Source organism: Populus trichocarpa, chromosome 6, assembly GCF_000002775.5.
Source record: "Populus trichocarpa isolate Nisqually-1 chromosome 6, P.trichocarpa_v4.1, whole genome shotgun sequence".
In the NCBI taxonomy this organism is placed as follows: domain Eukaryota; kingdom Viridiplantae; phylum Streptophyta; class Magnoliopsida; order Malpighiales; family Salicaceae; genus Populus; species Populus trichocarpa.
Window position 1 is genome coordinate 7,475,015 of NC_037290.2, and position 72,089 is coordinate 7,547,103.

General features: G+C 31.6%; 5 protein-coding genes and 1 long non-coding RNA gene across 8 annotated transcripts in view; 1 reads left to right on the forward strand and 5 right to left on the reverse strand.

Annotated features, from left to right (window-relative positions):
* The window catches only part of LOC7487302 (josephin-like protein), a 390-nt gene extending 69 nt beyond the window's left edge, over nt 1–321 (forward strand). The window contains exon 1 of the mRNA XM_002308177.4: nt 1–321. This exon is cut by the window's left edge and continues 69 nt beyond it. Within this exon, the coding sequence (XP_002308213.1) occupies nt 1–321 (321 nt within the window).
* A 7,612-nt stretch (nt 322–7,933) lies between these two features.
* On the reverse strand, nt 7,934–10,747 carry LOC7468048 (glycerol-3-phosphate 2-O-acyltransferase 6). The gene is made up of 2 exons (XM_002309088.4): nt 9,936–10,747; nt 7,934–8,946 (listed from the first exon to the last, which is right to left on the reverse strand). Exons 1-2 carry the CDS (start codon nt 10,557–10,559, stop codon nt 8,077–8,079), a joined length of 1,494 nt encoding a protein of 497 aa, XP_002309124.2. The 5' UTR covers nt 10,560–10,747; the 3' UTR covers nt 7,934–8,076.
* Nucleotides 10,748–17,492: 6,745 nt separating this feature from the next.
* Nucleotides 17,493–21,701, reverse strand: LOC112327970 (uncharacterized). The gene is made up of 5 exons (XR_002982500.2): nt 21,205–21,701; nt 20,023–20,170; nt 18,602–18,673; nt 18,255–18,511; nt 17,493–18,155 (listed from the first exon to the last, which is right to left on the reverse strand). It is a non-coding gene; the product is annotated as an uncharacterized LOC112327970 (long non-coding RNA).
* A 7,734-nt stretch (nt 21,702–29,435) lies between these two features.
* Nucleotides 29,436–31,050, reverse strand: LOC7487304 (aquaporin PIP1-2). Its single transcript, XM_002309090.4, has 4 exons — nt 30,567–31,050; nt 30,161–30,456; nt 29,934–30,074; nt 29,436–29,841 (listed from the first exon to the last, which is right to left on the reverse strand). Exons 1-4 carry the CDS (start codon nt 30,898–30,900, stop codon nt 29,749–29,751), a joined length of 864 nt encoding a protein of 287 aa, XP_002309126.1. The 5' UTR covers nt 30,901–31,050; the 3' UTR covers nt 29,436–29,748.
* A 9,697-nt stretch (nt 31,051–40,747) lies between these two features.
* LOC7487305 (histidine-containing phosphotransfer protein 5) lies at nt 40,748–43,125 on the reverse strand. The gene is made up of 6 exons (XM_002309091.3): nt 42,912–43,125; nt 42,616–42,746; nt 42,395–42,463; nt 42,132–42,203; nt 41,487–41,559; nt 40,748–41,091 (listed from the first exon to the last, which is right to left on the reverse strand). Exons 1-6 carry the CDS (start codon nt 42,972–42,974, stop codon nt 41,041–41,043), a joined length of 459 nt encoding a protein of 152 aa, XP_002309127.1. The 5' UTR covers nt 42,975–43,125; the 3' UTR covers nt 40,748–41,040.
* Nucleotides 43,126–48,419: 5,294 nt separating this feature from the next.
* Nucleotides 48,420–52,727, reverse strand: LOC7487306 (auxin transporter-like protein 2). 3 transcript variants are annotated; one of them, XM_024604163.2, is made up of 8 exons: nt 52,197–52,727; nt 51,474–51,691; nt 51,180–51,365; nt 50,919–51,031; nt 50,519–50,800; nt 49,771–49,978; nt 49,400–49,657; nt 48,420–48,934 (listed from the first exon to the last, which is right to left on the reverse strand). In XM_024604163.2, the coding sequence occupies exons 2-8, from the start codon at nt 51,645–51,647 to the stop codon at nt 48,713–48,715; spliced, it is 1,443 nt and encodes a 480-aa protein (XP_024459931.2). In that variant the 5' UTR covers nt 51,648–51,691; nt 52,197–52,727; the 3' UTR covers nt 48,420–48,712. The 3 variants fall into 3 exon arrangements, with proteins under 3 accessions (XP_024459931.2, XP_002309128.2, XP_052309937.1); XM_002309092.4 differs by having other exon boundaries at nt 51,939–52,727; XM_052453977.1 differs by lacking the exon at nt 52,197–52,727 and adding an exon at nt 51,789–51,808.
* Between the last annotated feature and the right edge of the window lie 19,362 nt (nt 52,728–72,089).

Consider the following 72,089-nt stretch of genomic DNA (forward strand, 5'->3'; position numbering starts at 1 on the left):
AAACATGGAAGTGGAACAAGAGTAGGGGGAAACAGGAAGAAGATAGCTGGAACTCTCACTTTTAGGCTTCCTAGAACCTCAAAATTTTCACCAGCAAGACTACTAAGGAGTCTCAGTGCTAAGGTAGCAAGAGTTCTACGTTTTGTGTCCATGAGAAAGGAGTCTTCACATAATGTCACTTCATCAAGTTTGCCAAGATCAAGATCACTTGCTGAGGCAGTAGACTCTCAACGAGCTGAAGCTATGGAAGATTGCATCGAGTTCCTAAATTCTTCATCCTCTTTGCAGAGGTCAAACTCAGTTTCTACATATTCTTACTAAACTCTGCAGTCATGAGATAAGTACGTACATGAAGGATCAAATAGTTCATATTATTTCATTGATCATCGGTGGTTTCTTAGTTTCTTATAGAGAAGTAAGCAAATACTCAAGTGTAATCAGTACAAATAGCAACAGCCACTAATATGTTCATGCATAGAGTTCGAGTATCAAGAATGTTTTGCATATATACGAAGTCATAGAGTCTAATTCTCACCCAGTACAGCAAACACCTCTGAAGCCAAACAAGACAATTAATTTCATGTATGATAATTCAACACCATACAACTAATGGATGCAGACCATTCCAAGGGTGGGCCACACCCTAGAGGGGCGAGCCTATCTAACACCAAAAGGTTTAGTCACTATCATGGCCATTACACAACAAAAATCCCACCTGGAATTCACTTTTTTCTTTTTTCTTTTCACTGTAAAAAAGTTAGCCAGCTTGCTCAAGAAACTCGATCACAATTAGTCCACAAGTCATGGACTCAGTTCACTCAATGTCTTCAATAATAGGAATGGCCTAATAATTGTCCAGTAATCATGTGTAAGCATTGTTCTTGATACTAATTTGTCTGAACATCACCCACTGAGAATTTGAGAGACAAAAGGAGCATTATGAGAGAGCTCTTATTATTTCTAATCATTGAATGTCAACTAATAGCACACTAGTACAAAAAAACTAACCTTTCCAAGTTTGTTTGCTCATGTTATGTTCAAGGAATGGTATCAAATGGCACAATCAAGAATATCCACGAAGAGCTTTCGAAAGTTCTGAATGCATTAACTTGAAGTTTTCCAATTTCAAAACTCTCTTATAAGGAGGGAGCATATTAAATTGTATGGAATCCAATCTCCGGTAAGTGCCCTCAGCACTTTCGGCAGCGGATACGGGCAATCAGTATCATACTTACTGAGGTCCCCGCAAGCTAGAAATGAGATTAACAACTTATTCGGCTCATTGAATCACCCATTTCTGCGATCTTTGTTGCTGCAACTTCAATCTTATACTGATGAGTTCAATTCGATTATTACATATTTGTTGAATCAAGCCTTGTTATTGTTATGTTTTTTAATCTCCTGTATATTAAAACTTGGTAGAGACTTTTCTGTATATTAGAAAAATTATAGCTTTAAAGGAGATTAAGTCTTTGATATTTTCTAAAGATCTTATAGATAAATACTTTAGTGGCAATCCTAGTGGTTACTAACTAAGGGGATGTGTTTTGTTGGAAGAAGGATAGTTGTGGTAGAAGATAAAAAACAATAATGCAAAGTAAAAAACTCAAGAACAAGAAAAAAATTAAGAGGAAGGTATACTTTTATTATGTGCTTCTTACTAAATTCTATTAGCTATTCTTTCTCTTTTATACTTCTAAATAATGTTGAATTACAAGTTTTTTTATAGGTATAAAGTTCTAGATAATCAATGCATTAAACTAATACAAGGAAATTCTAATCTAAACATGAATTGTATTCTGCCGACTGAACCAGCCGACCAGTTCTTAACCAATAGATCGGTTCCTATGTTTTTCAAAACTGAAATCTAGTTTACTTTCAACACCCCTTTAAACTTGATTTCTTCATAATTCCAAAAACATCTCTCATCAATAAAAACATCATATTTAAGTGGTTTTGTGAATATATTTGTAACTTGATCTTGTGTCTTCACATACTTGACTTCAACTTCCTTGTTTGCAATGCAATCTCATAAGTAATGAAATATTGTGTCAATATGCTTAATTCTATCATGAAATACTGGATTCTTTGCTAATAAAAGTATCACCACTCTTTTTGATCTTTACATAGATAACATATTCATAAGGACATTTAACAAATCAATTCTTTAAGAAATAATCATAAATGTGACTATACCAAGTCCTTGGGGCTTACTTCAATTCATACAAGACTTCGTTTAATTTTAATACCTTGTCTTTATGTCCCTTCACTTCATAAATTATAGGTTATTCAATATAGACATTCTCCTCAAGAAAACAATTAAGAAATGATGATTTAACATCAATTTGATAGATTCTCTATCTATGTTGAGTAGCGGTGACAATGATTAATTGAATTGTCTCCAATCTAGCAACATGAGCAAAAATCTTATCATAGTCAATCCAATGCTTTTGACTATAGCTTTTTTTCATTAACCTTGCCTTGTATCTCTCTACCTTTTCTTTGACATTCTTATTATCTTTGTAGATCGACTTGACACCTATTGACTTCTTTCCATTTGGTTTAGGAACCAATCTTCATGTGTCATCCTTCTCAATTGATGCAATCTCCTCATCAATAACAAATTTTCATTTTGCATCCTTTATTACTTCTTCAAGATGACAATATAGTATTACATCATCATCAATTGAATTAGTTATCTCATATAAGTCATCAAGATTCCTCATCTTTCTTAATGGAGTGCCACTACTTCAGCTTCCACTGAAAAAAAAGAAGAGAAATTGAGCTCATTAGTGTTTATAGAGGTGTAAGTATAGTTCTTAATGATCTTCATATCTTTCATTTTTTTCTTCAAGAATTGGTAAGAAGTTATATTTCCAACCATCATCTACCTTTCAATCTCATGTTCCTTCTTCTTTGAACTTAACATCTCTACTAATCACCATCTTTTCTTCATTAGAGTTGTAAAGATTGTGTTATTTGGACTTTTAATCATATCCCACAAAGATTATCTTTTTGCTCTTGTCATTCAGCCTGATCCTTACTTGATCATCTACATGTACATAGCCAATGCTCCCCAAAACTTTCAAATGAGAGACACTTGGCTTTCTTCCACGCCATGCTTCTTATGGAGTCATGCCATTCAAGCCTTTAGTAGGACATCTATTTGACAAATAGATAACACAATCTACAACTTCAGCCCAAAACTCTTTAAGCATCTTCTTGGTTTTAAGCATGTTTTTTGCCATGTAAAGGAAGCTTTTATTTTTTCTCTCTACCATACCATTTTGTTATGGAGATCTAGCCACTGTTAAGAGTCTATTTTTACCCTGATCTTCACAAAACTCATTAAAATCATTATAACAAAATTCACTCCTATTCATCCTAAGTGATTTTATAGAATAACCTTTTTTTCAAATAATATTTTAAACTTCTTAAAACAACTAAACACATTAGATGTTTTTTAAAAAAAGTATACCCAAGTTTTTCTACTATAATCATCAATAAAAAATAGAAAATACATATTTTTATCTAACGAACATGGTTTGATAGATCCACAAACATTGACATGTATTTCTTATAGGTTTTGACTTGCTCTTAATATAGATTCATTCGAAAAGCTCTTGCATAATTGCTTGCCCACTAAACATCTTTCACACAGCTGATTTAAATGTATAATGGATGGTAGAACCTTCAACATCTTCTTTTGTGCCATCATCTTCAAGCTATCAAAGTTTGCATGCCCAAGTCTCATATGCCAAAGCCCAATCTCATCCTTCACACATGCATTTAAACATATCCATCTCTATATTTAGCAAGAACATTCTATTGTTTATCATGACTACCTTTGCAATCATAACTCTTTTAGTGTCAAGTAATGTCAAAGTATGATCTTTCATCTTAATCTCATACCTCTTCTCCAGTAATTGTTCCAAATTAACTCAATATGTTGCTTTTTACCGTTGGTATATAATAGACATTACCAATAAATCAATGAATTCCATCTTTTAATTTAATCAAAATCATACATTTTCCTTTGATGAAAACTTTTGAATGATCCGTAAATATGACATTATCTCTAATTGCTTCATCAAACTCCATGAAATTATCTTAGTCTCCACACATGTGATTATTGGCTTCATTGTCTAAAAGTCAGATGTTCTCTTTATCTTGTATTCTCATATCATGTACTAGTAATAGGATGGCTTCCTTCTTCTCTTCTATCACTAGATTTGCATTCTTATCAACTCTCTCGGTTGGACTCCAGCAATCCCTATCATAATGACTTATCTTTGGACAATTATAACATTTAGCTTTTGATTTATCAAACTTGGATTTTAGATTGCCATTGTCAATGTAACCGATCGACTGTTTTACTTTATGTGGTCTACTAGTTGACCTATTAAGGCTACCATGACCTCCTCTTCTAAATTTGCCTTTTCCTCCTCTTTTTTTGCTTTGTTCATATCCTCAACCCCCTTGTGAATATCTAGAACTATCTTACTTTGAAAAAAATGCATGTGCACCCACACTCTCGAATCTCATTGACTCTTTTCTCATGGGCTTGTACTTTTGCTATAAGACCTTGGATTGAAATAACATCCATATTTTGCGACTTCTCTATCACGACCACCACATAATGAAACTTTTTTTTGTAACAAACATAGGTTTTCTCTACCATACGTGTCTATTTTATCTTCTCCCCATATCTCTTCATTTGATTGCATATGACTAATAATCTTGCAAAGTATTCTGAAAAATTCTCTGATGCATGCATATGTAACTTTTCAAAGTCACTACGTAGCTTTAGTAGATGTATCTTTCTCACAATATCAGCTCCTTAGTTTGATTCTTGCACAACTTCTCATGTTTACTTAGTAGTGGTTGTATTGGCCACTATCTTAAAAAGTGGCATCATCCAGATATTGGTCAATGATTGTAAGTGCTTGTTGATCCTTCTTTCGTGCCTTTTGCACAACCTCTCTTTAGGCTAAATTCAACGTTGCTATATTTATTGGCTCTTCAAAGCCTTTTTCAACCGTCTCTCATATATCTTGAGAACTCAACCAAGCTTTTACTTGAATATATAAAGTTGCATAATTGTTCTTTGTCAACCTAGGACATTGAAGTGGAAAGTTTGGATTGGCCATGTTAAATAATCAAACTTAGCTCTGATACCACTTGTTGGAGAAAGTATTAATGTGGTAGAAGATCAAAAACAGTAATGCAAAGTCAAATACTCAAGAACAAGAAGAAGATTGAGAGGGAGGTATACTTTTATTAAGTGTTTCTCTTTAAACTCTCTTAACTATTCTCTCTTTTTTGTGCTTCAAAATAATTCTGAATTACAAGCTTTTTTTTATAGGCTTATTCATAGATAATCAATGAATTAAACTAATACAAGAAAATTCTAGTCTAAAAATGAATTGTATTCTGCCGACTGAACCGGTCAACCGGTTCTCAACTGTAGACCGATTCCTTTATTTTTCAAAACTAAAATCTAGTTTACTTTCAACATGTTTATAGTAATAAATAGGTCTACGATGCGAGGTTCGAGCAACAATGGTGGTTATGGTAGATCACAATCATGGCATATGGATTTGTTATATTTTTTTATAAGAAAAAAAGGCACATTAAAGTTGATTGTCTTAAATGGAAGAAGAATAATCAAAATTGTAATCACGATTATCATAGTAATTGGAAGAAGGATCACTACCAGAAAATCGATAAAACAAAAGGAAATACCGAGGGAATATTTTCGTCAGTAAATTTCTGAGGGATTTTACCGACGGAAATATTCCATCGGTATATACCGAGGGAATTACCGTGGGAAAAAAATTAAAACAAAGCAAAAACAAAATGATGACGTGCCATTTTTACCAATGGAATTACCGCCGGAATTTATTCCGCCGGTAAAATCCATCGGTAAATTCGTTGGTAAACTGGGAACATTGTTCATCATGTCAATTACAAAGGGAATCACCGACGGAATTTTCTGTCGGTATATTCCAGAGAGCTCCAAAACTGTTCACTTTCCAATTGCACTGTTAATTATTGTTCTTTATAGACAAAATCACTGACGGATTGAAAAGTCGTCGGTGTTATTTGGCGGTTTTATGAAAAAATTCAATTAATTTAAAATTTTCATTTAAATATTACAGACGGAATCACCGACGAATTGAAAAATCATCGGTAAATGTTGGCGGTTTCTGAAAACTTTTAACGAAATTAAAAATTTTAATTAAATATTACCGATGGAATTACCGACGGAATAATTAAAAAATATTAATATTCAATTATCCGTCGGTGAATCTGTCGCTAACGCGCCCCAATAAAAAGCATGAATCCCCTTATTTCACAAGAGACAGACTCATTTCTTATTCTTCTTCTTCTTCTTCTACTTTTTCTTCTTCTTCTTCTTCTTCTTCACTATATGTAAAAAACATCAATATCTATTTCTTTCTCTTCTTTTCTCTCCTCATCTCCTTCTATTTTCCTTCATGCTCGGGTATGTCTTCTTCTTCTTTCTTCTTTTATCCTCTTAGTTTTTTTTTAATTAATATGTTTTACGAATTTTGTTTCTCTCCTTAGCTTCACTTGCAACTACATTAAGGTAAGATTTTTCTTTTTTCTTCTTTTTTCATGATTTTTTTCACTATATTTGTTTTTTATTTTATTTTTAATTGTTTTGTTCTTAATAATTGTATAAATGTTATAATGAGATTTTTTTTCATATGAGATCAATTTTTAGTTGAATTTATTTTTTCATTTTATTTATTTGTTGCAAATTTGTTTGAGTTGATTTTCTTATTCTTTTTTCCAAGCATTTTGAGTATATATTATAGAGTGTTGATTTATGTTAATTTAATTATTTTATAAAATGAATTTTTTTTAAAATATTTTTAAATAATTACCGACGGAATTTCCCTCGGAAATTCCGTCAGTAAATCTGTTGGTAATAAAAAAATATTATTACCAACGCGTCTTTTCCGTCAGTAAATCCGTCGGTAATAATATTTATTGATTACCAACGATTTACCGATGGACAAAAATTACCGATAAAAGATTCACCAACGAAGCATTTTCGTCGGTGATTTCATTCGTAAATTAATTACCGACGGAATATGTGTCTTACACTGATGGAAAAATTCCGTCGGTAAAACTGTTAAATCTTGTAGTTGGATAATAATGAGAAAAACGCTAAGATTAATGGTGTTGAAGATAATTCTGAAGAGTCAAAGTATATTCTTATTGCATTTAGTAATTTAGATTTTAAGAATAATTAGATAATGGATATGGGTCATTTAAAGCTTAATTAGTTGCTATAATTCCAGCACTACTAGAGTCATCGAGGTTGTTTAAAGTTGCTTTATTGTAATAGTTTTTCGGTAAGGAAGATTGTGCCCTTCTGGTCAAGGAATTGACAATGGATTGTGGTGAGTGTATGGGGGCTAATTATTGCACTCTAGGCGTTTGTATGGCCTCCAATAATCTGTGTACTAATAACTCTTCAAGGAGAGAGTCTATCGAATTGCAAGGCTTCGATTGAGGTTTGTTAGATTTTATTAAGATGAAGTGCTGCATGTGGGTTTGTTATCCAGAATCATTGCAAGGTGTGACTATGAACTCAATTTAATGGAAAGGCAGCAAAGACATTCTGCAATTGAGTTTTTAGAGGAGTAGGAGGTGGTTGTTCATGGATTTTTAATTTTGGTTTCTTTTCCCCTTCTTTTAATTATGAGAAAAATAAGGTGTGAGTAAAAAATGTTTGTTTAAACACATTTTTTTCTACTATTTAGTTTTTTTAATTATATAAATACCTTATTAAAACCATATTTATTAAAACCGAATAAACATTACATTACAGTAATTTGATATTTGTATACATGCTCAAAAAAGAAAACAAACATTAAAGTTAACAGTTTTATACTAATTAATCACAATAACAATTATCAATTTTTATTGTTATAACAATGTTTCAAACATATAAAAAACCAGTAGAGAAATTAAATGATGAAAAAGCAGTAGAGAAATTAAATGATGAATTTTCTTTTTTTGCTTTTTGGAGAATTTTCCTCAAGCATTTTCCTTCTTAGATAGAACACGGCCGTCTGTTCCTGCAAGCTTAGCATACTTGTCCTTCCTGGTCAAGTTAGTGCACTCAAATCCAAGTGTCCCAGCCAGCACCCTTTGTATGTAATTTGCAACTTCAATGGCTGATTTGCCTCCTTTGCAAGTAAGCTCTTTGGGCAGCTGATTCAAGAAGGTGACCTCATATGTTGGCATTGGATTCATGAACACAAAATAAGGGTCCAACAGTTTGTGCCCTCGAACCGTCGTGCCATGAAACACACTTTGTTTTGTATTGATAGCAACTGGCACAATCCTATCAGTAAGCTCAGCAAAAAGAGCACTAAATCTCAAGAGAAATGGCTCTCTACATGTGGTTCCTTCAGGGCAAATGACCAGGTCACCTTCTTCAAGCAGTCGCTTAATGTTAGCAGCATCTTTGTCTCTCTCCCTTGATAAAGCAACAGCTTTAATGGGTGAAATAATTTCAGTGAACTTGCTTATGCTATAGGTGACACAACTAATTTTTCTTCCTAGTGCAACAGCAGTGACAACTGGGTCTAAGACAGTACGATGATTGCAAACAAAGAGGACTCCACTGTAGCCTTTTCCTGGAGGGGGTGGAGGGGTACCCTTGACAATAACTCTAATTCCTAGTAGCTTATAAGTGTACCAGGCAAGTCTCTCGGGCAAAGGGATGTTAAGGTAGACTCTAAGTATGGAGAGAATAATACCAATTGGCATCCATAAGAAGGTCAAAAGGGCAGCCAAAGGAGTAGGCCTTTGAACTAACCGGCCATCGTGGAATATGACAGGGCTTAGAAGCTTGTTTCTTGCTAGAGGCTCACACTTGGTTCCTGGCACCATATATCCTTCCTGCAGTAATTTAACGAGATTAAATTCATGGCAGCAATTGATCATAAATTAATATCTAATTCAGCAGTACTGTTTCACATGCACGTCTGAGCCAAATCTGCTTGCTACTAATTAATTGTTCAAACCAGTGAAAGCTATGGAAACTAATCATGATCTCAATTAAATGAATGGGGATCGACTTATGTCGTTGAATTAACTGCACTTCATCTAACTCTGAAAACGACTGGAGAGACTATCTAAAACGATTAAAAACGATTTTTTTTCCATACATGCGAAGTCATTAAAGTTAATGGCACTACATCCATCGCTACCACAAATCAAGGAGGAATAAAATATAGCTAGTGCTGTGTAATTCACTCATCATAGCTCTTACATGAGGTGCATGGATTACAAGTTGACTTGAATAGAAGAGTGGTTTGGACATGAAGAATGAATGGTTGATATTGCTCTGATAGTATATGCTCTGAATGCTATATGTACTTCATCGGTTAGGTATTTGAAATTTATTAGATTGGAGCAGTAATAAAAAAAATAGGAGGAAAAGCAATAAGATTAAGGGCTAAGAATAGAAGCCGTTAGCTCTACACTGATGGACAGAGAAAACGTTCATGCACAAAACACTAGTGCCATAAACATTCTCACCAAACCAATAATAAACTGTACTCTCCATATTGAGCTAGAAACAGCGCAGCACACAGTGCTCAAATTGTTCTCAGAACTGAAGAGCAAGCCAAAGGGGCATTGACTTCATTTGCTCATTGACTTGTGTTCAAATTGAATACCAACTGGTTCAATTTGGATCGAATATTGCATGTCTGTCACATTAATTGCTTATTAATATTCTGTCCAAATTGCATAAACGTACACACAAATTGAATTCCTTCACGCTATATTTTCACCAAAAAATTGAATAATTTACTTAGACAGAATGAGGGGCAAGTAAAGAAGAGAGAAGTAATTTTACAGTTCAAATAATACGGAGATCTAACCTTGCAAATGGACATGAAGTCATGGTCAGTTTCGCGGTCTCCCAGGCCTAAATCAGGCAAATTTGTGCCAAACTCTTTTAAGAGAGCATCTCTTTTATGATCTCCAACAAGAACTCCAGGTTTCTTGATAAACCCAGTTGCTCTTCCAGATTTTGTAGCCTCTAATTCAGTGCCAAGAACCTTGTCAGCCCCTAAAAAGGTCTTGACAAATGGCTCGACCATAATCCTAGGATTAGCAGTAACAATGTATCTTTTTCCAAAAGAATTGAACACCCTCCAAGTTTCTGGATGAACATCATCAGCATAAAACTTTGGCAAGACAGACCTTGAAACAAGCTCAATGTCTCTTATTTTAAGTCCCGCAAAGGCAATGAAGATGAAAGTCTTGATTGCCATTGCCTCTGATATAAATAAGTACGTAAAGTATACAAATGGGACTGATGCTAAGAGAATTAGTCCTCTTAAGAGACTCCCAGCTTCAATAGCAACAAGCAAGAAGTATGGAAAAGCACTTCTTGATACAAGAAGTGTTCCATCCAGGTCGGCAGCCACAGTCTGATTTGATCGTCCCTCTGTGCTACATTTTGCTATTGGTTCAAAATGGCGATGAGCCCCCATTACCATGAGAGAGGAGTAGAGAGAGAGAGAGCGAGCGAGAGAGGGAGGGAGAAGAAGGGACTGTTAATTTATTGTGTGTTTGTGTGTGTGTGTGTTTTTTTTGTAAGTTATGTCGTGTTAAGAAGAGTGAGGGAGAGAGATAGAGGAGAAGGGTATATAAAAGAAGAGAGGAGAAAGATTGCCTGGACAAGTTAATTGTTTGTGCGAAGAGCATGAAACTATTATGTTGTTGGGAGACTAGACCAGACGTTTCATTTTTTTTTATCTAAAAAAGAAAAACAAAATAAAAGAGGGATTGATACGAGAAATATCACGGTGTTATGAAAATAATTAATAAAATCTTATTGGTTATTTTTTTTAAGTTTATTTTTAAGGAATTATTTATAACTAATTAATACAATACTATTATATTTATTTTTATTAAGAATTGTAAGACAAATTTTTGACGCGTAAATGAGGGCAGTTGTGAGGAGGGATCTGAGTAGTTGGCAGTTGATACTAGCACCTACAAGCCATTAAATTAGCCTACTTCTTTTCAGTTTTTGGACGCCGGCCATATGGCTCCCTTATTAAAGCTCAGCTTAATTCTCTTTAATGTGGCTAAGTTTAAAACCAGCACTAGCAAATATTTATGTCTTCAGCGCATAACTAGCTCATCTAAGTTTTTTTTTTTTAATTCAACCTGTTAAAATAATTTAAAAATATTAATTTAAAATAAAAAAACAAAATAAAATTTAATTTAATTTTTTTTAAATACGTTTTTTAAGAAGCAAGTCAGCTTTAACACTCTTCCTCCCCTCTGTTTCTTCTTCTTCTTCTTCTTCTTCTTCTTTGCAATATAGTTTATTACTGTATAGAGTATATCTCTAGTTAGTCCAGAATGTCAGCATCTGTAAAATAATGATACCAATTTTAAAGCATTCAATTTAAATGAAATAATGAAGAAGAAAGTGTATTAATTTCAGTAGCCATATATCTTTTCTTTTTCGTGCTGCTACTTAATTTGTTATTTATAGTCGATCGATTACTCTACGTTTCGTTGGGGAGACGGCAATAATAAAGTTGAAAAGGGTATGGTTGACGAAATATCACCTATTCGTGGCAGATATTACCAAGCCCAAGCATACATTAATGTTTAATATTACCAAGCGTACATTGAACCTTTATAATTTGCTTAATTGTTAGTTTAATATTAATATTATTAAGACTTACCCATGGGAAATTATATATATATATATAGTGTTGGATACCCAAATTATAACACCTCACACTTAGACTTATTAATAATATTGGATCTAGGTGCTCAAGTTTTTTAATTTGACGGGATAATTCAAATAATCACTCCCTTGGTTTTACAAAAAAAAATATAGTAGAAAATATTTGGTGAATTTAATTAGTTCATCATGAGCTATGGGCTCTATCATGCATGAAGCCTCGGTTATTTATAACTTAGAGAATAAATTGAACAAAAAAAATATTCATCTCCTTTTTATCCTGTTGACGTTCCTCTTCAAGCTTCTACGTACCAACAACTTCAAGAACCACCTTCTTCTTCTTGCCAAATTTTCTAACGGGTAGATATTGACATCAACCAAAAATTCTCTCTTGTTTAATAAGAAACAGTTAACTTGGAAGCAATCAAAACCACAAGATAGAAAAAATGCGAAGCCTTAATTAATTGCATTAACTGTGGATTATGTAGTTGAGATTAGGAATTCTTTTGCCCTCTCCATTAATTCTTCCATATCAATTAAGTCTCTGCTAACGACTCACGTTAGCCTATGCAACCGCATTGTTTACTTTTCGTGAAATAAAGTATTTGTCACATTTTATTTTTAAGCTTTAATCCCTTTCAAAAAAATAAAAATATTAAAAATCTCACTCAATGAGATTAAGTAACCTAATTAAAACGACACACCAAATGGGACAAGATCGTATGCTAGCTGATAGCATTGTATATATATGACAATTGATGTGCAAATGGATAAGAGTAGTAGATAATACAGACTAGGTGCTTCTTTATGAAAAGTTGATAATTAGTTGAGCAATAGTATATATCACTACCACAACGAACTTCTGATTCCACGGGTATATATGCATGGGCAGAGTTAGAAATTTAGAAATCGAATACTGTTTTCTTTTTCCTAGGCGAAATAATCCTCAAATTCAAGCTCATGTTTTGAAATGTTAAAGAATTTTAGGACTAAACAATGTCAAACTTTGGGGTGGCATGGCCCTTGTAGGCTTAGCTATGACGTGGTCTGCCGCTATATGGGAGTAACGAGGTTCATGGATGATTATTTTTTATTCAGATCGGTTTTTATCTATAAAAGTAATCATATAAAATTGTTTTTTAAAAAAAATTATACCAAAATTTATTCCAACCTACCAGTTTCGGTTTGGTTTTTTAATGTCAAGATCAGAAAAAACAAAACTGGATTTTTATATGCATTTGGAGCTTTTTGTGATAAAATCAAGAAATAGGTAAATAAAACAAACAATGCTCCCTGCTGGTAGTGGTGGGCCTTCCCGGCATTGTGGAATTCTAACAAGTTTTCTAAAGAACTTATGCAGAAGTTAAATTAAAAAAATTGTTAAGAATTTATGTAGATCTTTATAAACAGAGAGAGAAATCTACATGTACAATATATAATCATAAATAAATTATTTATATCAAGTCCAACCCACACAATGAAAAAAACGATACTAACTGGGATGCTAGAATAGAAGATGTAAATTGAAAGGTTGGGTTTGGCATATTACTTGTGGAAGCTTGGGTGGTTGATGTTGATGATGAGTGATGACTTGATGAAGATTTGACAATATTGATTGAAGAAAGAAGAAGAAGAATTGTTTATGATTCTGTGGACTGAGGTGGGCGGTTGCTGCCTGCCAAGGTTATTAGGTTAGAAAAGAAATAATACTCTATTAGAAAACTTTTTATTTATTTATAGTATTTTTTAAAAAAACTGAACCGGTTCGGTTCGGTTATAATTTACCGGTTTTATCCTTATAAAACCGAAACTGAATCGAACTGGTAATTTTTTAAAATATTCTAATTAATCTAATTGATTTTTTTTCATGATTTGAATTTTTTTGTTAATGTTTTTTTTATTTTCTTGGTTTAATCTGTTTTTCAGTTTTTTTACTCACCTGATAATTGAAAAAAAAAAGATTTGGAGACTTCAATATCTGTTTTTATTTATAATAAGAAGACTCGGGACCTTTCAAGTCTAATTCTTGCAAATAAAGAAAAACGCTTCCAAGAAATCATGGACATTAGTCAAGTTCAGTCACCAGATTACAAAGAACATGGGAATAGCTTAAAGAAAAAGAAACACTACTTGATCATAACTAGACGACAATATATAAGAAAGTCCATGAAATACTCCTCGGCATGACTCGTGTTGGGTCGAGCTACAGCCTACAGGAGCACGATAATATCATTTGGATGGTACTGTACATAACTATAAATGTCGTCCTGTGAGTAGAAGAACTTGTCACGTAATTCATATTAATACTTTACACAAGATTGTTAAGTTCAAGTTTGGTTAGCTATGAAGGTCACATTCTAAATATGAATGCCTAAGATTCGTCGAAGGAAGGCACTTGCCTTTCTCTCATAATATTCTCAACTAAATAGCCCGTTTGCTTCTCCTATTACCCAACACATTGATTAGGTATATGAGTTAAAAATGCACTAAACACGACATATGATAACTAAAAAGCAAAAAGTCTTACAGCGCCAGAAAAGGGAAAAGGCTACCTAACCAAAATATCGAAAAACAAAAACAAAACCAGACTGCAACTAGAAAAATTGCAGAATTACTGGGTAGCACAAGATGCATAAGAAAGACTAGGACAACTGCAACCAGAAAGGACCAGAATAGAAGAAAAGGTAAGCGACAGAAATCGGTTCATTTTAATTTAGTCTTACCAGTTATTCGCCTCACGCTATGCCGCAAGTTGTATATTATTATTTTTAAAAAAAACAAATTGAATATACAGTTTTTCCTATGTGTTTTCTAACATATAAAATTTATAAATGTAAATTGAAAAGTTAATGTAGTTATCTAATTAAATAAATTAAGAATCATCTATGTCAATAAATATATAAATCATTAATGATAACTAAAAATAAAATTAGAAAAAACAAGAAACTGTATATTTAATTTACAAAATAAAATTAGATCAAGATATTTGGTTTCACAAAATGTAATATTTATCTAGTTGTGTTTATTGAATTTTTTTATTCAAATAAATTTTTTATTCAATCAAAATATAATAAAAATACACACACATGAAATTGATAGAATAAAATAAAATGACAAAAAAATATTATGCAAGACTGTACATATTAGAAATATATCTAAAAATAAATATTTTTATTTAAAAAAATAAGGTTCATCTATATAAAACATTAAAAAAATCATAAATGAATCAAAATAATATCTTCAAAATTAAAAAACATATAAAAAAAATTAAAAAAAACTCCATTAAAAAAGGCTAAATAAGCATAATAAAAAAAATCATAGAAGAGTGGTATTAATTGAAATATAAATAAAAAATTATTTAAGAAAATATTAAAAGAACGTATTAAATAAAATCAAAATCAAAATTAGAATAAAAAATAAGAAAAAAACAAAGATAGTATAGGTTCCATAAGTATGTTTCAAAGAAATATGAAAAAAAAATGACAAAGGTTATAGCCTTGATCGAGTTTAATAAGTTGGTTTTATTTTAATTAGACGAAAAAAATAGACAATGATAGTAAACAATCAAAAATATTTTAAACAAAAAGATCATGATAACTTAGAAGAAAACCTTTAGAAGTACGAAACTAGATAAAAAGGAACAAAAGCAATAGGCTCGAGGTAGCATGATAGATATATAACATAGGTAATAAGGGGCGAGTCAATCTAGGTTAAAAGGTAAAACCCATCGCCTAGGTCATTAGATTAGAATAACTTGATAAAAAAAATCGAAGAAAACCACAAAATCAATATTGTTTTTTAAAAAAACTATTGTCGAACGATGAAATCGATAAAGAAAATAAGCCAAAAAAAAAGATGTAGACTTGTATTGACTTTTCAAATACATGACTTGGGTTATTAAATTGGAAGTACCATACTTGGAAAAATCATGAACCCCAATCCCTAGTAAATCAAATGTAAAATGATGAAATCAGGAAAAAAAATCAATTACATAAAAGGATGTGAAATAAAAAAACAACAATTAAAAGAATAGGGGTGAAAATTGAAATAAAAAATAAATTAGAAGGCAACAAAAAATTTTCAATTAAATGATTAAATTGAAAAGAAAAATAATTTTAACAAAAAAAAATAAAGGTTAGGTCACTAGAAAGCACCGCACTTGTCCTTCAAAAGGCGTTAGAGTGTGGACAACGACATGTTTAAAAAGCAAAAAGAAAAAAACACTCTTGGTCAACAACTTTAAATTTTATCGACTTAGGGGTAATTTAGTGATTTTACCATTTCAAGAATTTAGAAAAAACATATATACCCCAGGATAATTCTTTAATGACCAATGAGTCATGCCCTAACACCAATTAATGCATCTTAATTTTTCTTCCAATGATAAAATAGGAATTTCATTATAGCGATGAATAGTAAACTAAGTTAGGGTGTAGAATGATTTATCTACTTTTATAGATTTAGTTAATCTCAATCTCATTGATAGAGAAATCATTGGTTGTATCTTCTATTATAGACTTTTCAGAGTTTTTGTTAGGTTTGATGTTTCTAATATTATATTTATGGTCTATAATTTTGTCATTTTCGAGAAGGCCAGTTTAAGTCTTATGGTGAAACGAATGTTTCATACTCAACTCTTGAGTGATTGATGTATATGAAGTGCTTGAAATTGGTGCAACAACAAGTGAGGTGGAAATGTTGCAAATGAAGGAGAGAGGTTGAGGTATAAAGGTTGTCAATTTTATTTTGATTGACGTTTTTTTTTCTTTTTATTGGAACGATACATTTCAAATCTTATACTGTGCATATAATACACACACATATATTAAGAAAATGCCAAATATATTAAGAAAGTAAATTTCTTAATATAAAAGAAGTATAAATAAAATATCTTCATCATTAACATAAAAATAATGTTTTAAAGTCTAAGTTCCTCGTGTTTATTTTCTTTTTCTAATACTGTAAATATTGTTAATTATAGCTTCATCGTTATAAAATTTATTGGCATACTAAAAACAATGTTAGTGCCTGCACATATAAAAGCATCTACAACTAGAATATTGCATAATATCGATGGAATATTTTATTGATACTTAAACATTGATTATGTTGAAAAAACATCTACCAACAAGATCATGGACTGGTCATCGAAAAATATATTATCGGTAATTTTTATTTTGTTTGTCATTCCTTCAGTAATATAATCATCGATGGATTTATAAACAGAAAAAACACGCCAAATAAAAAAAATTATCGGCACCATTCCGTCAGTAATTTCATTAACGATTATAGCATATCACCGACAGAAAAAACCATTTGTAATTCCATCAGTGATTGAATTCATATTACCAACATAATTAACCTGTTGAGATTCACATAGTGTTAGTGGCAAGTCCAATATTTTTTTTCAACTCTCTGAAACATTCAAAGGGACTTAGTTCGTTAGTAATTCCATTTGTAATTGTTAGTGGCAAAGTCTTGTATTTTTTTTCTATTCTCTAGAACTTTTCAAAGGATTTAGTCTATCGGTGATTCTATCTGCAATTGTCAATTGCAAAGTCATATAATTGTTTTCACACTTTCTGAAACTTTTCAAGGGACTTTTTATGTCAGTAATTTCATTTGTAATTATTATTTTGTTTGTAATTCCTTCAATATTGTATTTAATATTTTTTTTTTAAGAAATGAAATAAACAAAACATAAAACAATTAAAAGAAATAAAACTAAAATAAAAAACCATGTTTTTATTATAAATTTTAAAAATATTATTAAATACAATTTTTTTATAGGACAGAAGCTGAATGAGAAGGAGGAGGAGGCGAAGGCTGATCTTCATCAATACCAAGTGGGCAACAAGGTAGACCTCATGTACCACCGACATTTGACAATAGCTCCTTATAGAATCACCTAAGTTAAGTAGTCTTGGATCTAAGTTGGGTCATCTCAACACTAAGCAAGGTCGTACAATCGCTTGGACAGCCGGAGATTAGGTGCTCAAACCTGATTGCGAGGAATCAATGGTCGATACACTATGGCTCATCCGCATATCATCACTTGTAGTGTTTGAGATACCATAAATCTAATTTATATTGGGCCTACCGAATGATCTAGCCTCCAACTACAAATATGGATCGAGTTCTGAATGGATTGAAAGATCGTCTTTGTATCTCTTATAATCGGGTGTTAATATTTCCCAAGGAAAAACAATCAGCAAATTTTTTTAAAAAAATAATAACTTAAGAAAACAATTGTTGAAATCCAACTTTCCATGAACTTCTTAGCTTGGCTATCAATGAGTCGCTGCACTGCTTTTTTACTATCCTCATTTCGCATGTGAATTTCAACAAAAAGCTCAATTGATCTTGAATCATGTCCAAGAGAAGTAGCCTGCAAAAGAAAGTTATTGTAAGTTAAACATTTTTATATAACACAATAATTTTTTTAAAAAAAGCAATAAAATAGAATTTTACAATCCGCTTCACATACAAAATGAATATAATGGATCTGCTGATGTGCGTGGTAATTGAACCATGAATCTCCTTGTTCGGTTCTTTGCATCTTACTATAATCGCCACATGAAATGCTAAAAAATAATGTAATGGATATAAGCATTCTATATAGCCTCTGAGACATATAAAGGTTTGAAATCCCTTTGCACAACAACGTCTTCCCAACATGGAAGACCTCTTTCTTTTGAATATTTCTCTGATTTGTTTTTCACCTCATATTAGAAATCACGCAACCTATACGGTAGTAGTAAATTATTGGTTAAGATAATGAAAAATAAAATTTGAACATTTAAAAAAATTATAACATTTTGAATTTAATCTTACCTAATGGCATTGTGATCTTCTCACACCCTCCTAGCAAATAACATTATCAGCCTCCTCCCAGTAAAAGTTTTCCTTCCTTGCACGTTAATTTTATAAAATAGTTAGTTCATAAAAATTAAAAAACTAATCAAATTAAAATAAAAAAAAAATTGTTAATATATATACTAAACTTGAATTTTCTAAACCAAGCATCAATCATAGACTTCTATTTAGGATTTGTGAAAACATGATTCCACTGAAACAAAGGCACTTTCATTCATGATTTCCTCATTGATGTTATTGTGCGAGAAGCCTCCATATCTATAAACTTCAAATTTCATCCGATCATTAAAATTAATTATTCAAAAATTATCTATTGTTTATTTTTTAATCATGCAAGAAAGGAAAAAAAAACCTTCATATTGTGGTTGGGTTTCCACTAAGTAATGTATTTCTCATTGTATACATCCTGCTTATAAGGCACACTCTTTATGCAAGGCGGCATCGCACTTGACGAGCATATGTCGAGAAAGGGTGCATGTGCCTTAAGTGCCTGATCATAATTGGCACCTAGCAACTCATGGTCCTCAAAAGCGTTGCTAGAAGAACCAATAGCGCTCATATCCATATTACTTAGTATGATATTGCAGTTCAATCACCTCTTTTAATTTTTCATAATAATCAACTTCTAACTCTTTAGAAGTTGATCATATAACACAAACTCATTGAGTATGAAAGACATATCCATTGATGAAATACCTCTTATAATACTTGATCTTTCTTTCAAAACTCAAACATAGTAAATTTAAACTACCACCAGTACTTTGGTTGTTGTTGAAACCACCAAAATTAATTCTAACTTTTCTCTCTTTTTAAAAACTTGATTTTTTATAGCACTATAGTGAAAGCCAGGTTGAACCAAGGGAAACTATTTTAATTCTTCTTATAAAAAACTGAAATAAAGATTGTGGATTAATAAGGAAATTAAAGAAAATTAAACTTCTGAAAATAAAATATAAAGGATAATTGAATGTTTATATGCTCGATTCAAAGAGATTGTTCATTCAACGAATTAGGTTGTTCATCGAAGCAAAATAATTATTTTTTAATTCCAGAAAATTCTTAAATTCCTTTAAGCAATGAAGATCGAGAAAGATTAAATTAATTAGCAAAAACCTCTAATTAATTCCGAATTATGATTGAAAAGCAATTTTTTATTAAGTGATGAAAACTTTAAGAGAGAAAAATAATTAAGTATTCCAAGCTATTGTTAAAAGGCTTAATGAATTTTACTAATTTTATTTTTAGATTAAATCAACCTAAATCATTTATTTTACTTCCTTTTTATCGAAATTAATAATTACATATTGAACATTAAAAAAAAGAAGCATACTTACCATATAAACCATTCAAAAATTAAATGAAAACAATAAATTACATACCAAATCTATTGTTTTTGGGACAGATGTTCGTCCTGGTGTAGTTAGATTTATTTCACTGTCTTCTCATTGATTGAGAGGAAAATGAACTGTGCATTGTCTTCACTTGTTACCGACACACACTCGCTCCTTGAAAAAGTAGTTTCTGCTGCTGTGATATCATAAGAAGATTTTGATGTTATTTCTTTCACATCACTTCACTTGAACAACTTGAACCCATTCTTTCCTTTTAATGTAAGTTCGAACTATTTTTCCAAGATGGTGATTGCCAAAATCTGGTTGAAAAATAGCCACTCATATTTGGAATGATAATGGCAGTGCTTAGCAATGCATATGCCAAAATCATGTTTTTTTTATTTTATTAATATAGATATTCGGGTTAACTTGTATATATATTAACTAATTTTATGAATTCTAAAATTAATTATAAAATTTATAGGACTCAAACTAATAATTTTTAAAAAACAAACTCAGGAATTAGCAAAATCATATTTCTTTTTGTACATGTTCATACTTGAAACATTTCTCATTGTGTGAGGGAAACCTTACACTTTATTAGGGAATAGAAATTGTGGTACTTTTACAGCAATGCATATACTTTTACAGCAATTTCTTACTCTTACAAACTGTACTACTTCATCCAGAATCCCTAACGAAAGTAGCCATTCTCGGAGTGTTTTTTTCCATTACAGATTTAGGGCTGGCCCTATTTAGCTAGGTAGCTTTGCCTTCGAAGTAAAAGGTGCCATTCATTACATATCTAGCTGGCCATCAATCAATTTTGTACGAGTTCTTGCTATAACCTATAGTTTTGAATATGTGGCTTTTTAGAGTCTGCTGAGTGCCATTGCATATAGCGCTCAAGTTTTTAGAATTTGGGTCTTCAAAGAGTATAATAATTGGAATTGATGGTTAATGATAAAATTGGCTGATGTGGAGGATAATAATTAGGATTTTTTTTTTTATTTAGCACACTAACAAAAAAAATAATTGAGAAACTAACACTTTTTATAAAAATAAATATTTATACAAGTTTAAATTTATAAAAAATAATATAACCCTAAATCCTAAACCTTATACCTATATCACCACAACATATGAACTGTTCCCAACCACATTGATGATTAAATATCATCATGTTATTCATAACTTATCAGATAACAACTTTGGTTAGAAGAGCAGTACCTGAAATGCCAGCAGTGCGATAGACAAGAGCAAAAATCATCCCACCAAAAGACCAAGCAATGCCCTGAATTCCAACCGTGGGACACTTGGTGCGGGATTTTCCCGCCCCCATTACAGTTAGAAGTTAGAACTGTGATGTAAAGGAACAAAAAAGTGGCAACAAATTCGGCAATGCCTGCCCTGTAAAATGACCATAATGACAATTCCCCAGGCTCAAGAAGTGGTGCTGGAGGTGGCTCTGTATAGTCCCTGACATCTTGGGTTTGAGCAGCTGTTCCTATGGGTTGCCTCTCTCTATACCTATTTTGACCCACCCTCGCATCTTCTTCTCTCCCCTCCATGTCCACTATATCTTTCACGATTTATGAAAAAAGAATTTGGTCTCACTTGCCTCTTATTACTATTGTTTTAAGCCTTTTTTTATTACAGAAGTTAAGTGTATTTGATCAATTGAGAGGCTCACCAGTTACGAGTAGTGAGAGTGTGGGGTATTTGTAGCTAGCTTGAGCTTGGGACGAATATTGTTTGTCCTGGTGTAGGTGAATTTATTTCATTGTCTTCTAATTAATTGAGAGGACAATGAACTGTGCATTGTCTTCACATCCGACCGATCCATGCTACTTGAAAAAGTATTTGTAGCTTGAGTTTGGGACAAATGTTTGTCCTCGTGTAGGTGAGTTTCTTTCATTGTCTTCTCATTGATTGAGAGGAAAATGAACTGTGCATTGTCTTCACTTCGCTGTCATGTCATGAAAAGATTTTGATGTCATTTCTTTCCCATGTGTAGCTTCCACTTTACTTGTACAGTTCTTTGAAATCATTATTGCCTTTTAATGAAAGTTTGAACCATTTTTACAAGATAGTGATTGCTACAATTTGGTTGAAAATAGCCGCTCAGATTTGGAATGATAATGGTAGTGCTTAGCACTGCATTTGCCACAATTATGTTTTCATTTGTATACAGTGATACATTATAATATTTAACAGTTTTTTAATAGAAATTTTCTGTCGGCATAAAATTACTATTCCATCCATAAAAATTTTATTGACTAATTCATCGACAGAATACATCTATCGGAATAACATTCATTGGTAATTTCACCATCTGTCGCTAATTTTATCGATAAAAAAAATAAAAACCGATGGTTTTACAGATGAAAAATACACGCCAAAAACAATCTCGTTTTATTTCATCGGTATTTCCCTCAAGAAAATTGTCATATAACCAAAAAAATACCGTATGTAATTTCATCAGTGATTATTTAAAAATATTTGAAAAAAAAGCTATTTAACAAAACTAGAAAATAATTAAATTAAATATAAATCAATACTCCATAATACTCAGAATTGAGTTGCTTGGAAAAAAAGAAGGAAGAAAATCAACTCAAAAAATTTGCAACAAATAAATAACACAAAAAAAATAAAACAACAACAACATTGATCTCATATGAAAAAACAAATCCTACAACAACATTCATACAATTATTAAGAACATAAAAAATAAAAATAAAAAAACAAATATAATGAAAAAAACACAAAAAAAGAAAAAAGAAAAATCTTACCTTAATGTAGTTGCGAGTAAAGCTGAGAAGAGAAAAAAATTCATAAAGTATGTTAATTAAAAAAATCTGAGAAGAGAAAAGAAAAAAAGAGAAGAAGACATACCCGAGAGTGGAGGAGAAGAGAAGAGAAAGAAATAAAGGGATGTTGATGTTTTTTATATAAAGTGAAGAAGGAGAAAAAGAAGAAAAAGAAAAAGAAGAATAGGCTCATCTGTTGTGAAATGAGGGATTTTATTTATTGAGGCATTTTACCGATGGTTTTACCGACAAATAATTAAATATTAATATTTCTAACCATTCTGTCAGTGATTCTATTTGTAATATTTAATTTAAATTTTTAATTTAATCAAGAAATTTCAGAAACTGTCAAATATCACCAACGACTTTTTAATATGTTGGTGATTCTATCTGTAATATTTAATTTAAATTTTCAATTTACCCAAAAATTTTCAGAAACCCGCCAAATAACACCGACGACTTTTCAATTCGTATGTGATTTTTTCTGTAAAGAACAGTAATTAACAAAGCAATTGGGAAGTGAATAATTACAGTGCTCTCTGGAAAATACTGACGGAGTGTTCCGTCAGTAATTCCTTTTCTAATTGACATGATGAACAATGTCAAGGAGAAGTGAACACTTTAACAACGATTTACCAACGGTAATTCCGTTGGTATAAATGACATGTCATCATATTTTTTTGCTTTGTTTTAATTCCTTTTTTTCCACCATAATTCCCTCGGTATATACCGAGGGAATATTTTCGTCGGTAAAATTCAATGTAATTTACCGACGGAAATATTTCGTCAGTATTTTTGTTTGTATTTATCAATTTTCTGATAGTGATACCTGAAACATTTGTCATTGTGTGAGAAAAATGTAACACTTTATTAGGAAATAGAAATTTTAAGTACATATTGTTAGGTTTCTCGAAACACATAGACGCATTGAAAACTGTAAATTTAAAAAAAAAATAAGAGTCTCAAGGATCTCGTTAGCTATTTAGACTTGTTTAAAGTTTATGCAAATATTACCTAAAGATCATATCTTCTTTTTGGCTTTAAATATTTTCTTTAAAACCTGGGTTATCACAAAGCACAAGTCATCCAAGTTTCCGGCCTCTAACAGTAAGGCACACGAACTACCAGTGAGAAATCTTTTAAACCCTTTTAAGAGAGAAGGATTGTTATACCTTATAGTGCTAACTCTTTTATTTTTTTTTATTTTAAGTGTTTACCTATTGCACTTTTCTCACCTCATGAAATAAAAAGCATAGTTTTCTATTTATAGGAAAACATAAAAACTCTATAAAAGATAAAATATCAATTTGCCCCTTAAATAATATCACATATATTATTTTAGGAAAATTTTAGAAATTTATTCAATCAAGTCCTTACTTGATTGTTTATAGGTTTAGAATTGTAATCCCCTGTATTAATTATGTTCTAGTCCTCAATTTCTAAAATTTATTTACAATCAAGTCACAATTGATTAATCATCTCATTTTAATTTTTGATCAATGGTTTTTATATGTGTGACCCATTAGGTTCCCTAATAAGTTGACTCAAATATAAATCACAATCCTAAATAAATAGGATTTAATAAATTAAACAAATTATTTTATTATCAATTCAATAATTAATTGATTTATATTTGAAGATTAAGTTCAATATCTAACAACCTGTCATCACCCCCTAAATATTATAAAATTCACAAGTGATTTGATTTAACCTTTCAGTGATCAGTTTCTCAGTGTAATTGATATACCTTCATCAACAATGTTTTGATTTAAACATTATAGTATGAAGTGTGTCTACTCTATCAAATCATGTTTGTTCTCAATGACATAGTCATTGATTCTTTGAATTTGAAACTCTTTTCAAATCTCATTCCACCTTACGCAAGGATTTATAATCAATACTATTTGAGAACAAATGGAACATTTTCTCTAATTCACCTAGGGTGATGAATCCTCTCTTGATTATTAAATATCTTTATATAGTTCATGTTATGCTCAATATTTGTCCATTTGTTACCCAAATTGACTAATGATAACTTAGTAATCACTTACACAACCATCATGTGAGTCTTTTTATAGACACATGTGATCTCTTTATATGAAATTCTCATACGGGTCAGTTCAGTGTGTGTCATCTGAAAAGCATCGACATATTAGTCCTAGATATCTCTCACACCTCAACTTATGAGAACAATTGATTCATTTCTGTAACCTAGATATCTCTCATCTGAAAAGCATCCCTATTTAGCTAGGTTGCTTTGTATCCAAAGGAAAAGGTGTCATCAATCAATTTTGTATGATTTCTTCTTGTAACCTAGGGTTTTGAATATGTGGCTTTTTGGAGTATGTTGAGTGTCATTTCATATTGTGGCTTTTGATTATTTAGAATTTGGGTTTTCAAAGCGTCTAATAATTAGAATTGATGGTTAATGATAAAGTTGTTGATGTTGAGGATATTGATTAGTGGTTCATATGTATTTTCCAACTAAATATTATATTGTAGAAGCTTACTAGATATGTGGACCCGTGCTACAAAGTGGCCTAGATTTTTTTTATATAAAAAAATAATGTTTAGGTGTCATAAACACATTCTAAAAAAAAAAAATTCACGACTTGAATCATAGACCTGATTGGATCAAATAAGTTTGTTTTATTTTAATTATATGATAAAAAAAAATAGGCAATGACACCAAATTGACTAAATTAAAAAAATGTATATGATTACAATAACCTAAAAAAAATTGTTTTTCAAAAGGAAAAAAACTATGCAGCACAATTCCTAGCCAACTAAATATATACGATTACAATAACCTAAAAAATATGTTTTTCAAAAGGAAAAAAACTATGTAGCACAATTCCTAGCCAACTAAATATATATGATTACAAGCCAACTAAATATATATGATTACAATAACCTAAAAATAAATTGTTTTTCAAAAGGAAAAAAACTATGTAGCACAATTCCTAGCCAACTAAATATAGAAGGACAAAATTGGGTCAAAAAGACAAAAACAAAAAAAACCGACCCGAATTAACTCGAGTTAGCATAACAAACTTGTAACCCGCATAACAAACTTGTAACCCGGGTAATAAGAGCGAGATAACCCAATATAGAGCAAATGAGAAAAAAAAATCACAAAACCTAATTTCCAAGTAAATGTAAACGGATGAAAAACCGGATAAAAAAATAAACAAACATAAAGGACCTAACAAAATAAATCAAAATCAAGACGACCAAACCCCGCGACCTGAGTTATACTAATAGGATAACCCATAAAAAATTCAAAACATGAAAAATGATGAAGATTAATCTCAAAGAAAACAAAAATTTGAAGGCTAGAATAAAAAAAGATTAAAATTTTTTTAAGAAAAATAAAAAGTGACCCCATAAAAAGGCCCAAACCAATCTGGGTTAACCCGACAACCTCATAGCCTAGGTTATTGGATTGAGATAATCCAATAGAAAATAAAACAAATAAAATCACAAAGCCTATTTCGTCTAATGATAAAATCAAAAAGAAAATAAATCCAAAACCAATTTTAAAAAAATATATCAATTTGTATTTACTTTTTAAAACTGTGACCTAGGATAACTAATATTTTTTTTTATTAAAGAGTGAAATTGAAAAGAAAAATTAATTTAACAAAAGAATCCCAAAAATATAATTAAAAGAATGAGGATGAAATTGGAAAAAAATAGTATATCAGAAATTTGAATTCAATCATGAAAATTGAGATTTTACAAAAGGGCAAAGAATAAAAATTAAAAATCAAAAGAATAAGGACCGTAGTTGGAATCTTAATAAATAAGAAGACAACTCTAAAATTTTAAAAGGCTAGCACGAATTTCAAGTGAAAGAGAGAAGAGAAAAAAATATATCATCGATATAAACCGTACCACACTTGCCATCATGTCCCACCCAAAAGGAAGAAGACACTATGATGCTTCCAACAACACATGGAAGGCAGTGTTTGACCGTTGCATGACGTCTCACACACAATTCAAAAACCGCGGAAGCATCCCAAATGCTAGTGCGTGCATTACACACGCTACCAAATTGTCCTGCTAGTTTACCTCGTTCCTCATATTTATTATATTTTTAAATTTAGTCCCTTAAAACTAAATTGTTTTAAATTAGCTGAAATTATTATTTTTTTTAAATCAAGCCTTAATCGAGCACTGGAAATTTCCCTCGATATTGCAAGATCTCTATATCAAGGCAATAAAATAAACTACCAAGTTAAATCCTAAATTAAGGCAAAGTGAATGGATTAAATTAAAGAAAAAAAATTAAATTGATGGATCAAAACAACGAGAGTTGAACCTTTCCTTGCCCGTGCATTTTAGTCCCTGAATTTGGCAATAAAATGGGGTAGGATATCTTCTAATTCTTCAAACTCGATTCCATAGCTTGAATTGTTTTTAATCAATTAAATTATATATATATATATATATGATCTTGTGGAATTATCTTCAAATGTTTTTTATTTAATTATATGAAAATAAAATATATTTTCTTTAAAAAAAACATAATCATTTACATTTTACAAAAAAAATATAATTGTCGTTATAAATTATTTTTTTATTAATGTATTTCTAAAAAAAAAACACATCCTTTCTTAGATATTTTTTATTGTATAAAAGCTTAAAGAAATTAAAACCGATATTAAAAAAAAATGATTTGAAATAAGTATAAAAAGGGTATCCCTTCAATTAAAACCATTTCCCCCTTATTAATGTGTACTTTTTCTAATAATGTTTTTTTTATCAAAAGTTATGTTTTAAAACAAAGAAATTATCATAATCTCAAAAATATTTTTTAATAAAAAAAGATAATGAATCATTAATTTTGATGCAATTTTTTAAAAAAAATATAGTCTCATTTTGATCTCATTGATAGAGAAATTATCGGTTGTATTGATACAGTTGAGCTTGTAAAAATTAAAATTTATGAACATTTAGATAAGGATGTAACATAAATATATGGGGATTTGACTTAGGCAGACTATCTTGATGGCCTAATAGATACTTGTATGGACTAGTGAGCCTAAAAAAAATATAGTCATGCCAGACTTAGTTAACAGCTTAAAACAAAGATATCAAAAGATCTAACCGTCTGATCGGACTCAGATTTTCTCAGATTTTTCCAAAACATCTTTAATTTGGAAAGTCATTGCATCACTTATCAAATGGCTCAAATGGTGCTATTTGGGTTAATTTTATTATTTTTCCTAGATTTTTTTTATTTTGTTGTTTAATTCATGTTTTTATTTTAATTTTCTAGATGCTTTCAAATTTTTAGTTATTTCCTAATAAAAAGGGTTTCATGACCTATTTATAGGTCTTATAAACTTATAAGGAGGTAAACTTCATTAGTTTTATTTAGAAATAAATTACAAATTCAAAGTTAACATCTATAACCCTTTAGCTCATTAAAATTATTGTGCTGTTTATGTTTTTATAGCTTTTTCTTGCATCAATATCTATCCTCTGTTATGGACTTTTCTGAGTTTTTGTTAGGTTTTATGTTTCTAATATTATATTCATTGTCCATGTTTGTTCTTTTATTGTTTGGACTTTTCTACGTAGTAAGGTTTGATTGTGAATTTGTGTTAATGGGTGTTCCATAAATTGCTGATTACTTTCGATGTTAAAAATTAATAAAAGCTTGCATGCTGAAATTAAAAGTAAAATTGTCAATTTTAAAGGTGAGGGAGGGGGTGGTGATGATGGCAGCAATGCGAAAGATGATTGAATGGTTTGTTTGGTTGTACGGTTTTCTATTATATGTAATTATTTGTTTATTTTGAGAAAAAAGTTCAATTGAAGTTCAGCATGTAAGATCATTGTAGACACAAGAATTCAGATAAAACTTGATTGAACTGAATTCTATGGACAGCGTTTAATTTCTTTTCGTTTTCTTTAATTGAGCTTTGAAGCAGCACAACAATGGCGAGGCCAGCTCAAGTCTTCTGGTGAAATGAACGCTTCATACTCAACTCTCGAGTGATTGCTGTCTATGAACTGCTTGTAATTGGTGCAGCGACAAGTGAGCTGGAAAAGTTGCAAATGAAGGAGTCTCATGTTGTTTATATATCGCTTCAGCAGTCTCTTGTATGAAAGCCCAACTGAAATACGCAACTGGGAATGACAGTGTTCTAACCTTATCTCTTTTTGTTTTACCTTTTGTTTGTCTAGTCCATGTGTCATTATTGCATCTCTTGTGGGCAATTCATGCAACCATCTTCACATCGATTTTTCTTCATTCTACTTGGCACATGTCATTAAATTGTTTAAGCTTATTCTTTGGGGGTTTAAGCTAGGATCCTTCTGTCTGTAGATAAATGGAAGTTATTGTGGCCTTGTATATATTTATTTTGTGTCTGTGATCCTAGAAATTCACCTTCTTGATACTCGTTTCTTGTTCATTGGCATGCCATGTTACTCTTGAGTTTAACTTGACATCAATTATTGAAGATGGAGTCCATTTCCATACTACCTGTCTAAGTTTAGAAATCATACTTAATATTTCATTCAAATCATTTCAGTTTGAAGTCCATGTTTATTGCTTGCGTGCTTGTGATATTCACCTTTCTGCAACACCTCACACCGTCTGATGTTTCCCAATAGTCACTATAAAATCCCGTCACCTGTAGATAAATCCATTCCAGGAAACAATTTATTTAGAGTAGATAGGACACTTCCAAAGGAGTAGACTCAGACACAATTGAGAGCCAAACTCCATAATTTCGAACGTGTAATTCTGGTAACCTGGTGAGTGAGTAATTTACATAAATGGAACCACCACTACCATAAGCTATAACATTTCTTTCTTCACCATCTACATGCTAAAATGAGGGACGAAAAATAAATAACTAGATCCCTTAATAGCAGAATAATGATCAGGATTATTTCAGATATATTTTGATCGGGAACTCTAAAGAACCTTGTTTTCTGTCATGCATCATTTGGATTTGAAAGGGATGGCCCTGATCACTATCTGATGGTACAAGGATGCAAGTGCCGCTCCAATGAATGGTCCTACCCAGAATATCCACTGCACCAAAAAAGAATTAAACGCTGCTAATGTTTTCCGAAGGCCTTACCAAGATGAATTGTAGGGACTAAAATAACGTGTGAGAGGCTTACATGATCATCCCAAGCTTTGTCCTTGTTGTAGATGAGGGCTGCACCAAGACTTCTGGCTGGGTTAATACCGGTGCCTGTAATAGGAATGGTTGCCAAGTGAACCAAGAACACTGCAAATCCAATAGGTAGTGGTGCCAGGACCTGACCATCCAAATGTAGCATTTTGGAAATCAATTTCAATGATAAAAAGACATCAAGGAAAAAAAATAACATTTATTTTTACTTACAGGAACATGGGAGTCTCTGGCACTACGCTTGGCATCAGTGGCAGAGAAGACGGTGTAGACAAGTACAAAGGTGCCAAGAATCTCAACGCCAAGTCCACTGCCCTTGCTGTATCCTGTACTGACAGTGTTTGCACCTCCACCAAGTATCTCGTACGGGCTCTTTTGGAAACCTTTTACAACACCAGCACCACATATTGCTCCAAGACACTGCATTATCATGTAAAACACTGCCCTTGTCAATGTCAGCTTCCTTGCCAACAACAGCCCGAAAGTCACAGCTGGGTTGATGTGACCCCCTGCATCACAACAACAACGTGAAGCTATTATTCCCAACCACGTTGATGATTAAACATCATCATGTAATCCATAACTTATCAGATAACAACTATGGTTAGAAGAGCAGTACCTGAAATGCCAGCAGTACAATAGACAAGAACAAAAATCATCCCACCAAAAGCCCAAGCAATACCCTGAATGCCAACCGTGGAACACTTGGTGCTGGATCTTGCCACCCCCATGACAGTTAGAACTGTGATGTAAAGGAACAAAAAAGTGGCAACAAATTCAGCAATGCCTGCCCTGTAAAAAGACCATGATAACCACTCCCCAGGCTGATAAAGTGGTGCTGGAGGTGGCTCTGTGTAGTCCTTGCCATGTTGGGTTTGAGCAGCTGTTCCTATGGGTTGCCCCTCTCCATACCTATTTGCACCCACCTTCACATCTTCTTCTCCCTCCTCCATTTCCACTATATCTTTCACAGTTTATGAAAAAAGAATTTGGTCTCACTTGCCTCTTGTTACTATTGCTCCAAGCCTTTTTTTTTTCTTTCCAAGCCTTTTTTATAGCTTAAGCTAAGTGTATTTGATCAATTTGAGAGACTCACAAGTTACGAGTACTGAGCAAGTGGGGTATTTGTAGCTTGTTTTTGGGACAGATGTTTGTCCTGGTGTAGGTAGATTTTTTTCACCGTCTTCTCATTGATTGAGAGGAAAATGAACTGTGCATTGTCTTCACTTGTTACCGACACATACTGCTCCTTGAAAAAGTAGTTTCTGCTGCTGTGATATCATGAGAAGATTTTGATGTTATTTCTTTCCCATCACTTTACTTGTACAACTTGAACCCATTCTTTCCTTTTAATGTAATTTTGAACTATTTTTCCAAGATGGTGATTGCCACAATCTGGTTGAAAAATAGCCACTCAGATTTGGAATGATAATGGCAGAGCTTAGTAATGCATATGCCACTGAAACATTTCTCATTGTGTGAGGGAAACGTAACACTTTATTAGGGAATAGAAATTGTGGTAAATATAATGTATATACTTTTACAGCAATTCCTTCCTCTTACAAACTGTACTACTTCATCCAGAATCCCTAACGAAAGTAGCCATTCTCGGAGTGTTTTTTTCCATTACAGATTTAGGGCTGGCCCTATTTAGCTTGGTAGCTTTGCCTTCGAAGGAAAAGGTGTCATTCATTACATATCGAGCTGGCCATCAATCTTGTATGGGTTCTTGCTATAACCTATAGTTTTGAATATGTGGCTTTCTAGAGCCTGCTGAGTGCCATTGCATATAGTGCTCAAGTTTTTAGAATCTGGGTCTTCACAGCGTATAATAATTGGAATTGATGGTTAATGATAAAGTTGGCTGATGTTGAGGATAATAATTAGGATTTTTTTTTAATTTAGCACGGTAACAAAAAAAAATTGAAAAAATAATACAGTCTATATATATATATATATATATATATATATATGGAAATAACACATGGCGATGTTTGTTTCCCGGAATTCACTTTCCGGGAAACCACTTTCCAAACTTTCCTGTGTTTATTTGTCATTAGAAAAGTTGATCAACAGAAAACACTTTCCGGTCAACGAAAAACACTTTCCAGTCAACGGAAATACTTTCCGATCAACGGAAAACATTTTCCAGTCAAAGAAAAATTTGGTTTGGTTTCCAGGAAAATATTTTTCCTTTTGGCTGATTTGTTTTCCGGAAAGTGGTTTCCGGGAAACCACTTTCCAAACTTTCATGTGTTTGTTTGTCATTAGAAAAGTTGATCAACGGAAAACACTTTCCAAACTTTCATGTGTTTGTTTGTCATTAGAAAAGTTGATCAACGGAAAACACTTTCCAGTCAAAGGAAAATTTGGCTTGGTTTTCAGGAAAGTGTTTTCCTGAAAAATTTGGCGGAAAACACTTTCCGGAAGTTGTGAAAAATTTAGAAATGTCATTATTTGCTGATTATATCAAATTTGATCCTCAAACTTTTGATTGCTATATATAATTTATTTTGAATATTTATTTTTCAATTTCATCTCTTAAAATTTAATTTTTATATTAATTTTGGTTCTTATTTTTATAATTGCTATTTGTTTTTTTCTTATCATTTTTTTATTGAAATTTTTTATCTATCAAATTTGGTCCTCATTTTTTTGATTGTTACTTATTTTATTTGAAATAATTTATGAAATGTTAATTATTATTATTTTAATTTATTCACCTTTTATTTTTTTTAATTTTTTAGATTTGATCTCTATTATTTTGATTATTATTTATTTTATTTGAGATAATTTATGAAATTATATTTTTTTTCAATTTCATTCTCATTCAACTTTTTAATTTGTAAGATTTGTTCCTCATTATTTTAATAAACATGAGAAAAATAAAACATTAATAAATTATTTTTCAGCTGATTTTCCATGACATAACCAAACACTGGAAAGTGTTTTCCAACTTATTTTTCATTACACTACCAAACATCGAAAAATATTTTCTTGAAATTCACTTTCCAAAAAAAAACTATTTTTCAGTAAATAAACCGGTCTTTCTGTATTTTCTCTTTTCTTCTCATCCTCAGCCACCACCCACGACCTATCACTACTCACACCCTTCTCCCTCTCCACCACAAAACACCAACACTGTCACCGTGACACCATCTCTCCTCTCTCTCTCTCTTTATCGGGATGTACAAGTCTCTTTCTCTCTCTCTCTCTCTACCCGCGGGTCTCACTTACATTTTTCGCCGCCGCCGCCATCACCCATCATCACATGGGATGCCAGGATAAATTGGATATTTGTGGAGCTACATCCGCAATTGATCTGGACGCCTATATGAGATGTGTTTGTCCATAACGCGTTGGTTTATTACATTTAACAAATATTGATAATGTTGAGGGCTAATTATTTTTTGTTGTATTTATTAAATGTATTACTTGTTACGGAAGGCTTCAAGAGTAGCGGTCGATATTTGTGAAGGAGTTGATGAGATAGAATATACGCTGGTCAACAATATGTTTAATTTGTATTGTGATGGACTTTAAAAAGTTAGGAATATCGGGCATCTCAAAGCGCTCTTAGCATAAGATAAGATTGTTTATTGTAAATAGAGACATGTAGTTAGGGAGATAGATTCATCCTTACAGTAATCTAGACTAGTCCATGAGCGTTCCAAACCCGTCGGTCGAGGGAATTTTAATATTGATTCTTACACGAGCGTTACATGCCTATCCTTAATTTGGATAAATTAAAATGATGTAGGTCCATCATAAACATTTCAGATTTGTTCATGAACACTCTAACTTGTCCACGAGCTTGAGAAATTTTATAATCCCCTTGTTGTCTCCCTTTCTATTTTCTAAGCAAGAATTGTGATTTTTTTCCCAAAGTAAATTGTCAGCAACCATTAGTTCTGTGTCGAAACATGGATGATTTGTAGGTTTAAAGCAAACTTTAAATCAAGAATAAATTAAAACACAGTGCCGTTCATCATGGAAATAAGAATCCAATCCATCACAACCCCGATAGCAAGTTTAAAAAACAAGACAAGACAAGACTGCAGCCACGGTACGTTATTGACTATATACTTTCAATAATAATAAAAAAAAAATTCAGATCTATAGAATAACCGTTTGCATGTGAATTGGTTTTGGGATAGGGAGACAGATTAGTCCAAGAGTGACCTAGACTTGTACATTAGCATTCCAAACCCGTCTATAGGCTGAGGTAATTTTAATGTTGATCCTTACACGACAAGTCTGTTCTCAATTTGGATAAGTTGAGATGATGTAGGCTTATTTATAAACATTTCAGGCTTGTACATGAATGTTCTAGACCCGTTCACGAGCTTTGAGAAATTTTATAATACTTTGGGGATAACTAGTGATTTTATTATTAGAGAATAATATAAATTATATTTTGGAACCTCATCTAACAGCTTAAGTTATTGGGTTGAGATGGCTCTTTGACATGGTATCAGAGCCTTAATGACCAAGCGGTCACGAGTTCGAATCTCACCATTCTCATTTATTTGATAAAAATTAAGCACAAGGTAAAGTGGATCTGTGCAAGTTTCAAACCCAAAAGGCTTTCACTTGAGGGAGTGTGTTAGAGAATAATATAAATCATATCTTGGGACCTCACCTAACAGGTTAAGCTATTGGGTTGAGATGGTTCTTTAACACTTATATTAGCTATTCTTTTAGCCCACTTTAAAAAAATACAAATAAGATAGAGAAATTATTATCACTTTTGGTGGTTTATGAATTTTATTTTTTCTCTCTTCTTTTTATATATGTCTCTTTTTTTAAGATGGATCTAAAAGGTAATTAATAGAATTATAGGAGTTACTCTTTCGACACCATAAAAGTTTTTCATAAACGCTCTAGACCTATTCACGAGTGCTTGAGAGTTGTCCACAAGCTAGTATGATTTTTAAATGTTGCTAAATTATATGCTTTAAGGTTATAAGAATTATAAATTTAGTCTAAATTAAATATAATGTGAATTTTCATTATGTTTAATTATGAATTGTTAATTTTGATGAATTGTAAATTGTGTTTTTAAATTGGGAATTGTTTGGTTGGTTTTCGTGGCAGGGAATGAGAAGTTGGAAATCTGCCTTGACCACCTTTTTTTACGAGTTATAGATAAGAAATGCAACTCATCAAACTGTGTTATTTATCTAAATATTTTATGGACTATATTATTTTTCTAATTTTGTTTTTTGTTAACGTGCTAAATTACAAAACAACTCCTTATTTAGTCATTTTTTGTATTTTCCAAATAAACATTATATTGTATAAGCTTATTAACAAAAGAACTAAATGGTGTGAGGTTGGTTTAATTGTTTATAATTTTATCATTTAATATTATATTTTTATTAAATTTTATATTTTAGTATTGAATTGATTATAAATAAAATTTTGAAATTTTTATTATATAATAAAATAAAAAAATTAATTTAACCCAATGAAATTCATAATTTGAATTGTTAATTTGACGAGTTAACTAGGGTTAACTTGACTTTTTTTTTTCTTTGAACTTGCCTAATTGATAAGGTCACATTAAAATAATTTTTACACTATTTAATTTAAAATTCATGCTAAGAAAATAGTTGGATAAAGAGTTTCAAAATTTGAAGTATTATACCAAATTTAAAAATAATATCAAAAGGTTTTTTATAATTTAAATATTATTTTTTTATATAAAAAAATAGTACAAGTCGTAGTGAGAACATGGGAAATAACCTAGTAATAATACATAATGAGTGGGGTGGGATGATAGTGTCGGCACAAGTGAAGAAAAAATCATTTGGTGCTGTTTACAATATAAATATCATGAGTTGAACCAATGGGATCAAAGAGTGGAACTTAAATTAAATTGTTCAATTTTTTTGGCTTACAAAAATAACTTCATAATAACACAAGGCCATTCTGGAAGTAGAGCTTCTTGTGCTTAAAACTAGGCCACAAGATCACACAAGGCCACAAATGCCTGCCAAATCGATTTCTGCAACCCATATCTAGCTCTAGATTTGGCACCGTGTTTCCAAAAAAATTAAGTGTTTGTTTGTAAAAAATTAATTTTTATTTTTTTTTATGTTTTAAATTGTTTTGATATACTGATTTTAAAAATAATTTTTTAAAAATAAAAATATATTATTTTAATACATTTTGACACGAAAAATTATTTGAAAAGCAACCATAATCACACTCCTAAACACTAACCACACATAAGATTTCAGGTTGATTTTTAACATAAAAAAAGAATACGAATGAATTATCAATGCATTATTTAGCGTTATAAAAAAATTTATATGTATATTAAATAAAATAAATTGAAAACTATATAAACCAATAAGTTTAAAAATAATTATTAACGCTAGTCAGGGACTAAAGTCAGAAGTGGAGAATAAAATGTACTTTAAGATATTTAATTTATTAATAATAACCACACTCCCAAACATTAACCACACATAAGATTTCAGGTTGATTTTTAACATAAAAGAAGAATACAAATGAATTATCAATGCTTAGCATTATAAAAAACTTTATATGTATATTAAATAAAATAAATTGAAAACTATATAAACCAATAAGTTTAAAAATAATTATTAACGCTAGTCAGGGACTAAGGTCAGAAGTGGAGAATAAAATGTATTTTAAGATATTTAATTTATTAATATTAAGCTCTCTTCAATTATTTTTATTTAATTATATAAAAATAAAAATATATTTTCATAAGAAAGGTAATCGTTTAAATTTTACAAAAAAAATTTAATTGTTGTTATAAAAAAAATTATTGATGTATTTTTTTAACAAAATAAAACCATATCTTTTTTAGGTTTGTTTTTTATTGTATAAAATTTAAAGCAACTAAAACCAACATTCAAAAATATATTTAATGATTTGAAATAAGTATAAAAAGGGTATCCTTTAATTAAAACCACTTTCCTTTTTTAATGCGTACTTGTTTTTAATAATTTCTTTATCATAATTTTGGTTTTTTTAATAAAACAATTATATTAATCTCAAAAAAGTTTTAATAAAAAAAAACATAATGAATTAATAATTTTGACTCATGTGTTTTAAGAATATGGAAAAATAATAAAATGTAGTAAAGTCAATAAAATATAGACAAAAAAAAACAAAAAACAAATAGTATCCACAGTTAGAAAATTATGCATATTAGATTCATATATAATCATTTAAAAAACAATTGTTAATAATACCATAAAAAATGCTAAAATAATTTAAAAATAATAGCATAATTGAATTATTATTTAAACATCATTCAATTAAATTCATTCAAAAAGAATCAAGATTATAAAGTGTGAAAATATATATATATAAAAAAAAACAATTGAAGGGCCAACACGCGTGGATTGGAAGAATGGGCTCGCATGCCTAGCCCAAATTTAAACTCTGGCACACACGGGCCTAAAAGCCCAAGCTCACTCTCCTGATTTTTTTCTTAAAAGGAAAACCACACGTCGTCCACCCTTATTATTTTCTTAAAAAAAAAAAGATGGATGACATGTCGCTTACTTGTTCATATGACATGTCATCCACTGTTATGTTTTCTGGTCACTAGAGATTTCGCACCTGATAGAGAAATCAGGGTTAAAGATTTTGGACTCCAAAACTAGAATTCAACTATTTTTTCAGATAAAAACATAAGAATAAAAATCCATTGAATCTTTATAACATTGTTTCTAACAACAAAACACATTCTAATCAACCCAAAAAATATTAAAAAAAATTATTAATTTAATTTAAAAAACTTTTCTGAATTGTGATATACTTTCTTTAGCATCATCAAAAGTGGAAAGTACCTCCATCAAGTTTCCCTCTCAAAGATGAATCCATAGACAATAAAATCAAAGCCATTGTTGGTCAGAATTCGGCTACCTGAGAGCTTTTTCTCTCCTCGAAACTTCCGCTAACATTTTATCTCCTTTTTCAAGATCAAGGGGTTGTAGCATAAAAAAGTAAAGTTTGGGGCGTAAACAAAAGATAAAAAAAAAAAGACCAAATATCATAACATTTAAAATTGAGGGACCAAAGTGTAGATTTACACACCTTGAACAATACACATGGGAAACAGGTTGTTAGTTTTTGTCAATATCAATTTTGATCCTCATTTTTTTAATTTGATTTTTCATAATAATTAAAAACTTTGTCATGCAAAATCAACACTTCATTTCACCATGGGAAAAAAATTATTTTGATAGCTTAGAAGCACGGTAAAACACAACCTAAAAAAAACAAAAAAAAAAACAAATAAGGCATAACTTTAAAGGACTAAATTGAAAAGAAAAAAAGCTCGATGACCAAATGAAAAGAAATACAAAACTTGAGGGACCAATAAAGGGGATTTGTATACCAAATATGAATAGTGAAATATGAGAGGATGAACCTGGTTTTACAAGGTGAAACCCCATTCTCTTTTAATTTCTTACTAGATTTTTTTTCCTGCGCTCTGCGAGGTGAGTCAATTCTTTTCTAACATATAAAACATATTCAAACGGTGATAACTTAAGTGAACTCGGGTTAACTTGACTAGCTCGTTATCTGAGATAACTCCAGATAAAGGAAAGGGAAAAAATATAGAAAGCTCTAAGCTCGATAGTCTAATATTAAATAAAGAAATTAAAGAAATAAAAAAATTTAAATTTAAATCAAGCTAATATTCAAAATTAGCAATTTTAGTCATGAGACCAAAATAACCATATAGAATACCAAAAACAATCTTGAACAAAATTCTTAACCAACAAAAAACTAAAAAGAAAAAAAATAGTAATCAAAACAATAATAATCAAATCTGATATAAAACTTAATGAAAGAAAATAATGAGGGATTTAATAAAAAAAAATAGAATAAAAAAAGAAAAAGGATAAAAAAACATGAATTAAAATAATGAGAACATAAATTGAATAAAAAAACAAATAAAATAAAATACTGAAGGAAAATATTGAAAGATAAAACAAATCAAGAAAAGGATTAAAAAAAATAATTAAAAAAATGAGAACTAAATCTGGAAAAAAAAAAGAAATGAAATAAAATGTCGGGGGGGGGGGGTTGAAAGAAAAAAAACCAAGGATAAAAAAAACTAACAATCTAGAGAATGAGTACAATATTTAATATTAAAAACAAAACAAAATCAAAACGGAAATGGAAATGGATGAAACTGGAAAAAAATAATCTAAAAAATAATCCAAAACGAAAAAAGACCAATAAAAAAAGGATCATAATTGAATTTTTCTCCATTATCTTTTTTTATCAAAATAATACTTTTTATCTAAATAAAAAATCAAGCGATTAGTTAGGAAAAAATCATGTCAACACCTATTGATTTTTTATTTTTTTTTCATTATTTTTTTATCAAACTAATGTCATTTTTACTTCTTGCATAATAAAAAGTACAATTGACCCTATAACCCCGGTTATTCAACCTAGCCCGTGACCTGAGACATGATGGGGGTCGACTCTATGACTGGGTTTTAAGAGTATGATAAAAAAAAAAATCATCAAATATGATATGAAAATTCAATGAAATTAAACAATAAAGGATGAAATTGCAACAAAAAAAAATTACTCAAGAAGAGAACTCAAAATCAAAAGGAATTGCAATCATAAGAATAAGGATCAAATTCAATAAAAAAAAAAAGTTAAAATCAAATGATCAAGGATTAAATTGGAAAATAAAATCTAAAAGCAAAATAAATAGGAATAAAAAGAATGAAGATCAGATTTGAGGGAAAAAAACATAAAAAATCAAATGTTAATGGATGAAATTGAAAAATAAATAAATCAAGTTTAATACATTAAATGATCGAGGACCACTTTGCAAGGCCGACACACCTTTTAAGATGGAGGAGAGAGAAATGAGGGGGGAGGAGAAAAATTATCGTCAGAGCTCCTCTATTCCATGGAGGCCAGCACATGCTGACCCACGGTGTAGAAGGTGGCGCAATGCTTTGGACGCCACTGCGGAAGTCTACCTACAGCCATTGGAAGGCGCTGCACGCGCTGGCCAAAGAGTATGAGCGCCTCCCACTTGCTTGCACATACTCTGCTGCACACACCAGTTACTTTTTCTTTTGAATTATAGAAAAACCAAAACACCCCTAACCCCATGAGATAATTCCAAGAAAATCAAGATTAAAAAACCTAAAATGCCCTTTGACCTTGGGGAAAAAAAGGTTGATCTTGGGGTTTTGCAGTAATTATATTGTACAAGAAAAGATAGATATATGGGTACGAGAGTAATTACACTACAATAAATATATGAAAATACAATTCTAGTTCTAAATGTGTGTTCAATTTTTTTTTTATCATCCAAGAGTTCATTCATCGATTTATTGTCAGATGCACTGTGAATATTCCAGAGTAAAACAGTGATGAGATATAGTTTTATTTGTAATTGTAATAATATAATACTACAAGTGTGGTGTTCGTGACATGGAACACTTAATTCCTTGAATGAATGATATCACATTTCAAAGTGTTCAAGAGCGAGTTCATTTTAGAGAAGGCATACAAGGACTTAGCTGCTGATCCATTCACTATTCACTTTCCTGTCACCAGCAAAATCAAGGATGGGATTATATGTCTAGTTAATTTTGCTTAGGTACTGAATTTCTTTATACTGTTCCTTACACTTTAGCAATATTCGCTTGAGTTTTCCCACCCAGATAAACAGAAACAGGAACGGGTAACCAGCATTTAACATTCGGTCCTCGCGGACAACATTTCTCTGCTAGCAACGATGAGTACTGCCATGGTTGAGCCTAGTGATTAAACTGATGGCAGGATGTCTTTTGCATTGCTAGAAGCATTCCTACTTGTAGTTAATACATTTCCAAGAAAAATACACACTTTGAAAAGCAACTTCTATCACTTTCCTAAACACCCCTAAAAGGGGGCAAAAGTTATATGCTTTGTGGCAGCAGATATATAAAAGTCAATTAACATACCCCTCTATCATACAAATTTCAAAGAACTCCCAAGTATCTTGAACTTACAACTGTATCTGTAACATTAACTTTCACCTTTCAATTTGTGTCGAAAGGAGATTATATCAACATTACTTATTGCATCACAGGAATTGACCCCCCATTTGCCACAATCTGTCGCTCCAGCTACAGCAGCCAAAAAAGAAGAAAAAATATTGAAAAACATTAACTTAAGATAGAAATTGAAAATGTTAAAACATTCTTATGTTAGACAAGAAAGCTGCTCAAGCAGTTTTGAGCACCCCAAGGAAGGAAATTTTTAAGAAAATTCCCCATGATTCTTTACAGAACATGATCAGACACTAGAAACTAAATCAAACTAGAGATTTTAAATTGCTGTGGCGGACAACAAAGACGGGCTTTCAATAAATGAAGTAATCTTCTTCAAAGCACGTCGAGCAACAAGCTAGTTTTCCCCTGTGGAATACCAGGATAAATAATGTCGTGGGAATTCTCCCTTGGATGATCAGATCCTTCCCAGGAAACTAAAACTAACTTTGACTATAAATTATAAAACTCACCGTGAATAAAGATTGAAGATTGGTCTTCAATTGAGTGTGTTCATGATTCACTTGTTGCAGACATCTCAAACACCTGCACCAACATTCTTAGGTCAATCAAAATCCTCTGCAACTATCATAAGACTTGGGTAAGAGCCAAAAAAACAGGACGAACAATACCCAGCAAGATCAACATGGCTGCACTAAATAACACACTGGTAAATCACGGCTCCAATACTTCACCAGTCAATGATTTTTTTAACTTCAATGAAACAACAGATGCTTATAGGACTCCATCCTAACTCTATGATCAATCAAGGAAAGCAGATAGACCATTCCTGAAACACGAGTATCTCATGAAAACCTATTAAACTAATTGATTTACTGGTATAGTATCCAAATTGTCAAACTTCATATCCACTACCATCCAACTAAGGTTAACAATTCTGGAATCCAAAGGAACTCTGCTGTCACAGGAAAAAATAAACACAAAAGAAAACTTGAACACGTAAATTCCTTTTGTGACTTTTGATAGATCAAAACATAAACAGTCAAGAATCTTATGATAGACAAACTTTCAAGTGGAACTGGATAAGACTTACAAATTACTATTGATTGAAAGGAAAAAGATACAAATTTGCTATGAAAGTGTGGAAGAGATCTCACCCTTCACGGTTTTGGGCTTCACAAAAAGTTTTGAAGGCAATGCAGACATTTTTAATTCTTGCTGCACCTATGCTGTTAACCATAAAAAGCAATATCATAATTAAATACTATAGAAGACAAAACAATTAAAGTAATAGACATGCACGCAAGTGATTTTGATAGAACAACGAGAATTCCATTAAATATAGGTCTCCTCACAAGTGACTAGAGTACAAATGTAACAATCAAATAACCTATAATGAAATAAGGATGTGAGTAAATACCTGGAGCTACTACCTTTCAGTTGATGGACATGAGAATCCACCTGTTTGAAGTCAACGTCCTGCTGTTCTCTGAAGAGAAAAGAAAAAATCCTAATAAGTCAATTTTGCAGGCAAACTTGTACTGTCTGCCTATCTGAAGCAAGGAGCTCCACAGTCAACTAAACAACCGCATGTATCTCTACATAAAACCAAGAAAATGAAGACAAGAAAAACAAACTCACAAGGCTTTGGCCATATTGTTAACAAGCTTTTCACAATCTTCAAAGAAGAGAGACACAACCTCCACCACAAAATCAGGGCTGCTCTCATCTTGCAGCTTTTGCAACTGAGTGAACTGATCGTCCACAAAACCCTTCTCAAAACCAACAAAAAAACCCTATGTCAAAAACCCTTTAAAACCACTAGAAATTAAAGTCTACAACCCGTTGATTGATTTTCAAGGAAATGAAATATTACCCAAGAAAACGATTTCCCTTAAAAATAAAAATAAAATATAGAGAGAAAACTCAAAACTAACCTCATGATAGAGAAGGGTAGTGAAATCGGTATACTGTCTCTGCAACTGATTAAGAAGATCCATGGGTCGGGTCGGGTCGGGTCGGGTGGGGTGGGGTGTCAACACTGACAAAGTGATTATGAGAGGGGGGGCAAAGGGACAGATTTTTATGGCTGCATACTGGGAGCAGCACTATATCAAGCGTAACGGAAAATTGGGCTAAAATAGCAAGGACGAAAGCATGAATTATATTTGGAAATATTAAGGTTATAAAGGAAACTAACTAATGACTTATCATAAGTGGGCAAATTACCAATTACATTACACAGGATTCTCTAATATAATATAAGTAGTAATTCGATTATTTACTTCCTTCGGCTGTTATTATTATTGTTATTATTAATTAGACCAGTTTGATTATATAAAAAAAATTTAAATTATTATTATCATTATCATTATCAACAACGAGGTCAACGCAACCCGATCACCTAATATTAAACTTAAACATATCATAAAGAAAAGATTTTATTGGCTAGGAAAAAAATTTGAAAATTAGCAAACTTTTATTGGTTACACTATTAGTGCAACTTATTAATTTTAATTGGTTACCTCTAACCAACCAATCTAAAGCTAAGGTTATTTTTCTCCTCTAATTTCTCTCTTTCACTTTGTCCTTAATAACTTCTCTTTCTCTTCATTGCAAATTTTTCCTTGTCTCCTTGTCTTCTAGCCCTCTTTTTCTCCACTCACCATCACCACTCACGCTCCAATAACTCTCATTTAAAAATTTTAGGTTAACACTCAATCTCACTCTTAATTTTATAGAATTTATTATGATTTGGTGATTATATTGGGATTTATTTTTTATGTTAGGGTTTAGTTGAACCACAATAATGATGTGAGAAAAAAGCTATACTATGAGAAAAAATAAGAGAAATTACAATGCAATTTTAAGAAGAATTTAGATGCTAAATACATTTTTTCCTATTTTTATTATATATATATAGGTCAATTTTTTTGTTGTATAAAACAAGATAACGGAAGTATGTATCATATTAGAAAAAATAAAAACTGAGAAAGTTAAATAAGTAGAATTGAAGTGAGGTACTACAATAGAAATACTAGATAGTTGGCCTGCGCTTCGCCGCAGACCAGGAAAAAAATTTTTGCAGCATAAAAAACAATGCTCATGTGTTGTCATTATATTTCTAAAAACAAAAAATATGCAACTCGACATCATAAAAAAAGAATTGAAAAAATAAAGATCAGAATGAAAATGTAGAAAGATGAAATTAGAAAAAAAAATGAAAAACAATTCTTAAAAAACAAAGCACCAGCAAAACCGAGAGAGATTATCAAAACTTGGATCATCCGGACAAACCTCCTACCTAGATCTCGAGATAGGGATAACTTAATTGAAATTAAAACCAAAGAAAGTAATGAAGTTTATTTTTCAAAACGAATAACTTCGAGGAAAGAAAACGATGTCAACCCCGTGTTAACTTTTCAAACCCATGATCCTAACTAGTGACTAAACTAAAAGCACAACATCTGGAAAGCCATCATTTTAAAACCTTGTTCGACCTAACGAGTTGACCTGTGACCTAGATGACTAATGGCTTAGACCAAGCTCGATTTCAAAAGAAATTTAGGGAGAATTGATCCAATATAAGGTGGTCAAAGACCCAAGTTGACCCATGTCCTAACTAACCTGGGGCAAATCTAGTCAAAACCCGTTTACTATTTTTTTTTTCTTTTAAATAGTATCATTTTACTTTTTTATAAAACAAAAGGATTTGGCTAACTTGGGTTCACTCATGTCAACCCACTTGAACCGTGACACAATATTTGTTCTGAATTGATTACTGGGTAGTGCCTAAAAACAATAGGAAAAACCAAGAAGACCAAATCCCAATAAATCAAATGTCTAATGATGAAATAAAAAGAAATTCAATGATAAAGAAATAGTAATTAATAGAATAAAGACCTTATTCGAAAAGAAGAAGAAAAAAGACAACCTAAAATTTTGAATCGAAGGGCAAAATTGAAAAACAAATTAACAAGTGAATCCAAAAAATAATAAAAATCAAAAGAATGAGGACCAAATTAAAAAAAAGTAAAAAATCAAAATTATAGATCTAAAGATGAAATTGAAAAACAAATTAAAATCTGATAAAAGGGGAAAGAATCAAAATTAAAAATCAAAATATTAAGGGTCAAACCTTAAATATCATCAAATCTTGAATTGAAGATAAAAATTAAATTCACAAACGAACCCAAAACAAAAATAAAAATAAAAAGGATGGGAACAAATATGAAAGAATTAAAAATAAATTAAAATTTGATAAAAAAGACAAGAATGTAAATTAGAAATCAAAACATTAAGGGTTAAACCCGAAACATCATAAAATAAAATGACAAATTTGATATAAAAACCAAATGCCAATGGATGAAAAATTGAAAAAAATAAATAATTGAAATTTGATACAATTAAAAGAATGAGGATCAAATATGATAAAATTAACAAATAACACACTCTTTTCAATTTTTTACAAGGGAAACGTGTTTTTCAAGGTTAATGAGAGAGAAAAGAGAGGGAAAGAAAAAACTTTGTCGAAGCTCTACCGTGCATGGGGAGGCTGCACATACCTCACTACCATTGAAAGGGCGGCGAGACGCATCAAACGCTGCCCTAAAATGTGGTGTTTGGCCAACGAAAAGAATCGCATACGCCAACAACTTTCTTTCTTTTAATTTAATTTATGCAAATATCAAAGTGTTCATTACCCCCACACAATATTAACGAAAAAAATATAATAAAAGACCAAAAAACCCTTCAATCTTAGATATAGATTATTTGACTCAAATAACACTTTAGTAATTACACTATGCCTAGAAGAATAAGAAACTGAATACACCCTTACCTTTTAAGGGTATTTCAAACATTACATGTACAAATAAAAGGTTAAAAGACTTCTTTACTCTTGAATACATCCTATAAGATTTAAATATTCAAGAGCAAAACAGTAATTTTACAGTTAAAATCTACGGGGAGTATTTGCACAGTGAAACTTTTCACTGGGTTTTTTTTAGGTTTTGTTATAAAAGGAGTAAAGGTTTAGGTATAAATATACCCTTTTCTCTTGAATGCAATTGCATCAAGGTTCAAGGCTCTTAACACCAGCCTGGCCCATGTATACATGATTTCTTATTTCTAACTTTCTAAGCCTAGTTTGATGTAACTGGTGACTGATGATTTATTGAGTCTAGACAGATTTTTGGGGTGGGCTGTACAGGCTAATTTCATACAGTCTTGAAATGTTCCTTCTAATGGTCTCTAGAGACATTTGGAGGTAAATTTTCTTGATCTCTCAAAAACCTAAAAGCATTAAAAAAAAAAAAAGGCAAGGAACCGCTGTGGAACTGAATGTTTGATAAAATCACCATAATCCCAGATTTCGTTTATGTTTGAAATCGAAAAATAAAAATAGAATTAAAAGTATCTGCTACAAATTACCGCACAGAGGGAAAAAAACCTTTGAAAACTGAATTCCATTTATATTGCTGGGCTCAACGTCGTTTAGATATTTAAAAAATCATTAAGAGTAGCATGTTCCTATTCTTAAAAACCATAATTTATAATCTATACTCTGTTATGATGCTTATTTCCACATGCATGTGTGCCCGCTCTTCTAACAAAAGAGCTATCCTGCTAGCTGCACCACCTGATCTTATGTTCATCTGCCATGATTTGTATTCTGTAAGTGCTTTCTTCACCACGATGCTTATTTCTCAAGTGTTCTTGTGTATTAGAATATAGAAAAGGGTGTCATCAACTTGCAAGTTTCTTGCAAGTGCAGATTCTGACAGTGGGGACCTCGTCAATTAGATTGATGCAACTTCTTGCAACGGTAACTGTAAGAATCTTAGCAACATTAATCTCTGCTATATATTATATTAACAGAAGCTACCTTGTTGAGGAAGACTAAGCTTTTTGAAGGAATCAAGAAAGGAGTACATTGTTCTAATGATAACTATATTCCTGCAATAACAATTGGGAATATATTTGTTTGCAAGTCTCCAATGAATTTAGTGATGATGAACACATCTCGAGCTATGAACAAAAGTATATGTCACAAAACTGAATCTTTGGCTCAATAATTTTGATGATGTACGGGTCCCTTGTTGACTCAAATATCGCATAATTGTTTTTCCCAAGTTGGAAGTGATAACACATGCCCATCAATCCCAATTATGAAGGAATCACAAGACTAATCTTACCGAGTGATTGATTTCATTTCACTATCTTATCTCCCTAACTAGTTTAAAGGGTATTTAAAAATATTGTAGCAATTAATTTTAAAATTATTTTTATTTTTTAATTTTTTTAAAATTATTTTTAACATCAGCACATCAAAACAATAAAAAAACATTAAAAAAAATAATTTCAAAAAAAATCAAATTTCAAAAAAACTACACATTTGACGTGAAACATCAATTGTTGTATATGGATCCCAAAAACTATTTCTCTTTGGAAAAATTCTAAAATACTAATTTCCTTGCAAAAATCCAATCCCTTTACCTCGTATAAACTGTTTGTCCCTAATATAGTTTTTTTTTTTTTTCAAAATACTCAATGGATTCAATTTATTAAAACTATCATCAGAATCAATCATGAATTGGAATATTCGGTTTCAACAAATACAATTCCTTTTGATTTTTTTGTTCTTTTTTTACTACAAATATCCGCATCTACGATGACTTCTGAACTCTAAAGAGAAGGTTAGGATTACCAACTAAATTGATAAAATGGTTGAAGTCCAAGAGTCTAGCCGAAGGGAGAAATTAAGCTCCGTGATCTTACCAAACCTGATTGCCATAGGCCCAGCTATGACGTCTAAAATCTTGACTAATGCCTAACAAGAAGGAAAGGAAAGCTTAGGCAAATCGTGGCGTAGATGACGATTAAGAAAAATTAAAGAGCTTGCAGTAGTCATCATTCAGCACAGTTAAAGGAGGAGACACTAACACGCTTTTTGTTTAACTTCAAGAAACAGCAAGACGACACCGTGCTGCTGCTGGGTGCGTGTGAAAGCCAGAAAAAAATATTTATTAAAGGAAGGCCTCGTACTTGTAAGCTTGATTGATGGGAAATCAATTATGGGTTATGATTAATCAAGCAAGAAAAGCATGTACGGTAAGGTTCGTGTATGACTTCACATGTGAATTTAAGAGGAAAATATTTAGGAGTGAAGACTGGCACGTGACAAACACATGAGCCAACGTGTAACCCATGTGGATGTGGAGGTGGCCCACGGCCCCCTCTCTAAACAGAATCTAAGGTCAAAAGAGTCCATATTAGGACATGTCTACATTTGACCCTTAGGACCAAACCCAAACCTTTGTAGCCATTTTTACAAGGTTAATTAATAATGTGCTTAGTAATAATGGCATTACAACCAAGGAGGAGAAATATTTATAATAATAATATCCCCAACAAAAGAGAGGTCAGAAAGAATGGGGGGAAAAAGAAGAAAACTGAACATATATTTATATGATTTAATTAACTAGCCTATGCCTTTAAGGGGCAAAGGAATCATCAGAATCCATCACACAATTTTATCAACTAATTTAAGTAAAACCAAAAAGAAAAGAAAAGAAAAGAAAAAGAAGCAAAACGCAGCACAACATCACATGTAGGAGAGATATTACTACTTCCCCTTTGTATGATACAAAATATGGGGGGAGAGAAAAAACAGAAAATATTCTTTTCTTAAGCTGAATCACGTGGATGATTTGTGCTATAAATGTAGTCAGCTCACTCAGCGATGGTGTGGCGGTGCTGCTGCTGGAGGTGCTGGTGGCTTGCATTGATAGCACTTGGCAAAGAGCCCAAATGTGTCTACTTGCCTAACAAAGTTTGTCATGCTAGCCCATCCACCGAACCCAAAACCAACCACCAGCACCCACACCACCACGAAGGCGTTTATAACATACATGGCTGTCCAGCTTGGCATAAAGGGAGGCGGCTTTTCTGCAGCATTCTGCAAGAGAAAACCCATGTCAAACAAATTAGCAAGTGGTGAAGTTAGGCCAGCTAGATTTGTTGACGAGTGTTTCCCTTTTTTTTTTCCCGACAAAAATATGTAACTTCGGCCTATAATTGAAGGGAGGGAGGGAAGGTCAGGTCAGCCAGCTCATTTAGAACAGAGAACAACACACCAACTGTAGAATATAACTAAATGAAAACGACATGCCACCCATTCAATTCTTCTCGTAATATTTCCAAATCCAAGCCTTGAATGCTCTCTTGTACATTTCCTGCACCCTCTCTCCCTTCTCTCTCTCTCCAGTCTCCACTCAGTTGGGACGCTGTCACCGTCGAATATGGGATTCCCCATCAAAACGCGGAGTGTCCACTCACTCTACTATGACCAAAACACCCCTAAAAGATGAAGATAATTGCAACTTTCTATCAGCTAAAAAACGACAAGCAGCAGCATTTTTACCTGTCTGGCAGAGGCTTTTCTGTAAGTGAGCATGTGGGCTAAAGATGGGATGATGTAAACCGTGAAGCTAACCAGAAGAGCACCAACGGCTGAGTTGATAGGTCCAAAGAAAGGGAATATTATAGCTAAAAACCATATCGGAACCACCACCGGTAGCCTTGCAAGTGCCCTCAAGCAAATGCTCCTTGTGTCATGCATCCCTATTACCTTCTCCCACACAAAGTACAATGGCGTACACGCAAACCCAAATGTGATGAACTGCGCCATTCAACAAAACCAAACTCTCAGTCAAATTCCATTAAAAAGCACAAATATAGATTCTTTCAGCGGCAATCAAGTAGTCCGATCAACGCAGCAAGAATTAAACAGACCTGGTGGATAAGCATGAGGATAACGGCGGCATCACGGAATCCATTCTTGGGGAGGAGAGAAAAGGCATTGGCATGGTTGAGGAGCTCGTCACCAAAGGCCCAATAGACGGCGGAAGCTGACGGAATTGTCAGTGTGAACACGTAGAGAGTAGCTAACAAGTAAATACACTTGAACTTTTGCGGCTTCCACATGGCATGCATAATTTCCCTGTAAAATTAAAGTGTGATCAATTCCACATTTAATATAATGATATTAAAAACTAATTTAAAAAAATAATAAAAAAGACTACCTAATTCCGACAACAACCATCGCTGGCAACAGTAATTAAGCTTCTAAAACCTAATTACACATGTATACTGTTAAATGACTCAATTGACCTCATGTAAACAACATTGGATTCTCATTCTCTAGTTTCCTGCGACGCTCCAATAAGTAAATCGATAAGCTTTTGAGCCCATTCATGATTAGGAAACTATGCGAAAGCTAGGCTAGGTAAAGACAAAATAAGAGGAGATTTAAAGGTCAGGAGCACAGTGAAACAAGAGCAGAGGACCATTTTACTGTTCATTTCAATTCTCTTCTTGAGAAATGGAAAGGGAACAAAAAAAAATTGCATGATTTTGCCTGTGGGTCTCGAACCCAACATTACCGGCAAAAGCTGCAAACAGAAGCCGTGTAGATACTAGACACGAAGGAAAGAAGAGGAGGATAATATAATCTTTTAAGAAAAAATCGAAAAAAGCTTACACAGTGACAGCATGTCCACCAAAGGTGTAGAGGATGTTGGTGGCTCCGGTGAAGTAAAGCACTAACTTTGTAGGAGCAGAATGTTTCACTCCTTCACCTTGGCCATGAACAAAAGCTGCTATGGCCATGTACCAGGCAGTGTATGTGGTCATACCAAGACCAAGAAAAGACCAAATACGGTAGTTGTGAAAAGAGGGTATGAAAACTGTGGTGGCACAACAAGCTCCAAAAATGTAAGTCCAAGTCCTCTTGTCCAAGTGGTCATTGATGTAGTAAATATTACTGTTCTCGTCAAGAAAAAAACAAGAAACAGTTAAAAATCAAACAAGAAAGACATCAGACTCTTTTTTTTCTATTTCTAATTGAAGACGAAAATAGAAAACCATCGTGAAGCTCTTACCTTGCACAAGCAATAAGTTGAATTACAGATCCAAATAGTAAGAAAGTACAGTTGAAAGCAAGTCCTACTGCCTTCCAGTATGGACCCAGTAACCCATCAAGCACTTCAAACCACTGAAATCCAGAAAAGTAATCTTTCTTTTAATTACATTAAACACAAAATTAAAAGATGATTTAACTTGTTACTGTAATTCAAGATATTCTGGCATTGAAGATTAGGCATTGGTGGTGGCGGCGGCAGTTTTGAGAAGCAAAAACAAACCTGAATGACATGGTTCTTGAAGCTAACGTTCTCTTTCGCCTTTCTGCTTCTGTACTCAATGTAAAGCACACTTATAAGGTAAGCTGTCCAGCTTCCTAAGAGTCCATAGAATATCTGAAGCAATATCCCTGATAGCATACCAAGCTGAGAGAAAGAGTACGGTAGTGTCAACAGCACTTGTGCCACCTGTAACAGAAATCATCAAAGTTAATTACTTCTTCTTTTTTGCAACGAGAAGTCATTGAACCAAAAAATGTGGAGCTTCTTGAAAATGGGTTTAGAGGGATACAGTACTTGATTAGAAGCACAGCTGAACCAGGCATCCCAGGCAGAACCACCATGCCAAAGAACACTCTTGACACTAAAAATGGAGTGGTTCTCTTCTTTCTCTTCTTCTTTGCCCTCGTGTTGATCTGTCTCGCTATAGTTGGATACTATTGCTTCTTCTGCTTGCTTCTGAGACAACATTGTCTTCGTTTTTTTACTAAAAGCAACGTCTAAATCCGGTAAATCTGAAACATATAAAAGACAGAAAATGAGACAAAATATATACTGCATAATCAAAAATAACGCAACCCCAGAAAACGAAAGCCAACAAGACTCTCCCACCTCTCAGATCCAAATAAAATCACAAAACTCCCTCTTCCAAACCTTTTAAAAAAACAGTGAAGTCACTTACAGTCTCCACCCCCACATAAACAAAAAGATCAGAGTTTTGAACTTATTTTTGTCCATGAATACTCCACTTTCAAAACTAACCTTGTTTTTGAAATGTATCTTTCGAGTTGGGAAAAAAGAAAGAAGAATCGCTCTCCTCTATGACCCAAAAATGACTTGTTGATTTGTATTCAAACCCTCCCTAGCTGTTATGTCCTTCGCTTGACTTTGATTTGTCACCTTTACCTAGTTTTCAGAATGGAAAGCAAATAACAAGCACGCTGGCAGAAGGGAGGTACAGCCACAGTTTTGTGAGAGTTTTTAAGATTTCTCTACGTTCCAGGACCCAGACTTAAATACCTGCAGCCTGAGCATCCCAAGAAAAAAAAATCTCCAGCTACGGATCTCTTTAGTAAAAGCTCCACTTTAATGCGCCACCAATCTGAATAGACAAAAGGAGCAGAGCCGAACTTCAAAGACGGCGAGACCTCAAAAGCAGGAAAAGGATGCACTAATAATAATCAATGGTTTTTGCAGATGATGAAGAAAAGGACCCTTTCTACTCCTATCCTATTCTCACTTAACAACCAAAATATAAATGCTCTCACTCACTGCTCCAGCCTGAACTATAGTACTGCCTGCTTGCTACTGTTCTAGCTGTATTACAGTTAGTTTTATTTAAAAAAAAAATGGCTTTGAAATTCCTCACTTTCACTCTTTAAAAAAAGGTGGAAATGAACCCCAAAATCCCTTGTTGTATTCCAATTCCACTCTTGATTCGATTCTTTGTCAGTCTTCGTTTTGGTGTTTGTGTGTGAGAGAAGAGAATTTAGAGATCTAGGCGATGGGGACTTCGTTCTCATCACTTGCCAAGGACTGAACCTCCATGGACCTTCCTTTTTATAAGCACCCCAAAATCAAAATTAAGTCCATTTTTTGTTTTCTTTACTTTATATTAAAGTTACTACTACTATATACCACTAGTATTAACATTGCAGGGCTATAATTTCTAGCCTAAGAACCTGTTTCCCAGCCTTTAATTTTTTCAAGGGTTATTTATATTTTTCGAACCTGTTTTGTAGCACACTTAAAAACAAGTAATATTATAGTGTTAAAAAGTATAGAATTATTTTATTAGTTATTTTCTAGAATTTATTTTTAAAAAAATAAAAATATATAACTACAAAAGATAGATTAGGGATATTATCTCTTCTTTATATATATATTATTCAAAATGAATCCTAAAAAATAACTAATAAAGTTCTAAGGAGGCTATTTGGCATTGTGTTATAACATGCCTTTTAGTAATATTTTCGGCACGAAAAAACATTAAAATGATATTAATTTTTAATGTTTTTCAATAATTTTAACATATTGATGTTTAAAATAAAAAAAAAATCATTTTAATATATTTTTAAATAAAAAATATTTTTCATAACAATACCATATACGTGTAACATTTGGATAAAGAATATAATGCACTTAGGTGGTGTTTAGCCCCGCGTTTTAATAGAAGTTTTCAAAAAAATTGAAGTTTTTTTTCTTGTTGTAAGTTAATTTTTATATGTTTTTTTTATTTTTTATGTATTTATATCAAAAATAAATTTTAAAAAATAAAAATATATTATTTTATATTTTCAAGTAAAAATTATTTTAGAAACCAACCAAAGTGTACAAACACAGGTCCAATAATTCCATGCATTTGATTTCCCAATCAATTCCTTTTTCCACTTTTTTAAAACTCATTTATTAAACTAAAAAAGAATTATTAAATGTTAATTAATCGAGCTCCATCAAACTTCGTCCCTGTCCCCCAGATCAATACTCATATTATATTCACAAGCTATAACTACCATGCGACTAATGACCCCCACCTTTTTAAATAGCTAGTTACATTTACGTTTTTTTAAGTATCTTGAAATTATTTATAAATAAACAGATCATATGTTATATTTTAAGTATCACATGCTACACTGTATATTAATTATTCCTTGAGATTAAATTATGAGAAGCTAGGTTGTGATTTTTTTTCTTCTTCAATTATGATATAAATAACTAATCTCTCACCAATTATTTTATTTAAGAACGAGTTATTGGTTGAATAAGTTAACTTAAATTGATTTGAGTCATTTAAAATAATATTAATTTATTTTAAAAAAAAATTATAATAAAATAATTTTTAATTTTTTTTATCAATCGACTAACAGGTCGATCAAAAGGGATAAATAAATGTTAATTTTCACGTGTCAAGACTACCAAGACACCATGCAACTGCTCACACCAAAGTAATATGAAATTGGCGCAGCCGCAACCGCACGAGTATGATTCCTTGTAACCAGAGATGGCTCAAGCCGAGCCACGATGACCCGCAAAAATACTTTGGGCACGCCATAAAAGAAAAACACGCGCGCAATGAACCACTCTAACCCTACTTGCCGCCGGCTCATCATAGGCGAATGCCTTCTTATTCAACGGCTCAGGGTGGCCCATCATAACCACTGTTGTATTTCTTAATAATTCAACTTTTTTGTTTTTGTCAGAAAAAATAATTTATAGAACCTTTTCTCACCTAAGAGAAATATTGTTTTTCTTATCATAGTTTTTTTTCCGAATATCTTTTTGAATTTTTACGCTTTATTGATGGACCCATAAATTAAGGAACTTCTTCCTTTACTTTACTTTTTTTTTTTTTTCAATTCAAGCATATGTAGTCATTAATTTAGAGTGATTTTAGCTAAATATTTAGGGAAGAGATTTTAGTTAAATACACTAACAATAATAATGTTTTATTTGATTATTAAATTGAGTAAGTGATTGTATAGCAATATGAGATCGGTAAGACCCTTAAATTATGCCAAAAAATTTCCCTTTTTTTATAATTGTTTATATATATTATCCTATTTAATTTAGTATGTTTTTGTATTTAATTAAAAACTCTTTTGTTTTTTTTTATATATATTTTTAAATTGTGCACGAGTAGGGTTTATATAAACCCTTTTTGTATAACAATTTTTGTTAAATTTTTTATCTTTTATTGATGTAGTTTCCGTCTGTGATAAAGAACACTAGTACTACTTCCAAAAGTTGATAAAGAAATATTTTCTGACATTTTAAAAATAATTTGTTTTCTACGGTAAATTCCTTCTTCGTGATTAATACATTTAGATTTCATCATATAATTTCTATATCATCGAGAGTTGATGAGATGCAAACACAAGCAATTTATATAGTTAATTTGGAGTAAACTAAGCATCCTTGATTTCTTAATGAGAAAACAATTTTATTTATTTATTTATTCCAATGACGATATAATCGAGCATGGTGCAATTTCGTATAATTAAGACCTCACAAATACTCTACTCTTTGACTATCCTAAGAGGCAAAGACAGATTCTTTGGCTAAGAGATCATGGAAACGATAAGCATTAGTCCTAAACAAACTCAAGCTGTGTCAGCAGCGGAAACCAATGAGGAGGTGGTGGTGGTGTGTGGTGGTGGTGGTGGTGGTGGAGCCAGCAAGCCACCATGGTCCTGTGCTTAAGGAAGTACATGTAAAATGGGAAATGTGTTACTCATATTCCTTGCAAAATCCACACGTTGCCCCGTTCAAACGGGGATTTGTCGGCTTGGTTGAGGGTTCCAATCTTGGCCCGCTTCCCAGCCAAACGCAGCCGATTCCACTTCAGTTTCTTTTTTCCCATAATTACCCTATGCTTCTTTCTCTAATTATTCCATATTAGAGGGGAAAAAAATTGACTAATAAAGTGCACATGGTGAGGTGGTGGCAACCAATGAAAGAAAGCCGCTTCGATTTTGTCATACTATAAAACATTAGGGTTTTTTTTTTAAAAAAAAAAAGAAAAAAACTTTGTGGCTTAGTGGGAGAAGTAATGATTAGTGAATGGATTTTGAGGCCCCCTTTTGGTCTTTTCCACGAGAATCAATTTTCGGAATATGTTCCGCCCATGCCCCTCACATGGCCCCCCTCCTTAATCTCCATCTTTCACTTACTCCGTAGTTAATTGACTATATTGGTTTTTTATGCTTAGACCATGAGAACGAGTCAATTTTATTTTAATATTAAAAAAATATTTAGACAATATTAATGTTTTTAAATAAAAAAAAACATGAGAATTTTTTTTTTTACAATACTTAACTATAAAAAATAAGTTATTAATATCATACTCAGAAGAAAAAAACATTTGTTGGAGGATTAATGTCACTCCACCATGAACATTTCTCCACCATCAGAAAGAACTTACTTATATGGTTCTAACACTATTGCGAAATGATATATTACGACATTGAAAGAGGTTGCATGCGCCGTCAGAGTAACGACCTGAATAGCAAACTAAATAAAACAACAATGATCAAATATGATAGGAAAAAAATTGAAGGAGTATGAAATTGTAAAAAAAATAATTTTAAAAATTATCTCAAATAAAACAAATACCGATCAAAATAATTGGAACCAAATTTGACAGATGAAAAAAATTGGATGATGAAAATTTTTAAAAAACTCAATTTTATAAATTAGTTTAAATAAAATATATAGTAATCAAAAGAACATAGACCAAATTCGATAGATAAAAAAATTGAAAGATGATAAAATTAATTTTTTATATAAATTATTTTAAATAAAATAAATAATAGTCAAGGGAACATGAATTAAATCTAAAGAAAAAAAAACAAATCAAAGGATTGCTTTGAAATTTTTTAGGGTCATGCGTGAAAATCAAGGAGGAGAGAGAAATAAAAGGGAAAAAAAAAGGTTGTCGATACCAAACTAAAGGTCAGTAAGCCACTCATGTCGCTTAAGGATGGAGAGGTCGCCGAGATGATTTAAACACTGCCCTGAAAGCTACTGTTTGGCCACCAAACACCTCCTGCCCAAATGGCGTGGCCACAACCCACACTCTGATGCGTGTAATGCACGTGTTAATTATTTTTTTAAAAATAATTTTTATATTTAATAAATTACCCTCTAATCAACTTGAGTATAACAAAAAAAACCAAGATGATAATATGAAAAAGCTTTTGGATGCAAGTTAAAGAAACTTTGTTTTTAATAAGGGTGAGCAAAAAAACCGGAAAACCGATTAAACCGAGAAAACCGGGAAAAAAATAACAGAAAAAACCGAACCGAAAAAAAAAACCGATTAAACCGATTAAATTTTTAAAAAACCCGGCCAGTTCGGTTCGATTTCGGTTTTATAACCAAAAAACCAAAAAAACCGAACCGAACCGAAACCGACAAAAAACCGGAAAAAAACGAGCCAAAACCGAGCCAAACCGAAAAAACTGAGCCAAACCGGAAAAAACCGAGCCAAAACCGGAAAAACCGAGCCAAACCGGTTTGAACCGGTTTTTGCCCTAAAAAACCGAACCGAACCGAAACCGGTCGGTTTGAACCGGTTTCGGTTCGGTTTCGGTTTTTTTTTCAAAAAAAAAATAATTTCGGTTTGGTTACTTTTTTTGATAAAAACCGAACCGAGCCGAAAATGATCACCCCTAGTTTTTAAGGGTAACATAGTTATTCGATTGTGCTTTGAAAAGTAAAATTACAAAAAAGCTCATGGATATCAGTTTATTTTTTTATTATTATTTTTTTTTAAGGGTTGTTTAATCATTTTACTATGCTTAAAAAATATTAAAAGATTGATTTGTTTGCTATCAATATAATAATGACTAATGAACCCTTGCAAAAATATCGTATTATCTCAGTAACTAGTTTATTTTTTATTTTTTTAAATGATAAAATGATCATTATACTGTTCCAATCAACAATGCATTGTGTCTTTGTTTACCATGAAAGATTAAACCCTATTAGTTTTTTTTTATAATTTTTAATACTAGTATTATTTTCATTTTTCTATAAATATATTTAGGGAAAAGAAAAAACAAACAATGGAGAACAAAAAATTTGAATATGGTATAATGACTGTGTATTTCCAGCAAAATATTGGAAACGCGGTCATGTCCAAATTTGGTAGCCGTAGGCTAGGAAGTGGCATGTCTCTTGGTGTTACACGCATTGTTTGGCTTTGTTTTCTTCATTATTAGAATATCCACTCATTTTATATTGACTAGTGACCATATATATTGTCACCATTCACGATTTATGTGCCTTTTCACATCAAACCGCACCGCACCGCACCCATAGGTGTTCTTTAAACTTGGTAATTGGTGCCTGGTGGGCAATTTGATTCAGTGTTAGTGCAACAGTGCTAAATCCCTCAAGTTTTAATCATTTAATTCTTGGTTCAAGATTTGCTAGTAAACTCCTGTTTTTAATATTTCAAGGTTTGAGTATAATTACTAGCTAGGTTAAAGGACTTATTATGACCACCTCAATATTCTTGTAACAAATTAATGCAGTCAGGTCATGATCAACGTACAAATCTCGGGCACTTGGCATTAATTAAATGAAATAAACCTCTTCATGGGAGTTAATTATGTAATCATGAAATAGTTAGTGGATCTTTTGCACGATACCTCCAGGGAGGCCATGCTTTTTGGATAAAAACGCATTTCTAAAACAGTGGAATCTTTAAATTAATGTCGTGGATAGCAAGAGGACCGGGTGCATGGGGGCCAGTTCATCAACTCAGACGGAAAATACCTTTTCATGAGTTTAGAGCTGATGATGCACTGAGGAGGTACTCGATGCCTCCACTCACTTGAACCTTTCGCTTGAATGGATGGTCATGTAGGGTCTCGCCATGTATAACCCTTCATGGCATGGTTAGCTACTCCCTAGCTACCTTCATTGATTCTGTGTTTTTAGTAATCAGTTAATTAAAGTCATGAGACAATCATACCACGTCCAAGATCCCAAAGTTATTTTTATCTTTACATAATTGAAAAGCTTGGCCTCTTGATCAAGAGAAGTTGAGGATTGAAGCCTCGCCTGATCACCATCCATGCGCATATATGTCTTTTTGATATATATATATATATATATATATATATATATATAGAGAGAGAGAGAGAGAGAGAGAGAGAGAGAGGAGATAAACATTATCACCATGGTGCACTTTGCAGGACCATTGATCGATCTTGGTCCACATGAGTAAAACCTATAAGCTAACAGTAGTCCAGTTGCCGCGATTTCTTGGCGGGGCGCAGCTGACTGTGGTCCTGCAGCACCTCACGTGGTGGGTGATCAATTGATGAGAATAATAATCCGATCAATTTTGCAACTGAAAGAGAAGGTATACAATGACCCACATAGCAATCAAACACAATAGTGGACTAGTAGTTACTTGGATGTGATGTTTTTCTTGGTTAAAGTCTAGAATACCAGCCTTTTAAATTAAATTTGATTGTCTTTTAATATGTCATAGAATATAATATAAATCATATTAAAGTCAGAACCAAATTATTGCATTCTATCTAATTAAATTAATAAAATTTAGTATAAGGTATTTGTAATTAAATCCATGTATATTTTAAGAGACATGTTTTTTTTTTGCACAACCAATCCTCTTATCCCAGTATTGATAATCATAATTTGAATTGATTATTGAGATTTAACCAATAATATGATTTTTTTTATTGTGCTTATTTTTTCATGTATGTATATATATTGTGAGAAGAACATGTTGAAACTCTCAGGAAATTATCAAAAGATTGGTCGAGAAATGTCAAAATATATAAAATTAGAAAATTTGATCCTATTGACAAAGATAATTTAATTTTTGAGGAAGAAAATTCAAAATTATATGTTTAAGGATTCAATTTGATTTTTTCAAGGATTAATTGAATTTATAAAGGGTTTAATTGCAAGGAAAATTAATTCTTGAAGCTAATTTAGGATTTAATTAGAAGAAATAAAGGTCTGAGGGCCAAATTGCAAATTTTAAGAGTTAATTAGATTAAATCAGGGCTTAATTGCATAAATATTAAAGTTTGATGAGGAATTATGGATTTGATTGAAGAAATTCAAAACTAAGAACTAACTTGTAAAAGACGCAAGACTTTAGGATTTGAAATCAGTGAAATAAAAGGTCAAATTAAAAAAAATTAAAAGTTGAATGCTCAATTAAGGATCAATTTGCATAAATTCAAAATCAAGGACTAAGATGAAAAAGAGGCTAAATCAAGGGATTTTTTAAAAAACTTGGCAAGGGTGAAATTGAATTAATTCTTAAAATCAAAATCTTAATTAATGACCTGATTAAATAAATCAAAAATTGAGGATTGATTTTGAGAGAAGAGTTTCTAAACCTCGTTTGTTTTTTAAATGCCAAAACAACACTGTTTCATTTAAATGAAATGACTTGTTTTGTTAAAAATGACATTGTTTTGGTAATTAAGTGAATAAAAAAAGAAGAAGAAGGAGGAAAAGGAGGAGGAAACAACATTGTTTTATGTTACTGTGCACCATCTTCTTTCTCAACACTAGTTTTATAGATGGAAGAGAAGAGTTTTTTTCCTCTCTTTTTACTGTTTGTTTTTTGTCCCTCTCTCTCTCTCCTCTATGTTCCCCATACTATGATACAAAACACACCCCTTTTGTGGCCTTCCATTGTACCTCAAAAAGAGCAGAAAACTAGGTGCTTTGGCAACTCTGAACCCGTTGCAAAGTGACTCCAAATAACATTGCCAAGCCAGCCTTTTTTGGCATGTGTTTGGGCATGAGTAAGGTGGTCCAACATTCTCCTTACCCTTATAAATACCATCCTCGTGACAAATATTAGGAAGGTAGAAATGAAAGAAAAACAAAACCTTTTTTGCACTCATTTCTCTCTTACCAGGAATATTTTTTGCTCTAAAAAAAAACTCACCTTTCCATCAACCATAAACCCAACCTCTCTCTCTCTCATCTTAGCCAATGACCCTATTTGTTTTAGCTACACTAGAGACCCCTCAACAACCATCAATACCAGCAAATTCACCTCCATCCTCATTTGCAGCGGTTGCAAAACTCAATCCCAACAGTGTTTCAATGACTAGCCTTACTAATAACAACAACAATGTTTCTGTGACCAGTCTCACTAGTAGCAGCAACAATGTCATATATATATATATACTTTGAACATCAATACTCCACCTTCGACCACTGTTATTCCTCCTAGTCATCAATGCAAGCAACGCCACCGTGAGCTAGCACCGACACCAGTGACTAGCAATTCCCCATTCTAGGTAATCTTCTTATCCCTTGCCTAAAACCTTCAACATTTTTTTACTTGCATGCAGAACGTGAATAATTCATGTTCTATAAAAAGTAAATAATTAACATGGTCACTAGATCTAGCTTAATGACCATGTAATTTTTAGGTTGGACCTTCAACTCAGCCCACAAGACTAGGTTAGGTCCAACCTTATCCTAAAAAAAAAACTATTATGCTTTCAGTCGGCTCGACCAACTAGGCTGGGTTTGGGCTTCAGACCCAATCAACCCAACCCCTAGGCTAATGGTGTGTTTGGCAAACACACCTTTATGCTTTTCCTTTAGTTTTAAACTTGTCTTTATTTTAATATCTAGCTAAACAGGTCATTAAAAATTTCAAAATGTTTTGAAAAAACTCAATGACCATTTTGAATTTATTTTTGGGTCCATCACATGTTTTTTTCCAATAATTTTGCTTAATGTTGGGTTGTAAACTTATACTGTAAGATATGGACCAAGTATTAAAAATACCCAATTTTCTCTGAAATTTAAATTTTTTTTCATAAAAATACACTTTTAAATACTTATCACCCATATTCATCTATTTTCCCATGTAAACTAAAATATCATTGCTCTCTCTTTTTGTTATTTTCAAGAATTAAACTTTTTCATCTTCTAACCCATCCATCATATTAATTCCCTTCACATTATATTGATGCTTAGTTACAAACTTATCTATACATTAAAAACATTGACTCAATTGCCTTCTTTGTTCATAAAAAGTCTTAGTGTGTTTTGATCCTACTTTGGGATCTACCTTAGAAATATTAAGAGATTTTGTTGGCATATTACCGATGCTTTCCCTACTCTAAAAGAAAAATTTTGTTCTTAGTAGCACAACTTTGGCCATTTTTACTACTGTATAATTTGATTTCTCTTGCCATTTTGCATGCTTAAGAGCTTGCATCAATAAAATAAGTTTCATAATCTTAAGCATATGTCTTATGTCACCCTTCAATCCACTTAGAAAAGTTGAAATGTAATAAGATTCAGGTAATGATGGATCTAAAGCATTCATGAGGGACTTTAGTTCTTCGAATTTCTCCACATATTCCTTCATAATTTTGTCTTGCACTAGTCTGTTGAATTCCTCGACCACATCCTCTTTGCTGCCAAATCCCATACAAGTCCTTTACTTAATTCTTCCCAACCAACCAAATCCTCCCCTCCAAACAAAAATCCTTCATACCACACTTTTGTCTTGCCTTCCAAATATAAAGAAGCTATCTACACCCATTGCTGAACTGGAATGAAATTTAGCTTAAAGAATTTCCTATATTTCCCGAGCCGGTCCCTTGGATTCTCTACATTAAAACTCGACAATTCTACTTTAAGCAAGGTTACATTGTATCCTTTATTTTGGATTTCCTGACCTTCTATGCCTTTTTTTTTCTTTAATTATTTTTGTCATGAAAAAGATTTTATCAATATCTGTATTAATTCTTTCCTCTTTTTCAGCCTTCATTGCCCCTGATGATACTTTCATTGAAGCTATGATAAAATCCAGTTTTGAGTTGAATTGATCATTTTTATTGTGCTCGATCCTCTGCCATCGCATATAATTTCTCATGTAAGTGTTGTATTTGCTTATCTACCTTTCTATGGTATTCCTCCAAGTTCTTGATTTTGTTATACCCCACCATTGTAGCTATGGATCGATGCTCTGATATCAAATTGTTAAGTTTACTTCTTAATAATGGTGGTTTAAGAAGGAGATTAAGAGTGGGAAAAGAAGAATATTGAGAGGTATAACAAAATTAACTGTCAAAATAATGATTATTTGATTTCTTACTTCTCACGTTTCCTACGTTAGTATTAATACAACATGCAACCTTTAACTACCTAACAAACTATAATAGTTATTAACTAACAGCTAACCAACTAACTCTGCATGTGGCTTGTTCTTTACTAATTAACTAACTGCTCCTCTATTGTTATATTCTCACATGGAGAATTCTACTTCAATTGTTGCTTTTTTCTTGAGTTCAATACTTGCTTAATGGTTGAACGAAACATATTGACTAGATTCTGGTGTTTGTGTAGGGAGCTATTTTGCTGGGAGCATTGGTACTCAGATTGACATGATTGTAGCTACGATTACAAGACTGTAAATCGCGAAGCTATCACGAGAGAAAATCTTGTTAAACCATTTTCATTTGATGATAAGAATGAGAAAAAATGATTAGAAACAATGATCTTTAGGTTCGGTTTAGATTTCTTGAAAAAGGAAGAAATGTTAAGATGAGAGAGAAGTTGTCAGTCGAAGTGAGAGAGGTTTGATATGTAGTTAGCTAGGATTTTCAATTTATTATATATGAGGGTATTTTGTTCATTTCATAGATTTAAAAAAATTGTTGACCAATAATACAAACTATAAATTTTCAAAACTTGTGAAATTTTGATAAAACTATAAAATACTAGAAGTAATTTTCTCTATCAAGATTGATGATATCAATTGCAGATGAAGAAATTGATAGAATTACTTTTACTTTCAAGATTGAATTAGTGTCCTTTATTTTAAAAACTCGAAAGCCCAACCTTTACTTCTATTGTTTATTGCCTGTTAGCAAGAGAAAATTTAAAGACCATGCACTACCATAGCAACAATCAAATTCCAGCACACTAATAACATTTCTAGATCAAAAGTTTACTAACAAAGAGAATGCCAAGGCTAGAATACAAGATTAAATACAATGTTTTATATATAAAAAACAAAAAAAAACCAAAAACAGAGCCAAAATTTACAGTACCGCGAAAAGGGCCCTTCACCTTTGATTCTAGTCAGAGTTCGAACCCATAAAGTATAGTATAGCTTGTGAAGAAGTTGAATAATTATATGAAACAATGGAATTGGAACGTTCGAAAAATTTACAGAAACACCTGAGAAATAAATTTACAGAAACACGGATCGTTGTTGCATTCATTTTTCTCTTAAAAGGAAAGATATCGTTTCACAAATGCCATATATACCCGTTTAGACATCTTTAAAGCATCCACTAAAGAAAGGATCCTAGGGAGAGATATGAAGTCTTTAATTAATGTAGTAATGATATTTAATACACAAGTTAGCTCTTTAATTTGAAGACAACCTCTTTTCTTCACTTCTCATGTGCATGTTCACATGGAAAGAAATAGATTCATTTAGTTTGAATTCTTATTTTAAGTTCTATTATTATTTTTTATGATATTATAAATTTAATTTCATTAGCTTCATTCATGAAGGGATTTCCATATTCATATGGACTTAAGAGATAATATTTTGTGTCAAATGTATAGTTAATTTATTTTTACACAACACAACATTAATTTTTTTTTTAAAAAAAATCATATATAATAGAATCAAATGTGTGGAGTATTTTTCATGATCACATGAGAAGAGCATGACGTCTGGAGAACGAGAAGTCAAGTGAACAAAAGAATAGAAAAATGGAATTACGTGCTGAGGAATTCAAAGAGGGACCGTCACGGTGGCTTGCTTTGTTTCGAAACCACCTACAGCGGCGGTGCCAGATTTTGTTACCACGGTGAGATTTCCCATGCGAAGATTACACCAACAAAACCTGTTATGAATTTCACCAATTCGAAGCAAACCAATGTTTAGAAGCAGAGCGGAATCAAGGAGGGCTGGCAGGGGCCGGTCACCTGTAAGGAAAATTTCTTTTCCACCCCCCTAACAAATTAGATTTTTAATTTTAAAAATAAAAAAATTTAAATATTGTCTTTCTTTGAAATTTTTTCTTTAATTTGGTTTTTTCAAACTTTCGCACTGTTTAGAAGATTTAGAAATTCAATGCTGCCATGCCATATTCGAGTTAAATCATAACGCTTTCACTTACTTCTATGTCTCGAATTTCGATCTCATATAAAAAAAATTTCTGAGATGGGATTCTTTTAGGAATTTATTAGTTTCCTTGTTAATTTTGCAAGCCTTCGTGTGCGTATAGATAAAGAATAATATAGTTCTGGAAAAAGAAATCACATTTTATGCAGCATATATGTACATGTAGATGACTAACAACAACCGGAATAAAAGTCAAGTAGGTGTGCATTGGTAAAAATTTAGGATTAAAAGATTTATTTTTTTTATTTTATTTTAGATTCGAACTATGTGGTTGCTAATATAATAGTTATTGGAGGCCTATATGATTGTTAATTTCAGAACCCGTAGGATTAATCGAGATACACACAAGCTGATCTGGACACCTACATTAATAAAAAAAAAAAAATGAAGTTTACAAATAAAAAGCTTTGAAGTAAGACAACTTAGAAATCTTGAATTCACGTACTATATTCGAGCGACCGAAATATATAGAATCCATCGGCTATTAGCTGGAAAATGGAAAAGAGAACGTATGATCCAAAAGTCAAGATTTGAGAACAATTTGATTATTATTGATCTGTGGATAATTGGAGAAAGGTGTTGTGTGCTCCTCGAACTAATAGCAGCCGAAATCGTGGAAGGCAACATTGAACGTAACCCTTGCTCTTCTTTTTCGTATACACTTTATTTTATATTTCTTTCCCTATCTTCATCTTCTTAAAGTCATGTAGGAATATGGCATCTAGCATTTTAAACAACATGGTTTCTCGCCCATATAATGGTCCTTTTACATGAAGAAGGAATCTAGTTCACATTACTACCTACTACTATCAAAGGTTCACAATTTTAATCCTTTCCACGTAAGGTCCCTCTAAAAATTAAAAAGATCCACGTACTCTTTGGCTTTCCCAGGACTTCTGGGAATTGCATTCCTTGTTCTCTTCACTTCATTTTGGTCACGAAAACTACATAAATTCGGAATTAGCTTACAGCGAATCACTTTGATGATTTGTTTCTATCATAGGTTAACAAATGGGGCTGTGATTATCTGAACATATATACGTGTGCGGGTGTTTTGTTTTTGGACTTTGGAGATGGTGAAAGCTGGGAAGCATCGAGGGCGATGGTGCTTCTATTCAAACCATGCAGCATTGCTTCCATAGATACGAGTATCAGTGATTTGAACCATGCAATCTTTTGGGTGGGCCATGTCTTCCACTGGGCATTGAACGGAGATTAAGGTGGACAAGGCAATCTCAACCACCAAATTTTACGTACGAAACAAATGGTAGGTAGTCACAGATTGATGTGATTAAAATTAAATGGGAGACCAAATAATAGCAAGAGGACGGTGAACAGAGAACGTAGTACATTTACAGAAATTACAGCAATCTGTGGATAAGCTACAACCTTGAAATTCGAAATGACCCCACAAAATTCAATGCCTCTGTGGACAATCTCTCTGTACGGCTCATGTTGATTATTCATCATATCTACTCCACCGTTTTAGCCCATCAACCTAAAAAAAGATGCAAATTAGATTAATTAAGGATAATAGATATTGACTGGCTTGTTTAGAAGAGCAAATTACTGACTTATAAATAATATAAAATTATCGTAGCTCAAGATATACCTACAATCTAGGCTTTGCATTATGCTCAATGACTTGCAAAAAAATGTCAAGCTTTGCACGTAGTTGATGAATTGCCCACTGCAATTGCTTCCTTAACATGCATGGGAAAAGTTAATTTGACGACTTTTCTTCCTTTTTTCCTTTTTCCCCTGTAAGTGGCGCGGTTTGGCAAAGTTGTTTTCTGGGGTTAAGAAAGAAAGCCAAGAAGAAAATTACAGAGATGAAGATGTTTTTGGAAGAAAGGAAGTAATAAGAGGCATTGAATTAAGAGTGCTGTCAGATGCCTGGCTTTATCTTTACATAATCATGTGAGCCATGTTTGGAAAGTTCCTGGCATATCTGGCAATTTGGCATATCAATACTATTATCCATATATATATATATACACGAGTGATGAGGAGAAGACATAAAGAGTTTAATTATCCTATGAGTTATACACATGCTCGAATCAAAATGGAAAATATAGGGAGGCTTGGGCCTCGTTGCACGCCGAGAAAGGAGCTGCCACATCTGGGCAAGCCTTGAGTGTTCTATTGTTAATATATATATATATATATATATATATATATATATGCATATTATCTTGAGAAGATTAGGAAGACTTAATTTCTTTTCTTCCCGAGTAAGAGGTATGGTGTTTCATGTTCAGAAACCATGTGGGTCTATAGCCCACTTCCCGTTTTCTTAACGTAGGATGCCTGTGAAGCCCTTTTCATTCTATGCCCTGCTTATAATAATCTTGGACATTTCTATACATGTTTAAACCGTTCTCTTAAAAAGGATACTTCAAGAACTCAAGCAATTGAATTATTCGTTCGCATTGTTTTACAATGGTGACACCACAAGAAAATTATCAAATTCTAATGAAAATACAAACGGACAATATTAAATTACAGTTGCATTTACCAATGAATGAAATATGATGTTTTTATTTTATCAGTATTCATCAGCTAAAACATTCCCTGACAAGAGAATTACAAGTAAAATTAAAACAATAAAAAACCTTGATAGATATTCCCTTGTTATTTCCAATTCGAAAAACATATAATGTTAATATTGCTGATAGAATTATCGATGAAAAAATACCATCGTTAATTTTCATTGGACAATCTGTTTGTAATATTTAAGTTATAACTTGCTACACAACCCCCCCTCTATTTCTTCTTCTTCTTTATTATTTTTCCTACAAAAAACAACATCATCCCTTCTTTATTTTGTCACAAATCAAGTTCTCGTCATCATAAATTCAGCCACCCTAGCACTCAATTTGTTAGTATCTCAATTTTAAAAAAATTGTATTTGTTTGTCATTTGATGTATTTCAGTTTGATTTTATAATTTAGGTATTTAATGAAATAAATAATGGATTCTTTAATAGGTGCATTTCATATTTTGTCAATTTTATTGTTAAGTTAAAAATTTAGGTAAATTTGAAGGAATTTGAATTTTTTAGAGAAAATTAATAATGATTAAATGGTACTATTAAAATATATTGAATAAGTTTTGATTCATCTATATAATAATATCTAATTAGTTGAGTACTGATAATTTGTATGAAATCAAATAAGAGTTTTCCATTTTTTTTTTCTTTTGAAACAAATTTCTTAATAAATTAAAGTGGTAATCATAGTGTACTACATGGATTCTAATTTAAGTAACATCAAAATCATACTAAAACGTACTAGATTAATGGTGTGTTTGGGAACGCGGTTTGCACCGCGTTCCCAAAAATTTTGAATTTTTTTTATATTTTTCTATTATTTTGATGTGCTGATATAAAAAAAATAAAAAACTTTATTTTAATGCATTTCTTAGCAAAAAGCACTTTGAACCGCTATCAGTATCACAATCTCAAACAGGTCCTAACAAAAAACCGTTGTTGAATTTACAAATCAAATATGTAGAGTGAGCAAGTCTTTATAGACTTTACAACATTACAAAGTATATACTACACTGTTATTTGTCCATAACTAATTTATGTATGTGCTACATTACAAGTTATATATATAAAAAATTAACGAAATAAAAAATATTTAGGTTGTAGAAAATTATTTAATATTGTTATTATAGTCAGCCTAATGAGTTATCCTTGAAACCTCTAGATTAGACTTTGAAATCTTAAAATTAGACTTCTTATCTAATTTGGGTTTAAAAATAAATCCGTAGGAGTTGTTCTAATGTGTCATAGTCGACTTGGTTGGTCTAAATTCAACCCGATTAATTGGAAAAAAAAATTAAAGATAAAATTGACAAAAAAAAAACCCTTTTGACCCTAACTACTTGTCTAACTTGGGTTTAAAATTAAATTGTATAGGAGTTTTTTTAACGTGACCCAGTTAACTTGGACGGTTTAAAAGCAACTCGATTGACGAGTAAAAAAGTTTTGAGAACAAAATTAAAAAAAAAAAAGATGAAATTAATAGAATAAAAAACTTATCAATCCAACTCCTTATCTAGCTAAGGTTTAAACTTAAACTATGCATGAGTTAGCATAATATAACCTGATTGACTTGATTAATTTAAAAGTAATTTGGATCACTGTTAAAAAAATTGAGAACAAAATTAAAAAAAATAACAAAAAGTTAAAATAAAAAGAAGAGAAAAAAAATGCAGCTACTTTACTATTTATATCTACAGTTGCACTAAGTTTTTTAGTATGTCTAGGTAATTAGCCAACATAATATTGTCATGGCATGGTATAGTATAGTATAGTCAAATTAGAGGGTTGTACTTCCAATTACACGCATCACCCTGCAAATTCTAATTCGAAAATAATCCAAAAATAATTAAAAACAAGTTTTAAGTTGAAATTCTCCACCTATTAGGATATATATACAATTGTACAATGATATCAACATTATACAATGAAGATTATTAACATGGAAAAGAAATTTAATTAAACAAATGTTAGTGTTAATATGTTAGTGTTAATTTTTAAATTTAATTAAAAATTTAAACCTCTCACGCTTTTATTGCTTTAATTTAACAATCATAAATTTTTTATACGTTGACTTTTATATTTATAAATAGATTACACTTCTAAATATCATAATCTAATAAAAATTTTAACTAACTAGTTAAGAATACTTAAATTAAAATAATTTTGTTATTATTATTTTTAACATTAGTACATCAAAATAAACTAAAAATACGAAAAAAAAATATTAATTTTTTAAAAAATCAATTTTATTTTAAAAAACACTTTAGAAACAGAAGCATTTTCCACACCATCATTATTGGCAACGTTACTTTTGACACATGCTATATCGTGAGTCTTACATAAACACCTTTGAATGCATAGAGTCCTCTATGTTGCTTTCAACAGTGGTAATGTAATGCTTTAACCTCATCCTCTTTCTTCTTAAGATCTGCAATAGCTAGCAATGGGGTCTGTCTCTAACCTACCTGTCTGCTTCAAAGAGAATTCATTACACGTACGTCGTCGTTGTCCATCGATGAAACAATTACGATTGGTGGTTAGAAGCTAGTATTCTCCAGGAAATGGGAGAATGACTCCTGCTGGATTAATTTCATATCCCAATCAATCTTTTCAAAATTTCTACCTGCTACAGACTCTCCTTCGATCATTCCTGGTAAGTTTGGAGGACGCTTTCGAGGACGTTATCTCACATTTAAGTTGGAAAATATAATGATTTGAAAAGGAAAGCCCATTCTGTTATGTGGTCAAAGGAGGAGGCTCTATTGTCAAAATCCAGGTCTTTGATGGGTTAGATTGTAGGGCATAGGGTTGGAGGATCTATAAAAGTAATATATTGTGGGATCCATTCAGATATGGAAGATAAGAGCCGTTCGGAGTTAAAATAGCTATGGGCCCGCTTTATGCTGCGGGCTCTACCCAAAAGCTTTTTTTATTATTAAAAAAAAGTTTAAATGATGAGATTTTTTTTTTTGGGTCAATTGATGAACGTTGAAACCTCTGACGTTTCTTGTTTATATTCAATTAAAACAAATAAAACATCATAAAATAAAAAATTTATGGTTATATTTAATTAATTAATTTAAATTAATAAAAAAATAAAATAGCTTTAAAAAAAACAAAATTTAATAAAAAAATAACTCATCAAAATACTCAGGATAACCATAGTTGTTTTCAAAATCAATAAAACATTATAACAACCTCAATTTATTTACATAACATTTCATGTATATATATTGTTTATCATTGAAAGTACATAATATTTTTTATATTATATCAAAAATTCAGCTAAGTTTCATCTATATTTTTAATACAAAGTTATCGACTCAACAATTTTTACAACTTGCAAATAACAAATTAATCATTGTCTTTCTTATTTATATAAAAATCAATTATAAAAAAAAAGCAAATAAATCAAGTATTGTGTTATTCAAGAAATATCATGAATAATGAGACAATTAAATCAGAAATCAGTATCAAGACACACGTTGATTTTAAAGCAAAAGTAAATCTAAAAAAGAAGCACAACATAATTGTAAACATGCTTTAAAAAACTACTTTAGATCATCATTCTTATTTAATTTAAATATATACTCATATTTTGATACAAAATTACATTATAAAACAAAATAATCATTTCTTCCATTTACATCATTGGATTTAAATAAAAAACACAAATACATGATTTATTACACAACATGATGTTGTGAGGCACCTGAAAACTTAATTAATACCAAATACAATTAGCTTTATACACAATAATTATTTACTATTATCTCTTCAGTATATTTACTACATCAATTTCTAAATAATTAATTTTAATTTTTACATTTAACCTTACAAATCAATACAATTAACACAATTTAAGGACATACCAATGTCCTCTCTAGCCCAAATCGAACAATTGTTCCATTACAAATTAATTGGTTTTCTCCAATTGTCTATTAATTAAGTCGTTAGTTTTATTAATCAGGGTAACTAGTTTCTTAAATATTCCATTAACTAGGGCACTAGTTTCTTCAATTGTCCATTAACCAGGACAGTACTTAGGGTAACTAATTTCTCCAATAATTTAATATTTTTCAAATAAAATCAAGATACATTTTAAAAAAATTGCCATTATAATTTAAATAATATTTTAGTTTTAAGATTTTTGAGCACCTACGTATAAGCACATGATATAGTTTTTTATTGCTGAGTATATCTTGAGGCCTCTCCTGTACCAGCGAGAAGAATTTATCATTTTCCATTAACTCACCATAAAATTCAATTTTTTTATACAAATTTTAAATTCTTAAATCAATTGCATCAAAAATTCTAAATTCTTACCATGCATAAATGCTCTTAAATAAACTCATAATTATTTTTTTAGCAAAGTTCAATACTATCCCTAAATTGCTCAATTTATATTCAATTTTTTTCTTTAAAACTAATATTCACCCAACACACCCACACACACAAGAAAAACATGTATATTATGAAATAAATTTATACTTTTCTCCATCTTTTTTTTTTATTAACAAAGCTTACATCTCATACATGCATTAACCATTCATGTCAACATGTTTTACAAAATTTCTATATTAAATTCATCAATTCATCATCCTAAACACATAAATTCATTACATTGTCTTTAACACACTCACTTCCTTCAATTTTAACATTGGCCAAAACTACCCCCCTCAACACT

What these genes read in the sequence shown, in the direction of transcription:
- LOC7487305 (XM_002309091.3), bottom strand. Translation starts at nt 42,974, where the DNA reads ATGGATCTTCTTAATCAGTTGCAGAGACAGTATACCGATTTCACTACC. An exon ending in AACAATATGGCCAAAGCCTT is followed by an intron (nt 42,464 to 42,615) that starts GTGAGTTTGTTT and finishes TTTTCTCTTCAG; the next exon opens with AGAACAGCAGGACGTTGACT. An exon ending in CTGAAAGGTAGTAGCTCCAG is followed by an intron (nt 42,204 to 42,394) that starts GTATTTACTCAC and finishes TATGGTTAACAG; the next exon opens with CATAGGTGCAGCAAGAATTA.
- LOC7468048 (XM_002309088.4), bottom strand. Translation starts at nt 10,559, where the DNA reads ATGGTAATGGGGGCTCATCGCCATTTTGAACCAATAGCAAAATGTAGC. An exon ending in ACTTCATGTCCATTTGCAAG is followed by an intron (nt 8,947 to 9,935) that starts GTTAGATCTCCG and finishes AAATTACTGCAG; the next exon opens with GAAGGATATATGGTGCCAGG.
- LOC7487306 (XM_024604163.2), bottom strand. Translation starts at nt 51,647, where the DNA reads ATGTTGTCTCAGAAGCAAGCAGAAGAAGCAATAGTATCCAACTATAGC. An exon ending in TCAAGAACCATGTCATTCAG is followed by an intron (nt 51,032 to 51,179) that starts GTTTGTTTTTGC and finishes TCTGGATTTCAG; the next exon opens with TGGTTTGAAGTGCTTGATGG. An exon ending in GAAAAGCCTCTGCCAGACAG is followed by an intron (nt 48,935 to 49,399) that starts GTAAAAATGCTG and finishes TTTCTCTTGCAG; the next exon opens with AATGCTGCAGAAAAGCCGCC.
- LOC7487304 (XM_002309090.4), bottom strand. Translation starts at nt 30,900, where the DNA reads ATGGAGGAGGGAGAAGAAGATGTGAAGGTGGGTGCAAATAGGTATGGA. An exon ending in TTGTACTGCTGGCATTTCAG is followed by an intron (nt 30,457 to 30,566) that starts GTACTGCTCTTC and finishes GTTGTGATGCAG; the next exon opens with GGGGTCACATCAACCCAGCT. An exon ending in ACAAAGCTTGGGATGATCAT is followed by an intron (nt 29,842 to 29,933) that starts GTAAGCCTCTCA and finishes TTTTTGGTGCAG; the next exon opens with TGGATATTCTGGGTAGGACC.